At 43.6% G+C, this 71,917-nt stretch overlaps 3 protein-coding genes across 3 annotated transcripts in view; all 3 read right to left on the bottom strand.

The window, feature by feature from the left end:
- TTC32 (tetratricopeptide repeat domain 32) overlaps positions 1 to 601 on the bottom strand; it is a 5,493-nt gene extending 4,892 nt beyond the window's left edge. The window contains exon 1 of the mRNA XM_056856261.1: positions 465 to 601. Coding sequence (XP_056712239.1) covers positions 465 to 601 — 137 coding nt within the window. The remainder of the gene's footprint in view (positions 1 to 464) is intronic.
- Positions 602 to 13,635: 13,034 nt separating this feature from the next.
- Positions 13,636 to 29,430, bottom strand: MATN3 (matrilin 3). The gene is made up of 8 exons (XM_056856897.1): positions 29,217 to 29,430; positions 23,397 to 23,966; positions 21,898 to 22,020; positions 21,385 to 21,507; positions 21,159 to 21,292; positions 20,279 to 20,396; positions 15,257 to 15,344; positions 13,636 to 13,651 (listed from the first exon to the last, which is right to left on the bottom strand). Exons 1-8 carry the CDS (start codon positions 29,428 to 29,430, stop codon positions 13,636 to 13,638), a joined length of 1,386 nt encoding a protein of 461 aa, XP_056712875.1.
- Positions 29,431 to 34,713: 5,283 nt separating this feature from the next.
- Positions 34,714 to 60,187, bottom strand: LAPTM4A (lysosomal protein transmembrane 4 alpha). Its single transcript, XM_056856260.1, has 7 exons — positions 60,072 to 60,187; positions 41,573 to 41,693; positions 39,912 to 39,988; positions 39,702 to 39,824; positions 38,383 to 38,478; positions 36,371 to 36,469; positions 34,714 to 34,830 (listed from the first exon to the last, which is right to left on the bottom strand). Exons 1-7 carry the CDS (start codon positions 60,168 to 60,170, stop codon positions 34,756 to 34,758), a joined length of 690 nt encoding a protein of 229 aa, XP_056712238.1. The 5' UTR covers positions 60,171 to 60,187; the 3' UTR covers positions 34,714 to 34,755.
- Between the last annotated feature and the right edge of the window lie 11,730 nt (positions 60,188 to 71,917).

The raw sequence follows: 71,917 nt of genomic DNA, 5'->3' as shown, positions 1-71,917 counted from the left end.
TTGCAAAACTTTCGGGCTTTTGTTAAAAAACGAGTGAACAACGGAGCCAGAACATGCTGACAACCAGATTGTGCCGTTCAAGGGTTTTAAATAACGTGTATAGTAACTTATATGTATTGCCCTTTGGAGGTATATTGTTGTTTTATCTCTGTCTTTTGGTATGCCAATCAAGGTTAATGAAATGAAAATGAAATGAAATAATTTGTATAAGATTTGTAATAATTGCAAAAAAAATTATATATAAAAAAAGATTTGTAATAATTGTTTTTTTAAATGCAAAGGTTCGTTTTAAGACAAGGGCAGGTTTTATCCCGACAAATAACAGCACTTCATTCCCTCCCGTAAAACTCTCAGCAGAGGTCTCAATTCCCTCGTTATTCCTGCTCTCGTTCTCGAGCGCCCCTACTGGCGTCACTTGGTTTGACCGTCGACCACCCCCGTTTTTTTTAAAGAAATGGGATTACCTCAAACCGGAGCATGCGCAGTGCTGGATGTAGCGGCCGTAGAGGTTTTCGGCGCTCTCGAAGCGCCGCTCCTCGAAGCGCGAGTGCGCCGCCGCTAGCAAATCCCGAGCGACGTCAGCACTTGGTTCTCGGTCCATATTGTCCCGCGGATGTGACTGAGGAGGGAGGATACGAAGTCGTCTCAGCGGCGGTCGCTCGTCGCTATCACCAAGCTCCACCCCCCTCTTAGAGGGGAGAGACGGGGGGGGTGAATGGAACTTTTGGGGACGGGGCCCGCGCGCGCTGCTTTCCGCCGCGGAGGGAAACGCGCCGCTTGCCTTCCTCGGATGACGTCAGCGGGGAGGTCTCCCTGCGCGCTGGTTCCTCTAGGGGGCGCCAAAGACGTTGTCTTCTGAAAAGCATTGAGCGATTGCAGGTGTTATTTTTCCAGGCAGCTGCTGATGACGGGCGCGTGGGTGCTTTTAGCAGACCACTGAATGCTAGTACATGTAGACAGTAAAAATAAGCAGGAATCGATTAGCACCAGAAAGACTAACAATTTTTTTTATATAATTTTTTTTAAAAAAAAATTTTAATTGAATCACATACAATTTCAATATTATCATCTTCAAATAAGACACAGGGTCTTATTCCAAGTCACTGAAAGACTGGACAATTCTACCAACTATTTTGTCATTGCACAGAGAAGCCATTGAAATTCATCAACATCAGCACAACTTTAACAGAAAAGAAGAGAGTTTAAGAATGAATAAGGCTTGGCTTCCTGTCCCGAAAACCTCCAGACTAACAAAGACTACAGTCCACAATAGCCATGCGGATTAGCTTTGGATTGCACACATTATCAGATCACTTCAGGATACAATGGTTCCATATTAACATACCACACCCTCATTAGCACATTATCTTGATACTTACAGGACAATGATTAGCACATTACCTTGGATACTTTTTGCAGGACAGTGATTCAGCTCAACCCAACCCCTTTCTGACTATGTATTACTCTTCCTACACACTTGACACTGAGAGACAATGTCCTTCAGTGTTACTCCTCCGAAGATGCCTGCCACAGCTGCTGGCGAAACGTCAGGAAAGAAAATACCAACACCACGGTTACACAGCCTGGATAACCCACAAGAACCAATGAACTCTGACCGTGAAAGCCTTGGACAATATCATCTTCAAAGTTTCATAATTTAAAACAATTTCAATCTAATCAGCCTAATCTATATTATAACTTTTCTTAACTTCCCCTCTCCCCTCCTCTATCAGTTTAATATCTATATAATCCCCTCTGTATTTTTTCCCTAATTCATTATAATACATTGTATCATTTCCATCAACTCCATATCATTCTATATACTTTAATCAGTGAGTACTTCATCCTTTCTACTTTAATCAATTGAATTAGATTAAATCATAGCCTTTAATCTATCCCAAGACTAACAAAATTTTAACGCAGCTTAAGGTTTTGTGAACTGTGGTCTGCTTCTCCAGGTGCAGCATAGAGGTTTAATCACTTTTTCTTCTTCTTTTTCCAAGCCCCAGCCGACTTGTGGCGACCCCGTAGTTTTCAAGGCAAGAGACTTCAGTGGTGTTTTGCCATTGCCTGCCTGTGTGTGTAGGGTTGACAACTGGAGATCTCCAGCTATTACAACTGATCTCCAGCCGATGGAGATCAGTTCACCTGGAGAAAATGGGCGCTTTGGCAATTGGACTCTATGGCATTGAAGTCCTTCCTCTCCCCAAACTCTACCCTCCTTAGGCTCCGCCCCAAAAACCTCCTGCCAGTTGCAAAGAGGCACCTGACAACCCTATCTTTGTGGCAACCCTGGCATTCCTTGGTGGTCTCCCCTCCAAATACTGACCATGGCTAAACCCTGTTTAGCCTCAGATCTGAGTCAGGGCATCACTGGGTGGACTATATTTTAGTAAACCCTGGGACGTAACAGGTGTTAATAAACTTGGCAAAACCAGGGAAACTGCTGGTTGCTGCGACTGTGAATGGCTTCTTCCTTTTCCTTAATGATATTTCAGCTTTACATCAGTACATCTCCCCCGGTAGTCCTACATTTCATGGCCCCTTGAACATAAGAAAGGCTATGTTGGATCAGACCAAGCTCCATCAAGTCCAGCAGTCTGTTCATATAGTGGCCAACCAGGTGCCTCACAACTGCAGCAGCGTTGTCCTGCCTGCGTTCCAAAGCACCTAATATAATAGGCATGCTCTCTGATCCTGGAGAGAATAGGTATGCATCATGATCCATTTTTACTAGCAGCCAAATACAGATGGGTTCCGCATGTAGAAGAAGAAGAGTTGGTTTCTATATGGCAACTTTCTCTACCACTTATGGAAGAATCAAACTAGCTTGCAATCACCTTCCCCTCCCCACAACAGACACCCTGTGAGGTAGGTGAGGCTGAGAGAGCTCGAAGAGAGCTGTGACTAGCCCAAGGTCACCCAGCTGGCTTCGTGTGTAGGAGTGGGGAAACAAAAAAACCGGTTCCTCAGATCAGAGTCCACCGCTCCAAACCACCGTTTTAACCACTACACCACGCTGGCTCCATGTACAGTTCCTCTCTCTGATTCAACAGCAGAGGTGGGAGGGAGCTGGTTCAGGCTGATACAGAGTACCTGTAAGCAAGTGGCAATTCCCATCTTTTGCTCTGAATCTACCCTCCCTTCCAGTCCTTGCCAAGAAGGTGCCAGTAGAGTGTTATCACACATTGTACTTGTACCCTTCTTCAACAGCAGGGGCTGTCTGTGAAGAGGCATCAGCTGTTCAAGAAGGGGAGCAGGGCCCTTGATTCAGCTACCACCGCCACCACAACCACCAAGCATCTAGCAGTGAAAGGATGGGATTTTGGCTTTTGAAAGGACTCCATTCACAACTCTGCATGGTTTGTGTGTTCCTTTGGATCAGAATGCGTATCTCAAGTTTTCAAGACCTTCAGTCAAAACGACACCACTTCCCCCCAGTACTGTGCTTAGAAAAAGTGACATCAGCATAATTATTTTATGCAAATATAATTGGACTGGGGAATTTCCATTCTAAGTGCTACAGTGTCAATATTTTTTTGTTATGAAGGCTATTTTAGCACCGGTTACCCATCGCAAATTCTTTCCTTCAAGAGTCCCGATGTTTTTGGAAAACTGATCTAGCCAATATGTCGTGTATATAAAAATAAAGAATGAAGGCTTTGTAAAGTGGGGAATGACTCCAGGTAAACACAGAGGAAGACAGGACAGGCATTCATTTTGTTTGATTTTGGTTATAGACCTCATTTACACTTAGAAAGTGTGTTGCCAGTTTAAGGGTGTTTTACAGAAAGGATTCAAATTAGTTCATTTTTTATGATGAGCTGAAGATGAGAGGTTCCCATGCCCCATTTTTCCAACTGGTAAGGAGTTTCATGAGCTACTGCAGCGATCCCCAACGTGGTGCATGTGGGCACTGTGGAGCTCTCCAGTGTGTTCCCTGACATCCTTATTCGCCTTCCCTGTGCACTCCCCAAAAATGCTGCCCCCAGGGTTCTGGGTAGGATTACCAACCTCCAGGTGGTAACGGGATCTCCTGGGATTGCAACTGGGATTGCAATCCACCTGGAGCTTTGGAAGGTGGACTCCGTGGCATTAAACCCCATTGAAGTGCCTCCTCTCCCAAAACCCACCATCCCCAGACTAGCGTGGTATAGTGGTTAAGAACGGTGGTTTGGAGGACTCTAATCTGGAGAACCGGGTTTGATTCCCTACTCCTCCACATGAGCGGTGAAGGCTAATCTGGTGAACTGGGTTGGTTTCCCCAAGCCTATACATGAAGCCAGCTGGGTGACCTTGGGTTAGTCACAGTTCTCTTGGCGTTCTCTCAGCCTACCTCATAGGGTGTCTGTTGTGGGGAAGGGAAGGTGATTGTAAGCCGGTTTGATTCTCCCTTAAGTGGTAGAGAAAGTCAGTATATAAAAACTACTACTACTACTTCTCCTCCTCCTCCTCCTCCTTCTCCTCCTCCTCCTCCCCCCCCTGCTTTGGAAGGTGGACTCTATGGCATTAAACCCCATCGAAGTCCCTCCCCTCCTAAAACCCGCCATCCCCAGGCTGGCTACTCTAGTTCAGGGGACCACCTGATATTGGTGTCTACAGTATGTGAGGGAGGTAAATCAGATAATGCCCCCCTTCTGCTGAAGAAAGTGCCTTTCCACCAGCAGAAAACAATGATGGGATACAATCCCCAATATCTTCACAGCAGATGACGGGCTGTAAAACAGAGAACTTCAAGGCTACAGCATGGCTACACACACATGTCCATAAGCAATTGAATCATGAGTTCTGTCTTGGTCCGTTGAAATCAAGGGCTGAACCCAGTTGCCTGGTGTGGACCCTTTGTATACTCTGGTAAAATCGGTGCATGTATGCTCCTGTTCTTTCCAATGAAGTGAATGAGAATGTGAATGAGCTCTTCAAAGAGCTAGTGTGGTGTAGTGGGTAGAGTGGAGTTTCTAGAGGCCTAGTTCCAAGCCTAGGGTGGCCAAGCTCCCACTATGGCAGGAAACTTCCAGAGGAAACCTGGAAGTGATGTCACTCTGCTCTCGGAATCGCCAGAAACTATTGTTTTACTATAGAGTTTCTGGCAATTCCTGGAGAGGCATGATGCCACTTCCGGGTTTTCCAGCATGGTGTCGTGGTAAAGAGCAGAAGTGACGTATCACCATATTAAGAAGTCTGGCTTGGAACCTCCCCGTATTTTATGATTGCCTCTCATGGCAACCGTTTTGTGATCGGTCCCACTTCCCATGGCAGCCATTGTCTGGTGGTACCCATTAAACTTTCTCAAAATTCCAAAAGTGCCCAAAGGCTTAACAGGGTTAGAGACTCTTTGCAGTGTTAGGATGGTCAGAGAACCCTCCAGGATGTGTCAGGATGTGTCTGCCATCATGTCTTGCAGAAATCGTTACAAATGGTTCAAAAATATAGTTGAGAATTACTATGAAAACAGGAAAAAGTATGAACAAGTTAGTGAGCAATTTTTTTTTCACAGCTCAACACTACCCTCATAGTATCTCCTGGAGTGGAACACTAGCATTTTGTGTTTTTGAAAATTAAACTGTTTACTGTGGCAATGATACGTGTCCTCTGAGTCACAGACCATAACACAGGTTTCCAGACCTGGTTGCAGTTATTTCCCCAAAGTGCTTATGTATAAGGCCAGGATGCTCAGTAACGCATATTGAAGGTTGCATTGCTAGGATTGCCAACCTCCAGGTACTAGCTGGAGATCTCCCGCTATTACAGCTGATCTCCAGCCGATAGAGATCAATCCACCTGGAGAAAATGGCTGCTTTGGCAATTGGACTCTATGGCATTGAAGTCCCTCCCCTCCCCAAACCCCGCCCTCCTCAGGCTCCGCCCCCAAAACATCCCACCAGTTGCGAAAAGGGAACTGGCAATCCTATGTATTGCACTTAGCACCACTCTATGGAATACTTCACAGTTCCCAGGCTCATTTTCAGAATCCTAGCAAGACTGAGAAAAACCGCACACTCGACGGGTCACATTTACGAATCCCACTGGTTTATTAAGCACAGCGGCCCATTATTCTAGCAACAGCAAACAGTCAAGTAAAAAGCACACAAAACACATCATATTGCCTCAACAGAAAGCTCCAAGGTGGCCATTCATTCCTTCAGAGGTAAGGGCCTTGATGGATGTTCCCTAGGGTTGCCAACCTCCAGGTAGTAGCTGGAGATCTCCTGGTATTACAACTGATCCCCAGCCGATAGAGATCAGTTCACCTAGAGAAAATGGCCGCTTTGGCAGTTGGACTCTATGACATTGAAGTCATAGCAACAAACAAAATCCAGATAAGAAACACAATTTGAATAGGCACATTGAATGCTTGGTACATAGTAGGAAGAAGATGGCGGAAGCCATCGTTACCATCTATAAGAAACCACTGCCAGCCTCAGGATTTGGATCCAAAGATCTGTATGTATTCAGATACATGCATGGATCTTGCATAGGGTTGCCAGGTCCCCCCTGGCCAGGAGCAGGGGATCGGGGGGGTAGGGTTGCCAGATCCAGGTTGGGGAACTCCTGGAGTTTTGGGGATGGAGCCTTGGGAGGACAGAGACCTCAGTGGGGTACAATGCCATAGAGTCCATCCCCTGAAGCATCCCCAAAGCTGGAGAGCCAGTGTGGTATAGTGGTTAAGAGCAGTGGACTCTAATCTGGAGAACCAGGTTTGATTCCCCGCTCCTCTGTTGTGCGGGGAGGAAGGGAATGAGATTGTAAACTGGTTTGAGTCTCCTTAATAGAGAAAATTAGCATATAAAAACCAACTCTTCTTCCATTTTCTCTAGGAGAACTGATCTCTGTAGTCTGGAGATGAGCTGTAATTCCAGGGGATCCACCTGGAGGCTGGCATCTTGCACCTGTGGAGTGTCTGCTCATTTCCTTTGCATTTAGGAACAGGGCGTCCTCCATTTTGATGGAGCTTTAGTGAACAAGGCAACTCCAGGCAGACATCAGGGCTCCCAGACATGCAGACCGTCTCTGATAGCTCTCTCACGTACAAAACTGATTTTAAAATTAAGGGTAGCTTCAAAAGCGGTTGTGGTGTAGCATGGGTATTGGAAGAAATAAAAAAAATCACCAGACAAGCACATTGTGTGGGCCTGATCTAGAGTTGCCAACCTCCAGGTGGTGGGTAGAGATCTGCTATTACAACTGATCTCCAGGTGACGGAGATCAGTTAACCGGGAGAAAATGGCCACTTTGGAAGCTGGACTCTATGGCATTATACTCCATTGAAGCCCCTTCCCTCCCCAATCACTGCCATCCCCAGGCTCCACCTCCAGAATCTCCAGGTATTTCCCAACCTGGTGCTGGCAACCCTAGCCTGATCATATTCTTGGGTCCCAGACAAAGCATGGGTATGATAAGTAAGTGGCTAATGTAATTGGCCTCTGTCCTACCATTCTGCTCAGCCAAGTTTGAAAGCCTTTTTCCATCCCAAGGAGGCTTTCTCCAATTTAAGTGGCATTTTGAAGGGGAGGAGAATGCTAGCAAGCAGGCCACCATCTGCTAGAGGAACAGAAAGCCAAGGGACCATATGAATTAACATAGAACGACATTATGAGAAACTGATGTGAAATCTGCTACATGCTTTTTTCTTCCCTTAGGAATGCATCGAACATGATGCAATATTTGTATCTAAGTTATTATAATGAAACTGAACAAAAACTGGAACATTAAAACATTGGGTAATGCAAAAACATTTTTTAAAAAACTGCTTTTCAGTTTTCTATAAAACTGGCAGGCTGTCTCTGACAGGAATTTTACAGGATGCGCATAAAACAAAAATGTTGAGTCTTTGGCTATGTTTATGACAGAGCAGTGAAAGACTTGCTTGTTAAAGCTAAACTAGTGAGACTACAAAAATCTTTCAGGATTCAAGAATGCAAATAGTCCTAGTCTCAGGTATTTACCTTTCTAAGAAGGTGATGGATATACTGCAATTTTTATACATGACGTATAGATGCGAGCAAGAGAAATGAGCAATCATACACTCAGTGCAGCTTCTTCTCCCACTAAAGATTAAGACAAAGGAGGTATTTGTTTCTTCATAATTTAAAAGTGTGTGGATTCCTAGTAGTAGAGTCCAGCAATAATCCAAGGGCCAATTTTTTTATGGTTCTAGGGTTGCCATAGGATTGCCAACCACCAGGTAATTGGCACAGGAAGAAATCAGTACAATAATACAAAAAGTGTATATTGTGTTTCAAAACATTTCAACAAGTACAATGGACTACAACAAGTGACAATAAACGATATATGCTTAATGAAGATTTTGCGATCATTTATACATGTACCTGATGGACTTTTAAAAATATTTTTCTATATACCGGTACTAAGAAGATTCTACTATTTACAGACTGTACTATTCATAGACTGCATCAAACACGTTTTGTATATTTTGTATATATCGTTTATTGTCACTTGTTGTAGTCCATTGTACTTGTTGAAATGTTTTGAAACACAATATACAATTTTTGTATTATTGTACTGATTTCTTCCCGTGCCAGTTTCCAAACCTGACGGTATTAGCACGGAGGTGCTCTTTTCTTGTTTTGCTAACCACCAGGTAATAGCTGGAGATCTCCTGCTATAATAACTGATCTCCAGCTGACAGAGATCAGTTCACCTGGAGAAAAATGGCCGCTTTGGCAATTGGACTCTATGGCATTGAAGTCCCTCCCCATACCCCGCCATCCTCAGGCTCCGCCCCAAAAACCTCCCACCGATGGCAAAGAGGGACCTGGCAACCCTAGGTTGCCAGCCTCTAGGTGGGGTCTGGCTTCCTTCTGGAATTACCACGGATCTTCATACTACAGAGATCAGTTCCCATGGAGAAAATGGCTGCTTTGAGAGGGTCGTACAGTCCCTCCTTCACCCAAACCCCACCCTTTCCAGGCTCTACCCCAACATATCTCCAGAAATTTCCTAACCCAGAGTTAGCTACCCTATGTGGCTCCAAGAGATGGGTAGAAATGCTGGAGTGCCCACTGTGTTCAGCTCACATCCTGCTTGCTGGTCTTGACCAGGGAGCCGATTGTTCAGTGAGCTGTTTGGAAGCATCCGTATAAATACAGGTGTATCCATGTTGTACTATTATCTTGCTTTCTCGCACATTTTGGAAAGCATGATGCCAGTTGTCAACTTCTTCTTGCGGCAGTCACCACCAGAGGTTTTTAAACAATTGAAATGGGCCTATTTCAGCAATGTGTTTGCATTATTTTTATCGTTTGTGGATATTCCTGGTGTAGGGTTGCCAACCTCCAGATACTAGCTGGAGATCTCCTGCTATTACAACTGATCTCCAGCCAATAGAGATCAGTTCACTTGGAGAAAATGGACGCTTTCGCAATTGAACTCTATGGCATTGAAGTCTGTACCCTCCCCAAACCCCACCCTCCTCAGGCTCCACCCCAAAAACCTCCTGCCGGTGGCAAAGAGGGACCTGGCAACCCTATCCTGGTGTCATGGCATAATAGTACTGGTTGCCGGAAACGTTTTTAAAGAACAAATGGAGGTATACTTTCCTGATTTAAGCCAATAGAGGGAGAAACACTATTAACTCACTGACTGCCATGCTTTTTCACAACAACCAATGATTCCTACTTCTGGAGTTCGCAGTCCTACTGCAACTGTGGCTTGAAAGGGTTCCCTTTTTATGGCTGTTTGCTATAAGCAAAGCGCCACACACAGCAGCCTATTTCCCAGGGCAGGGTAGAAGCATGCAGTAAAATGCACATACCCTTAGAAAACCTGCCTGTTCACCAAAGCCTGGGGTTGAACCAAGGGCCTTTAGAGCTTCAATCTAACAGCTATATAACCAGAAGTTATGTCACCATGTCATTGGCTGTTCTAGCATTTCCCCGAAATCTGGTCACATTTCTGCAGAACAGTAAACTTGATACTATCATTTTTATTTTATACTTTGCATCCTGTTACGGACCAGTTCAATAGTTAGGTGAGTAAAACCCAATATATCTCCTGGAAAGTTTTTATATGTCAGGAGGGTCACCTTGTGTCTGACACTCTCTTTCAGTTTAAGCTGTTCACCTGAGCAGGTCATGTTGACTCATGTTAGGGCGGAACAATCTCCCTGCCTCCAAGACCACCAGTCCTGCAAGCCAGATGTGCACATGGAAGGTATAAACTTGGACAAGGGCTGAGGCTGTCTGAGCCACAAGGGAACAGTGGGAGGAACATCACCGCTGCCAGCTACGGCTCCTAAGCTGTGATTTTTGTGCTTTTCCATTCTAGAGGAATAAACTTGGGTTTGGCCAGAGGCACAAGCCACAGGGCTCTTGGCGCTTGGCTCTTACCCTATGGTTTATGCTCTTGAATAAGCTGGATTATAGGGTACCAAACCATATTGTTAGTTATTTTGTGTTAGTTAAATGTTTTTTTTCCCTGTTGTATTTTTGTTATTTTTATTAATGTTGTAATTACTTTTGGTCCCTTCAGGGAGAAAAGCAGTGAATAAATACACAGCGTGGTGTAGTGGTTAAGAGCGGTGGACTCTGGAGAACCGGGTTTGATTCCTCACTCCTCCACATGAGCAGCGGACTCTGATCTGGAGAACCAGGTTGGATTCCCCACTTCACATGAAGCCAGCTGGGTGGCCTTGGGCTAGTCACAGCTCTCTTAGAGCTCTCTCAATCCCATCTGCCTCACAAGTTGTCTGTTGTGGGGAGAGGAAGGGAAGGAGATTGTAAATCATTTTGATTCTTCTTAAAAGGTAGGGAAAAAATGACATATAAAAAACCCTCTTCTTTTTCTTCTAAAAGCAGTGGATAAATGAACAACCTCACAGGGCTGTTATTTGGAGAAAATGGTGGAGTGGAATCATGCAAACTGCTTGGAACCTTTTTTAGAATAATTTTTAAAAACCGAACATGAGGGGAAAGAGTTCCTGTATGCTCATCTTTATTAAAATAAAAGTTACAAGATGTCAAATTGCATAAACGTATCAAGGATGAACAATGTCACACAGAAATTTCACATAGCTTTACATTCTGTAGTACACAGTTTATCCAATACAGTGCAGTTTTTTTTTCCTGTACAGGAAACTCATTTATTCAGTCTAGCCTGATAACAGAAATTTTTGTCTTAAATTGCCCAGTACTATAAAACTAGATCAAGCTATAGTCTGAAGGCACATGATTTAGCAACTTTGCTGAAGCAAAGCAGGCTGGTCTCTTCCTGAATGGGAGATCTCCAGAATGCCACCTTGAATTCCATTATGGAAGAAGGATTACATTTATAGCTACCCATACCACTTCTTCCATTGAGAGATGCAGAAGTATTTTTAAACAAGTTGAACAGCAGGTTGTCAGATGTAGAAAGAATCATCATGGTGTACCATACCAGAGGTGTCTGTGGGATTGCTAACCTCCAGGTGGTGGCTGGAGATCTCCCGCTATTACAACTGATCTCCAGGCAGCAGAGATCGGTTCACCTGGAGAAAATGGCTGCTTTGGCAATTGGATTCTATGACATTGAGGTCCCTCCCCTCTCCAAACCCTGCCTTCCTCAAGCTCCACCCCCAAAATCTCCAGGTATTTCCCAACCTGGAGCTGGCAGCCCTAGATGTCTGTCAATATAAGGGTTGTCAGATTCCCTCCTGCCCACCGGCAGGGGATAGGGGGTTAGGGTTGTCAGATCCAGGGTGGGAAACTCCTGGAGATTTGGGGATTGAGTCTGGGGAGGACAGGGACCCTACATAGAGTCCACCCTCCAACGCATCCATTTTCTCCAGGGGAACTGATCTCTGTAGTCTGGAGATGAGCTTTAATTCCAGGAAATCCCCAGGTCCCACCTGGAGGCTATATGACTTTACGTGCATCAGGATGTGATCTGGAAGGGAGGAATGTGGGGTATTTATTTTTAAGTAGAGTACACAAAGTTGCAGGGGCAATATAACAATGGCTGCAACACTGTTGGGGTCCTGCAGCAACAGCAGCAAGCACAGCAGGAATGGGCAAGAACAGGGTCCCACACGTAATGCTTGCTGCTGCCACCATCCCTCTCTGTTTCTCCATCACATGTGCGCAAAAGAGCAGCAAGACAGCAGCGGCAGCAGTTTCTCTCCCCTCCACAGCTTGGAAATTCTGCTTCCCTTTCTCAGCTGCCCTATTAGGGTACAGCTAGGGTGGCTTCAAAAATTACTGGAGATTTGGGGGGGAGTGCCTAGGGAGGGGAAAGGGTGCTGTTTGGTGATGTGATGCCATAAAGTCCACCCTCCAATGCAGCCATTTTCTCCAGGGGAACTTATCTCTGCAGTTTGGAGATCAGTTGTAATTGCAGAACTCCAGCCCCTAACTGGAGTACAGTGCGGTGGTGCTGGGAGAAGGATAGCGCCCTTTATTTAAAGGGCTATAATGGAGACAAATGGAACACAGCAGCCCCCTACCCTTTTGAAACTTAGAGCTTAGTTTTAACCCCTCCCACCCTGTGTCTTCCCTGTGAACTAGATGTTGGAATTATTTTTGATCTGGTTAGAAGGGTGAAGTTTCACAAAGCCCACAAGCTGTGCTCATAAGCAGCAGGGCCTCATGCAGACACCCACTTTAATTGTGGGAGCCTCCTGCTCTCCATGAGAGGATAAAAACCCCATGTGAAAGCACTGTAGGGTTGCCAGCTCTGAGGTGAGAAATGCCTGGAGATTTGGAGGATGGAGCCTAGGGAGGGAGGAGTTTGGAGAGAGACCTCAGCAGGGTATAATGCCATAGAGTCCGCCCTCCAAAGCAGCCATTTTCTCCAGGTGAACTGATCTTGGTTGCCTGGAGATCCATTGTAATAGTAGAAGATCTCTAGGTGCCACCTAGAGGTTGGCAACCCTAGAAAGCAGTGACTTATGTATATTCAGTATGGTAGTTCTTCAGTCAGACAATATATGCACCAACATAAACAGCAGCACTAATCAGATTTGCCGCCTAGCACCATCTTTCAGAATAATGATATTTTGATAGCTTGCTGAAGAAAATCTTGCAAAACAGGATAGCAGAATGTTGCTTTGAACTGAAGCAGGGTCTGTGTCTCTACTAGACATGCTGCCCTCTGTCCTGGTAGGTTTCTAGTTTCTTGAAGAGATCATCTAGTGGTTAGCAGTTAAGGACACAGTACCAATTTCACCATATTAACTTTACAGGTTATATACTTCTGCGCTACTACATTTCTCAAATATTTAAAAAATCAATTTTTATCCAAATATTATATTTACAAAACTTGGAAGGTCTTCACATTTTCCTCTCCTTTATATTTAATTTTTCCCAAAGTCCATGAGCCGAATTCATGAGAATTTCACAGTGCCAACCTACATAGAGTTAACATCCTTTTAAGCCTATTGACCTCAGTGCACTAAGACGGTGAAACTCTGCTCAGGATTGCACTGGGCAGCCTCCTTTCTGACCCCCAACTTCTCAAGACATTGACTTAAAAATACACTTACACTGCAATCAGTTGCATTTATTTAAAGTTAAATCTGTTGAAGATTAGGGTATTAAAATAGTGACACTGCAATCCTGCTTTTCATTACTCATGAGTAAATCCCACTAAAATGACTACTGAAAGGATTGAACTCCATACTATTTGTCCTGAACAAAACGTTTAATTTTTTTTCTGACTGCAATAAAGGATGAAAAAGCGAAAGTTTAAAAGTCACAAAAATGCATGATTTATCGGAAAGATGTTGAGGAAGGTACAGTATATAATAGAAATGGGAAAAAATGATGGTTATTAGTTAGACTAGTTAGACTACAGTTAGACTAGTGAAGGAGAATGTGATCTTTCAATATGTTCTTAAACCTAGAGGAAGGCCGTACAAGTGGGAATACATTACATGAACATATTCTAATTTTTAATATTGTATAATTATTTGTTTGCATACCAGATAGCTTGTTTGACTTCTTCATATTGTTTGTGCAGCCATTATGTCCTTTAGTAATAAGAAAAGTAAATGTTCAAAATGTAACGCTTAAATTTAAAATGCACTGTTTCACATTATTGCACAAAAATGATCCATTTCCTTTACTGCTGCGTTGGATTTGTTTTCCAAAGCAGCAATGAAATAATCACATGTACTAATAATCAGTTTGTTTCTTACAGATATCTCTTAAAATCATTAGATCATGTACTTAGTTTAAGTGGTTAAGTAAATTTCTGTTTCTTACTCTGGTTGTTGGCGACTGCCTTGCAGTCACAGCTCAGGCTTATCCCATTCAGATCAACAGAGTGGACTGGAACCGTATGGTTGTCAGCCCCAGGAGACTTTGGTCCTTTATGCATCGGTACTTTGACTCAGGTTCACCCCCAGACTGACTCGGTTGTTCCTTGGAGTTATGCATGAGTTTTCCATTCCCTAGTGATGACCTCGCACCCAGCCCTCACAATGTTCGGGTCTTCCCGATGCTGTTCAAACCCGATTCTTCAGTCTCCCTTGAGATCATCCTGGGTGAAATCATCCTCATCTCCATGCATTAGTCAAAACGCAGGACAGGGGAGCTGGGTGTGTGTGTGACATTTTTCTCACAGTAAGCACTACAGCCAATTACAAAGCAGCATTTCAAGGGGTGGGGACTCAAATGCTTCCTGATTTTTGTCTCCCACACTGAGTTCTTTCTGAGCAGACATTTGCCACATAAAAATGGGTTTTAAAATTATGTTTGGGTCCCACCCACCCCATTCCTTTTAAAGAGCTCCATTTTGTGAAATGGTTGTTAACGCAGCACTTGGGTTTCTGCCGGGGGGAGAGGGGAACTGGACTTTTTTTCACAGTAAGGACTACAAAGCAGCATTTTCAAGAGGCAGGGACTCAGAGCCTTTCAGATTTGAGCTGGTGATTTTGCTGGTGCATAGCATTTTTAGGATTTGTAACAGAAAAGTGTGGGTCGAGCGAACATGGAACCCCAGGTAAAATTCCCATACATAAAAGACCTTTGTGGGGGCAGAGACTCGCAAGAACAATGTCCCACAACAGATGTGTAACTGAAATGCATCCTCTTTAGACAAGCCGTTGATTTGAATGCAAGTGGTTCTCTTTTTGACAGATTCTGCATTCAGTGTATCAAAAGCTTTGAAAAGCAAATAGGAACTCCTTCTGCGGAGTACATTTACACCACTGATTTTTGGGAGTCTAGTTCAGGAAAGATCTGAAAAAGCAAGGTACCCACAAATGGAGAGAGAGAAAATTAAAGAAAGGATATGTTTTGTTGATATTGTTTCAAAATACGAAGTGGCCAGCGTGTGAAATTTAACAAAAGCTTCACATTTGCAGGCTTCTTCTGTTACCTCAGAAGAAAGACTACTTCTTGATGTTCCTGAGAAGAAAATAAACCATACATAGTAGTCATATTTGAGTTCAAGAAGTACTGTCCTGTTTTTTATATTAAACTAGAAAACTATTACTGGTAGAGTATCCCGTATTCTAAAATCCAATATCCGTAATGCTCTAAAAGATGTAACTTTTTGAGCAGATAGAGTTTTGCATTACTTACTATGTTTTTCCCGGTGGCCTTAAAGTAGCGGGCTAGAAGCCCTTTAAAGGTGTGTTGCTTCACTCTCTGTATCAAACCCCACCCCTTCCAGGCCACAGGAAGTCTATGGGAGCAAGTCTATGGGCTCTGCTGCTGCTCCCCCAGCACAGGTCCCTTGAACATGCTGTACATCCAAAATCCAGAAAAAAAAACACCCTTATCCTAAACACATCTGGTCCCAAGCATTTCAGATAAGGGATACTCAATCTGTACTAATTAACAAAACCAAACAGAATATATAACACATCGATCCTTAATTGAAAACTACATTCAAAATTGGATTTTATGCACTCCAAGATTTTGTTCTATTATGGTCTACCTTGAGTATGGAAAAGAAGCACAAGGGCCTTATAAATAACATAAATATTAGCATTGAGACATATATGATTAAAAAAAAACTTGGGCCTCCAATCATTCAGTCAAGACAATCAGTTATTTATTACTTACTTTGATGGTCTCAAAATGACCCCTGCCTTTAGGGAGATAGCTCCATGAGCCAAAGTTTCCAAAACATGTTGACCTGGGCACTAGGGTTGCCAATCTCCAAGTGGGGCCGGATAAGGTTGCCATCTCTAGGTTGGGAAATACCTGGAGATTTTTGGGGTGGAGTCTGAGGAGGGTGGAGTTTGGGGAGGGGAAAGACTTCAGTGGGATACAATGCCATAGAGTCTACCTTCCAAAGTGGCCCTTTTCTCCAAATGCACTAATCGTTGTCACCTGGAGAAGAGTTGTAATAGCAGGAGATCTCAAGCCACCTCCTGGAGGTTGTCAGCCCTGAAGATCTCCCTGAATTACAACTGATCTCCAGACTACAGAGATCCATTCCCCTAGAGGAAATGGCCGCTTTGGAAGGTGGACTCTATGGCATTATACCCCCACTGAAGTCCCCCCTCCCTAAACCCTAACTTGCCCAGGCTCCACCCCCAAACCTCTAGGAAAATCCCAACCCATAGGTGGCAATAGGGTTACCAGGTCCCTCTTCGCAACCAGTGGGAGATTTTGGGGGCGGAGCCTGAAGAGTGCGGGGTTTGGGGAGGGGAGGGACTTCAATGGAGAGCTTTAAGAGGGGAGTGGACATATTCATGGAGGAGAGGGGTATTCATGGCTATTAGTTAGAATGGATACTGGTCATTCTGCATACCTATTCTCTCTAGTATCAGAGGACCATGCCTATTATTTTGGGTGCGGTGGAACACAGGCAGGATGGTGCTGCTGCAGTCGTCTTGTTTGTGGCTTCCTAAAGGCACCTGGTTGGCCACTGTGTGAACAGACTGCTGGACTTGATGGGCCTTAGTCTGATCCAGCAGGGCCTTTCTTATGTTCTTAATGCCATAGAGTTCAATTGCCAAAGCGGCCATTTTTCTCCAGGTGATCTAATCTCTATCGGCTGGAGATCAGTTGAATTAGCAGGAGATCTCCTGCTACTACCTGGCAGTTTGCAGCCCTAGGTGACAACCCTACTGTGGACACTTGAAATTCTGAGGAAAAAGTAATGGGTGCCATCACAAAATGGCTGAACTGCACAAGATCAATCACAAACTGTTGGGAGGTTCCACAAAGTATAGGAAAGATTCCAAAACCAGAGAAGGATGCTGCCTCTGAATGGACATTCCCTTAGGGTTGCCAACCTCCAGGTACTAGATGGAGATCTCCTGCTATTGCAACTGATCTCCAGCCGATAGAGATCAGATCACCTGGAGGAAATGGCCACTTTGGCAATTGAACTCTATGGCATTGAGGTCCCTCCCCTCCCAAACCCCACCCTCCTCAGGCTCCACCCCCAAAACCTCCTGCTGGTGGCAAAGACGGACCTGGCAACCCTATGCTCTGTACAGGTACAAAGCTAATGCCTCCTAAGTTGTTTCTGAGATGTCTCCTGCATTTGGGAGGCAATGAAAATCCCCGGTCCACATTTAACTTTCAGTTTTCAAAGAAAAGGGAAGGTTTGTTCCTTCTGTGGCCACAGAGGGACAGACAAACCCAGACACATGAGGAAGTCTGTGTTTATATATAGCCAAGTCCAGGACACATGGCTGTAACAAGCACACTCAGGATGAGATCAGCACTTTGCTAGACTCTCCACTGTCAGGAAACGTCCCCACTTTCCCTGTTCTTTAATTTTATCAAGCAGCTGCCAGAAAATACATTGGCAAGTGCTGTGACAACCCCAGGAAATACACCGGGCATTGCTGCCATGATCAACACCTATAACAGCAGTAGGAAACCTTTTCTGAGCTGGAAGAAAATGTAACATCTACCTGCGGGATGGGGACTAGGTAGGGTTGCCAACCACCAGGTATTAGCTGAAGATCTCCTGCTATTACAACTGATCTCCAGCCAACAGAGATCAGATCACCTGGAGACAATGGCCTCTTTGGCAATTGGACTCTATGGCATTGAAGTGCCTTCCCTCCCCAAACCCTGCCCTCCTCAGGCTCCACCCCAAAAACCTCCTACCGGTTGCAAAGAGGGGCCTGGCAACCCTAGGACTAGGGTTGTATTTGGAGACACCCCTCCAACAAGCCAAGCCTCAGTGGCACTATCATCATTTCAGGGATTTGCCTTGAATTCAGCTGGTGACTGTGTAAATTGGGAGGCAATGGCTGTTGCCTTCTCCCACCCCACTGGCCCCAGCGGTGCTGCTGGTGCCTTGGTTGCTTGAGCGCCGAGATCTAGGCCTGGGTACCAAGGGCTGGTGTGGTGCTGTCGGCATGTGTGCCAAGGTTACCAAACCCCAATATATACCAAAACTATACGGAACCCCGATATATACCAAAACTATATGGAACTGTGAGGTTTGTTTTGTCTCTTACAGTCTATTTATGTAAATTATTCAGCTCTGACTGCTTGCAGCCCATCAACTATTAAATGCAAAATGCTGAGTCTATTCACAGTCCAATAGCTTCAGGATTGTTTCCATTTATAATATAGTAGAGATCGAATGTCTTTTATGCTGATGTTGAAAGTGGTTGTCGTACTGACTTGTTCGGGTACCATCTGTGGAGCGTTTTTGCTATAGAACTAGTGAATAAAGGACTGATGTTTAACAAGGGGAAGGAGAGAGAACACTATTGAATATTACTATCTCACAGGCAGATGACAACAAGTCTAGTTTTGTATTTACACTCACATGAACACACATGAAGCTGCCTTATTCTGAATCAGACCTTTGGTCCATCAAAGTCAGTACTGTCTACTCAGAGTGGCAGCGGCTCTCCAGGGTCTCAGGCAGAGGTCTTTCACATCACCTACTTGCCTAGTCCCTTTAACTGGAGATGCCAGTTTGAACCTGGGACCTTCTGCATACCAAGCAGAGGCTCTACCACTGAGCCACAGTCCCTCCCCAAACTCAAGTTCTCTGAATGTGCAAATGCTGAGTTTCCATGGAATTACACAAGAGCCAGAAACACAAATCTTTTATGGATTTAGATGAAAAGGTCATGATTCGTGGAACATGAAAGGAACAATTGGCTGGAAAAGGTTACATTATCTTCACTTAAAATGGGATCTATTTTTTAAAAGCGTTTTCAAATAGGGCTTATTTCAGTTGAAGTAGGCGACTCAGAAATTAAAATTAAACCAAATATAAGTTCTGCTGGAGGGTTGGGCTTGGACACGATACTGGTACACAGTATAAATTATACACTTAATTTACGGCAAGAAATCCAGCATACGTAGGGTTTTTTATCCGAACTACAGAAGGTTTCCAGAATATGCTGGAGGACAAGAAGAATATTTCCATCTCACAGAAAGGGAGTTTGCAATTCGTCTTCCCCTTCAATGTCCATTTCCTGATTTTTACCATGTCCAAACTGGTAAATTGTTGTCAACGGCTTGCCTCCAAACTACAGTTTGAAATCATGATGATTTCAAATGGGTTTGAAAACCACGGTTTTGAAGCAAGCACTAACTATTGTTTGCATTTTTGACCACAGCGCACTGTGGTCAGCAGAACTTAGGAAACAGAGGACAGAGCCCTCACACAAGGAAAGAAAAGAGACGGTGTAAATCCACAAAAGCATTCCAAATCAATATACCGTGATTTGCCTTTATGTCTGAACTGAGCCTGTGATTCCCCTGTCAGTATTTCCTAAGCAAGCAGAGGTGAGGTTTTCCTATTCCCTTATGATCCCTTCTGCTATTATATTTCTAGCCTGTTCCTTAAAGCCAGACTTTCTGCCATTGGGGTGGGGTATAGCAGAGCACCCGCTTTGCATGTAGAAGGCCCTAGGTCCAATTCCTGGCATCTCCAAAAGGGATCAGGTAGCAGGCAATGTGAAAGATCACTATATGAAACCCTAGAAAGCTACTGCCAGTCAGATTAGGCAATATTGATATTAATGTACCAAAGATCCGACTCAGTAGAAGGCAACTTGTATTGGAAGACAGGTCTACCAATGGCAGCTAGCCAAGAAATCCATGTCCAGATGTGGTAAACCTCTGATCACCAGTGATCGAGGATAACAGCAGGGAAAGGCTTTGGCATCTATGCTTGACCACTGGCATCTATGCTTGAACAAGATGCTGGACAAGAACGTCCACCTGTCTCATCCATCAGGGCTTTTCTTATGTTCTTATGCCCCATGTGCTAGCAATTTCCTTTGCATTCCTCTTCATGGGACTGAAGGCTCAAAGGTAAATCAGCCTTTAAAAAAAAAAATCCTTGGTGCCCATTTAATTCCTAAACATTTTTATTGGCACAGTGACCAGGTTCTTACTTGAGCATGTTTTCTTATCCGCGTTCAGGGTGTATCCTTCATAGCAATCACAATAATGAGATCCGCCACTAGGAACACAGATTTGTTGGCAGTCATGGGTTCCAGATGCACAGACATCCTCAGTGGAAGACTGAGCTGTAAAAGAGAATCACATTATACAGAAAACGAGAGGGCTGATGCAAATATTCACAAGGGAGAAGAAATCCCATGTGTGATACCCTCCCCATCCACATCCCCACTCCCCCAGTTCCATTTCCCCCTTCTGTCCCTCTGCTGCTGCTGACTTCATTTACCTCCTTCCATTCCCCTCCTGCTGCCTTCAACTCCCCCACTGTCTCAATCTATCATGTACCCTTCCTTTCATTTAGGGTTGCCAACCTCCAAGTGGTTGTATTCAAAAACACAGTTGTAGGCTGTTTAAAGTACATATAAGAGATTACGTGGTATGAAAGAAAAAAAGATGATAACAATGCTTCTTGTTATGTATACATTATTAAACGCATAATGTAATACATTAATCCATGTCAGTACAAATAAAATATTTTTACAGAAAGGCTTGAATATAATATTTTTTTTCTTAAGTATAATAGGCTGTGATCCGTTTGGTAGTGGTACAGGATGCTGGTAAATGCCTGTTTCAAATCTTCATCAGCCACCCTTTTTGTAAGGGAGGGAGGGATGAGAGAGAGAGCTGAGACAGGATGTCTCTGCTGGTTCAAAGCTTACTTCAGCCAGCAACAAACTGAGCAACATTAGAGAAGTAACTATCTTAGCCTCCTATTTGCAGCATGGGGAGAATGATACCGGGATTGTATGTACACAAAAAGTTTTGAAGTGCCCTGTGTAAATACTATAGTATTGTTGATTATTCAGCAGCTACCAGTTTCTTACTTGAACAGGTTCTCCTATCCTGATTCAGGGTGTACCCTTCATAGCAATCACATCGCCAGGAGTCGTCGGTATTCACACAGATTTGCTCACAGTCATGAGTTCCAGAGTCACAGGTCTCCCTAGCTAGAAGAGAAGTTCAGGAATTATATTAACACCGCCTTTCTTTTTCTAAAAACATTCTCGTCACAAAATGCGTTGACCGGCCACATTCTTACATGAGCAAGTCCTCCTATCCGGATTCAGGGTGTACCCTTCATAACAGTCACAGCGCCAGGAGTCGTCAGTACTCACACAAATTTGCTCACAATTGTGAGTTCCAGAGGCACAGGTCTCCCTAGCTAGAAGAGAAGTTGAGGAATTATATCAACACCGCCTTTCTTTTTCTAAAAACATTCTCGTCACAAAATGAAGAAGAAGAGCTGGGTTTTATATGCCGACTTTCCCTACCACTTAAGAATCAAACCGGCTTACAATCACCTTCCCTTCCACTCCCCCACAACAGACACCCTGTGAGATAGGTGGGGCTGAGAGAACTGTGACTAACCCAGGGTCACCCAGCTGACTTCATGTGGAGGAGTGGGGAACCCAACCCGGTTCACCAGATTAGCATCTGCCGCTCATGTGGAGGAGTGGGGAATCAAACCCAGTTCTCCAGATCAGAGTCCACCGCTCCAAACCACTTCTCTTAATCACTACACCACACATGCGTTGACTGGCCGCATTCTTACTTGAGCATGTCCTCTTATCTGGATTCAGGGTGTACCCTTCATAGCAGTCACAGCGCCAGGATCCGTCACTGTTCACACAGATCTGCTCACAGTTGTGCGTTCCGAGTGCACAGGCATCCACAGCTAGGGGAGAAGATTACAGATGAATCCTGTTGAATGCTTTTTTACGATTCCTTGTTCTTAAGATGGAGCATTTATTTAAAAGATTGATTGGCTGAGGTGGCACAAGCCTATTATAAGCATTATACCCACTCAGTTTTCATGTAGTTAATGGTTTGTTGGAAAAAGACCTTCCATATGAAAATTGTGCTTCACACCAAGGCTTGCTGCCTCAGATAGGCGATTAGTTTTCAGGATTTCTACCTCTGATGGTAAGATTTGATGCAAGGCATTATTTTAACACAAGGCCTTTGGGGAAATGTGATGCCACGTGTGAATTCACATAGTATAGTGATATGAAAACGTTCACTTCAGCCACCGAATTATTTGAATAACCACCACATTTAGCAGAATAATAGGGGGTTACCGCACTTTGTATTCCCAGCGATGTATTAAGAGTTTGAAAATGTTATAAAAAATACTGTTCACACTTTCTATGTAATCCCACCAATGTATTAAGAGTTTGAAAACGTTATGAAAAATGCTGTTCACACTTTGTTTGGCCCCTTTAGCTGTGAAGACGTCTTCCAACCATTTATTAGCCGTGGTATCCAAAAACCCTTTTAAAGCGATGTTTTTTATAACATTTTCAAACTCTTAATACATCGCTGGGAATACAAAGTGTGGTAACCATTGTATGGCTTGTGCTGTGAATATCAGTGAAAGAAAACAATGTAGGAAATAATGAGGACACCATATGTCTGTAGAATTTGTATTTAAGATCCCAAATTATATCACTTATTAATTCCTGTAACTAGGAAAGGAGAAAGAATTAAATTTCAGCTGTCATTGTCATGGTATCTCGCATAAATAGCTTGGGGATATTTTAGTGCATAATTGGAAGTGGAAAGTGCCGTTAAGTTGCTGCCAAACCCCATAGGGTTTTCAAGGCAAGAGATGTTCAGAGGTGGTTTGCCATTGCCTGCCTCTGCATAGCAACCCTGGACTTCCTTGGTGGTCTCCCAACCAAATACTAGCCAGGGCCAACCTTTTTTAGCTTCTGAGATCTGACGAGATTAGGCTGGCCTGGGCCATTCAGGTCAGGACAACTTCTCCTGTGAGTGGGAAGTACCCTTGTTGTGCTTTCTGTAAAAGGTACTAGTCATGCATTACAAAACATGTGTTTGTGATTTCTGAGAGCTCCTCACATTGGGTTAATCCACCACAAATCTTGTGACACATTAAGTAAGCCTGCAATTGTGTGACATAGAATTACTGTGCAGTGCTAAGCAGACTGCAGTGGGCTTCAAAAGGTGTAACTCTGCTTAGAAGGGCACCTTTAGTGAACTGACCATTGCATTCTGACAGCAGCAGAGAGGAAGATGAAATGATGACCTTACCACAGAAAGTCTCTCTAAATTTCAAAGCCAGCTTTTCAATCACACCGTAAGTCTCCACATAAGAAACGTGATCATCCACTGGCTCGCTAGCCATCAGTCGCAGGGACTGTATGTCTGCTCGGTCAACCCCAACGGCATAGATCTCAATTCCAGAAGCCCGCGCCCTGGATGCCACCTCCTGTACCTGATCCTGAGGCCGACCGTCTGTCACAATGATTGCCACCTTGGGAATATTGAGGGAAGGGGGTCTAGCCCCTGATTCTTCTGTGAACGCTTCATCCATGGCTGCCTGAATAGCTAGACCAGTCATGGTGCCCGCAGTTAAGGGACTGATACGAGATACCGCGTGCTTCATGGAACCTTTGTCAAAATATGTCCGGAGATTAAACTCAACCTTTACTGTGCTGGCGTAGTTCACTACTGCCACACGAGTGGCTCTCTCGCCCACATCCAAGGTGTCAATCATTTTGGCCAAGAAGATTTTCACTTTTTCAAATTCCTCAGGTCGAACACTGCGGGAGCTGTCTATAATAAACACAAGATCCAGGGGCCTGCTCCTGCAAACATCGTCTGCAAGAAAAAACGAGAACAGAATTCCATAGTTACTGAAGTCAAGTTTTCAAAAACTGTGGCTGGAGTTTTCTGGAAGACAGACATATTTAACAGGATCTAGGAACTTGCTTTGCTGAAGGTGGTAAATTGCAGAGCAAGGGTTAGCTTTCTAGAAGAGAACCTGATGATTAGGGTTGCCAACCTCCAGGTGGTTACTGAGGTAAATAAGTACCTGTGCTGAAGCAAGTAAAGACTAAGATAATTAGCAGCACATGGTAATTTATTTATGTAAAGGGGGTAGGGCTGGAATGGTGTTGAACTAGTAGCTATTTATTTATACAATAACAATTGTCAATTTAACTTAAGATTATCCAATACAATACCCAACTCAATCATCAAACCAAAGAATCTATATTGGCAAGACTGTCAGGTTGCACAGTAGATCATGTACAAAATTACAGCTTAATCACTATATACAAGAATAGGCAAAAAAAATGGAAGAAACTGTTGACTCCACAGTGTTAGAATAAGTAGGCTTAAATACAGTTTACAGCATTTAGCAGAACGTGAAAAACAAAGTATAAACTGTTAGTTTCACAGTATTTTTAGCCAGCTGTCCAGTAACCTACTAGATGCTTAAAGAACCATAAGAAGTCGCTGAAATTTTTTTTGACATTTGTATAGTAATATTAATGCTACTTGTAATTCTCAGGTATGTGTAGACCGCACTTTTAGCTCAGCCTCGGTCCTGGTATACGGCGCGAGGACCACGCGGCGACAATAGACCCCAAAGGACCCGAAAAATTGCACAGGGTTCTTGCGGAGGCAAGAGAGCCGTTTCTCCAAAGGTCGGGTCGGTGGGTTGGGGGTAGGAAGGGTAGGAGAACGTGTTACCAGTCTGGACACGTTTCGATGACTTCGTCAGCTCCTAATGATTATTCTGCGGTGTGCTGGCTAGAAAAGTTTGTTTATTTTTGCCAGCTGTAATTTCCAATCCGAGAGTCAGGACTGTATCAAATATATGGCGAATTGCCTTGAAAGAAGACTGTAGGGCAAGCTGGTAGCTGATGATCTCCTGCTATTACAACTGATCTCCAGGCGATAGAGATCAGTTCCCCTGGAGAAAATGGCTGCTTTGGCCATTGGACTCTATGGCATTGAAATCCCTCCCCTCTCCAAACCCCGCTCTCCTCAGGCTCCGCCCCCAAAATCTCCTGGTAATTCCCAACCCAGAGCTGGCCACCCTACTGATGACGTGTGTTGAGAATTTCAAAAAGAGTAGAAAGTAGATCTTGATCAGAAAACTTGAAACTATTATAGCAGTTTTTAGTTAAAGGCTCCAAAATATCACACCGTGTGTGTGTGTGTAGGAGTCAATTAGAATAACAATTCCTTATTAGACAGCAGGATAATATATATACTTTATATTGGGGGTCAGCAGCTGTTATAATTAAAGGGCCAAACTATGTCAAAATTCAGAGCAAGAGATCTACAAAGAGTCAGTATAAGAAAGCCTGTTTGCATAACTGAAACTATACAACTGAACATTACTGACAGCTGACATGTTGCTCTGCAAAATTTCTGCATTCCTAATACTGGTTGTAGTGAATCCTTTATTAGAAGGTAGCACACATGAGGTCTCACAATAAATGGTCTCTATCTAGGGTTGCTAGGTCCCTCTTTGCCACTGGCGGGAGATTTTGGGGGCGGAGCCTGAAGAGGGCGGGGTTTGGGGAGGGGAGGGACTTCAATGCCATAGAGTTCAATTGCCAAAGCAGCCATTTTTCTCCAGGTGATCTGATCTCTATCGGCTGGAGGTCAGTTGAATTAGCAGGAGATCTCCTGCTACTACCTGGCAGTTGGCAACCCTATCTCTATCCTTAACAAGGAGTGTCATCTGTTGCTTGGTTGTTGATTACTTAAATTGATGGTTTTATGGGGCTGCCTAATTGCATTTTCTTTTCTATTATGATCTTATTGTATTTATATGGTATTTTATTGCATTGCACATTTTGTTGTTAGCCGCCCTGAGCCTGGCCTTGCTTGGGTTTGAGGGTGGGATAAAAGTCTAAATAAATAAAATAAATGTACACAGGCATGCCCTGTGTGACTACTAAGGGCACTGACATAAATCTTTGCATGGTTTACATTTGGATTACTGGCAACTGTTTGCCACTCTCATTTTTTCCTTTAAAATATCTCTAAGAGGCTTTTTCATTCCACAAACATCTTTGCCTGCCATTCCTTTGACATACTGATGATTCTAGCATCTCACCTACCCATTCAAGATACCTCAATTTAAAGATTTCTTGTTTTGAAGGCACATATTTAGTTCCCTACTGAGCCACATTTGTCTCTGGAGCCACTAGTTGCTGTCTATTCTATTTGAACCCCTGTTCTATTTCCGGACATCATTATTTCTGAATGTCACACATCTGTACTGTGTTCTAAATGCCAAATTGCAAACCCATCTTAGCCTAACCACAATTACTAATGCTGTATTAAAAAAAAAAACCAGAAGGCACAAAAAAATCCCAAATTGAGTAAGAATGTAAGGAGAGGTGTCTATAAAGCACATGCAATATAACAAAATACATCTGAGTTTAGTTCCAGGTTAAGGATGTCCAAGGCATATTGCGGCAGTAGACATTTTGTTCAGGAGGGCGTTTTTTTTTTATATATATAAAGGTAATAAGGCTATAGTATAACAGAATGGTTCAGGAAGTTGCTTTAATAAAAGGAAGAAGACTAGCCTATGTCATGGTATATTATATGTATTATCTACTTTTTGTATGTATTATCCTGCTCTTACCACATTGTTTTCTACTTTTGTAATTCCATTTTCTGCATTGATTGGTAGACGATGTTTGATATTTTTCTGCACTGTTTCTAATTTTTGTAACCCTGGTTCTATTGCATTGCTTATTAGATGCCTCGTGCTATTTGACGGAATTGTTGTATGCTGTGTGATCCGCCTTTCCCAGGGAGCAAGACAGGCTATAATAAATAAATCCTCCATAATGTGTTATGTATTAGCAGCAGTGTTCCCCGGTTTCATCCCCCAATGTACAGTGTCCATGTATGAACGTGGTTCCCAATCTAGTCCAGTGGTTTAATCCGCTACAGCTGAACGAGGCTGAAACATTATCACCAAATCCTACCCCCTTCCCCAAGGAAAAAATTAAAGCATAAACAAGGCAACACACACAGAGACACAAACACACACAATGCACAGATCTCAGGCATAAATTCAGTGAGTCCCTTATGGCCATCAGCCAACTGCTCAACATTAGATTTGATTCCTGTTTGCTGAGTGACACTTTTTAAGGGTATGGGGGAGAAATCTAGGATCTGGGGGGGCTTGTCCTCATAAAGCAACTCTCATTCACTTGCTGACAGAAGCCATTGCAAGTGGGGAGAAAGGGCTGCATAATACCCCAATTGCCCTCTATATTTCTGAAAGCACACTAAGATTTGTAGATTGCTGTATGGTTCCAATTAAGAATCACTGACCTAACACTATCTGGATTCTGCCTTCCCTCAGAGTCTTACAGCTTCACTTTTGCATGCTTCTTGGGTTCAAAGTATTGGGGTGGGGGGAGAGGAAGACATTCTAAAATTTAAAATAGTCTGCAGCTATAAAAATGTTTAAATTCAGACTTCATCCCTCTACTGCGATTGATAATCTGTTTGTTGCGATTGCGGAAGCTACGCTGTTTTTCTTTTTAGGTCACTGAAGAGGTTGCAACTAGATGAATCCTTACAGGGACGGCCACAATCCTTTGTTACTCTGGAGTCCTGGCTGCTTGGTAACTTACAGCTGGACACATGAAGGGCCTATTTAAAAAATGTGATGCCTATGAGATTAATGTTTGTTGTGTCCAGTCTGCAATACATATTGTATCACAACAACCTCCCGCCGGTAGCGAAAAGGGAGCTGGCAACCCTGTCCCACAGACCCAAAACTTCAAGGAATGAGGTTAAGCAAAGCATGCTGGAATTTGCTCCTACATAGATGTATGTTCGTTTGGTAGCAGTAGCTCTCATAGGTTCTAGGAAGGAACATGTTGTTGACTGGTGTGTATATTTGGGGTGTACTTCAGTCTTTTTTGCTAAATAATCCAGTTTAGGGATTTTAACTGATCTAGTATAATCGTGCAGGTTATTTAACAGTTTTTTTAAAAAATGCTTTCCTGCTGAAAAGCATAAAAAAAGATACAGGTGCAGGTGTCTAGGGATCCTTGCAGACCTTTTTTGACACATTGCAGCCATCAATGATTTCTTTTATGGGATCTTCAGTTGCAAGGACACAGGTTATTTCACATGGAAACGTACTCATTACCAGCTGGGTAACGTACTCATCTCAAACTGGGATATTTAGCAAACAGTTAGCAAGAGGGAGGGGAGGGGCTGTGGCTCAGTGGTAGAGCATCTGCTTGGCATGTAGAAGGTCCCAGGTTCAATCCCCGGCATCTCCAGTTAAAGGGACTAGGCAAGTAGGTGATCTGAAAGACCTCTGCCTGAGACCCTGGAGAGCCACTGCCGGTCTGAGTAGGCAATACTGACTTTGATGGACCAAGGGATTGGTTCAGCAGAAGGCAGCTTCATATGTGAAGAGCTGTATCTCCTATCATTCTTTCCATTGACTTTCTGAGCTGAGCATATAAATGCTGCTTTAAGAAAAAATCATTTGAAACCCATCTTCTCAGTAATTCTCACAACAACCCTGTTAGGTGCTGTGGCAGAATATCTGCCACCTCATCTGCAGCAAAGGAAAAAGAAGCTGTGGTGTAATGATTGACCTGTCAGGCTGAGGCAGGGGAGACGGTGGCTGAAATTCCCACTCAGCTGCGAAGCTCGCTGGGCTATCTTTGGGCTAGGCATGCTCTCTCGCTCAGCCTAGCCTACCTCACAGGGATGTTGTGAGAAGAAAATGAAGGAGAGGGGAACAATGTAAGCCACTTCAAATGCCATGGGACAGAAAGACAGGGCATAAATGAAGAAACTGGGAGGACAGAATCAAACATACCAACCTGAGCTCTTTGGAGAAGGAAGTCAGATAGAAACATACTATATAGTAACTGGAGAAGCAAGGCAGAAATCTAGGGCATAAAATGAAACTTTGCGGAGAGGGGAGGACAGGAAAGATGAAAAGCAGGCTCAAGCTACCATAAACCTTTGCTAAACAAATGAGTATACCTTCCCATCTCTTCTTTAAAGGCTAGGCTTCTTTCTGACCCTCTGCTCTAGGTGCTGAAGTATAATTACCTGTAGGGGAGATGGCTGAAGAATAGCTGTCAGTTCCTCGGGAGTAGGGCTCATCAGCCAGAGAGGTGGCCGTTCTACGGAAAGTTTTGACCTGTCGCGGAACAGAATCCGCGCGTCTTCCAGATGGGAATTTAGCAAAAGGGTACCGAGACCCATAGGCTACAGGTAGCAGCACGCAGAGGCAGCAGCCAAGGGTCCTGACCAGCCAGAGCATTTTAGCTGCCTTGGTTTGAGCACCAGATGATCCACCTCACTCAACCTGCTCTGTTTTTTCACCCCCTTTTCCCTTGAAACAGCAGATTTTAAGTTCCTGGCCAGGAGCTAGTGTGGGAGGGGTGGGAAAAACACATTCACCACCTTCCCCAGACAGCAAATACTCCTTTGAAGGCGTTCTTTGAGCGGCCTTCTCAGTAGGTATAAGCTTAAAAAGACAGGCTCAGTCATAAATGGAATACAAAGTTAGCACATAGGTCAAATATACTTCCACCAGTAACAAAGTTAATTGGATTTTAATTATCAATAGCTACAGGAGCCAAAAAGGGCCAGAAAACAGAGTGTTATAACAGATGCATTACTACTCCCAAATTGTTAAGGCCTCAGATAGCTTGCTATAGTGAAAACAGCTATGTCCAAGATAAACAGAGAAAGAAAACATTTCTTGTACACACATTAAACTGCTTTACACTTTACATTGGTCAAGGTTGCCAACTCCATTTTGGGATATTCCTGGAGATTTGGGGTATTGAGCCTGGGAGAGTGGGGTTTGGGGAAGGGAGGGACCTCCATGGGTTAAAATGCCATGGAGTCCACCCTCCAAAGCAAACATGTTCTCCAGGGGAACCGATCTCTGCCATCTGGAGAACAGCTGTAATTCTGCTAGATATCCAGGCCCTACCTGGAGGCTGGCAACCCTATATCAGTATTGTCCAGTCAGACTGGCTGTGGGTTTCCAGGGTCTCGGGCAAGAGTTCTTTCACATCATTTCCTACTTGAACCTTTTCACTGGAGATACTGGGGACTGAACCTGGGACCTTCTTCATGCCAAGCAGAGCTCCACCCACTAACAGGAAGTGTGTGTGTGTGTGTGTGGGGGGCTTCTGAGTACCAAGCATGGCATACATAAATATGCCTTAAATCAATAAATTTAGTGTATTTAGGGTATTTCTATGCTGCCCCTTCAGAGTTGTGCTCAAGGCAGCTTACAAATCCGATCACTGGTCCATCAAGGTCAGTACAGTCTACTCAGACTATGAGCACCAGAATAAAATTAAAACTCATAGGAAACCAGGCAGCTGGGAAAGAGAGATTTTCCAGCCTTGTTTAAACATCTTTGTAGACATGGTACATGAATCCACCCTAAGATGGATCTAAAGTGATCAAGTCAATGGGAAACTAATAGGTAAACCACAACTGCTACATACATGCATACAAGTACACGCGTCCACGAATTCAACACGATGGGCTTAGAAAGTTCAGATTCAAGCAAATAAATGTTTAGATAATGGTGGCGAAGTTGTACTTTATGTTCTCAGCACGGTGGCAGAAAACCAAGGACCAGATGTCTGTTTGTCTACACATGGAACATTCTCATATAAACTCACCTTAAGTCTCTTCCTGGTGGTCTACGCTCAGGGTTTCTGAAAACACACGTCCATGACACCAGTGGAGCTGAAACCTTTCAGCTTGCTAAAAACACAATTCCTTTTTTATCTTCCATTAGAAAAAAGAAGAAGTACCTCAACAAGAAAGTACATTATGAAAAACCAAATTAATGGCAGAGAATCCCACTTGAGATTTTTAAAAAATTTAACCAGGGTCTCAAGGCTGCACTCTCATGGTGGAGTGTTTTGCAAATGGGTGCATGGAGCAAGCAGAGCCTCGGGAGCTTAGAAAGTATCCTGAATGTTGACACCAATTTTCGTTTGGGTTTCAGTGTTCAAAAGAAGAAGCTCCAGCATTATGAGCTTACAATCAAATGCAAGGTTAAATGGGAGAAGTGAAAGGTCTCACTTCATGCAGTCAACATGATCTCTGTGCTACAACCAAACTCTTTCAGTATAGCCTAACACTGCATGGGGTAGTGGTTAAGAGTGGCGGACTCAAATCTGGAGAACCGGGTTCAGTTCCCCACTCCTCCAAATGAAGCCTGCTGGGTGACCTTGGGCCAGACACACTTCTCTCTCTCAGCTCACGTGGAAGCAGGCATTGGCAAACCACCCCTGTAAATCTCTTGCCTTGAAAACCCTACAGGGTCGTCCAAGGTCAGCCGTGGCTTGTCAGCACACAACACAATGCAAACCTGTACCCACTTTCTGGAAAATGAGACTTGCTTCTGATCAAACATATTAAAAATCAGGCAGTTACATGTTTGTTATAGTGGACAGTTGGCATGCATGATGCAAACCAGTCTTCCCTGGTTAACCAGGACAGCCCAAGCCCTTCTGTGTGGGGTCCAGAAAAAGCTTGCTTCCATCCAAAACAACTTTAAAGGGAGACTTCATACTAAAACTGTAAAATTCAATTTTCCCAGGAAGCCTGACATTGTTCTATTAGGGCTCAGTCATGATTACGAGGGCCTCTCAAACCACAGGCATCACTTTAGCAGGTCTAGCCAAGTTTATAGCGTGTAGTGGTTAAGAGTGGTGGAGTGGACTCTAATCTGGAGAACCGGGTTTGATTCCCCACTCCTCCACATGAAGCAAGCTGGGTAACCTTGGGCTAGTCACAGTCCTCTCAGAACTCTCTCAGCCCCACCTACCTCACAAGATGTCTGTTGTGGGGAAAGGAAGGGAAGGAGATTGTAAGCTGGTTTGATTCTCCTTTAAAAGATGAAGTCGGCATATAAAAAACCAACTCTTCTTCTTTGTTCTCTGTATGTGCATTGGATAATTCTCACATTGCATTTAACGCACGTAGAGCTGAGCATGTGATTGAAACCCCACATTTATCCAGGCACCAGTCCCCATTCTCATTTGTAAGGTGAACACATGCTAACTTTTGTTACAAACAGGTATATGCACATACAGGCCTACTGTACAAGATGCTCACTGTAACATGTGAACAGGCTATGTGTTATCACCTATTGCTGCTTCATTGGATGGCCACTGGGCTTAACTTGAACGTATTTGAGTTTTGTATAGAAATCTCATAGACAGCAACATCTTTTGATGCCATTTGGTTTCTCTCTGCATGATGCGTGTATATATGTGGCAAGTATGAACACCCATATGCATCTGATTCAGTAGACTCTAGGATACACTGCATAATAAATAGCACAATAAATGACAGCTTAAACGCCAAGGGATTTGCCCTAGTTCTAACAGGCAATGTTATTTCCTGTCCAAGGAACAGCACAGCTAGCAGGGCTTGAGATCAGTCGTCTTAAATGGCACATGGGTGCAGACACAGTATATGCCAACATTGCCATTTTAATCAGAACTCTTGACTACGAGTGACCACACAGGTGATCTTCTACTTTATTCCATTTATGCCTTGAGAACCCAAGCTCTGCAAAATATTGTCGAAGGCTTTCACGGTCAGAGTTCATTGGTTCTTGTAGGTTATCCGGGCTGTGTAACCGTGGTCTTGGAATTTTCTTTCCTGACGTTTCGCCAGTAACTGTGGCAGGCATCTTCAGAGTAGTAAAACTGAAGGACAGTGTCTCTCAGTGTCAAGGGTGTAGGAAGAGTAATATATAGTCAGAAAGGGGTTGGGTTTGAGCTGAGTATTGTCCTGCAAAAGTATTGTCCTGTAAGTATCAAGATAATGTGCTAATGAGGGTATGGTATGTTAATATGGAACCATTGTATCCTGAAGTGATCTGTTAATGTGTGTAATCCAAAGCTAATCTGTATGGCTATTGTTGAATGTTGTCTTTGTTAGTCTGGAGGTTTTTCAGGGCAGGAAACCAAGCCTTATTCATTCTTAAACTCTCCTCTTTTCTGTTAAAGTTGTGCTGATGTTTATGAATTTCAATGGCTTCTCTGTGCAATCTGACAAAATAGTTGGTAGAATTGTCCAGTCTTTCAGTGTCTTGGAATAAGACCCTGTGTCCTGTTTGTGTCAGTCCATGTTCAGCCACTGCTGATTTCTCAGGTTGGCCAAGTCTGCAGTATCTTTCATGTTCTTTTATCCTTGTTTGTATGCTGCGTTTTGTGGTCCCGATGTAAACTTCTCCACAGCTGCAAGGTATACGATATACTCCTGCAGATATACTCCTGGACAATTCTACCAACTATTTTGTCAGATTGCACAGAGAAGCCATTGAAATTCATAAACAGATGGGTCTGTCATAAACAAGGGTCATCTAGTCCAGCCCCTTGGGCGACGCAGGAAATTCACAACTGCCTCCCCACCCAGTTCCCCAGTGACCCCTGATCTATGTGAACATTTAAGCACAAGTTTGAAGAACAGGGTTTATGGCCCATAAAAAACACTTGTGTGTTTGAAGGTAATGAAAACTTGCATTTGCTCCCCACCCGAAGCCCTTTTTAAAAAACATCAGCAATATGCCAAGTTCTGTCATAAGGTCTGGTAATACCTTTGTGAATCCCAAAGAAAATTTAGCAAGATGACAAAACATAAGGGAGGGAGAGAAGTACATGCAGTTGGTGATTAGTACACAAGACTTTTTTTTAATAGTATGTCTTTTGCCCATAGTAGTTTTTGCTTCAAGACACATTATATCAGGTCAGTAATAAGCTGAAGAGGGTATGAAAGTTTATTTCAGGAGAGCAAGAAACCAGAAAACTATATTTCTGCAACTCAATGACTGATGAAATCGAAATCTATGCTGCTGGCAATTTTTTTAAACAAGATTTATTAAAGCATCATTTATAACAAAGATGAAGATACATACTGATTAGAAGCATGCAACTGACATCCGACACAATGTAATTTTCTGTGTGCATTTTTCCTGCATTCACAGCACGTAGTAAAAACTTCAAACTGTAGTGCCAACTTCACGCTTCCTGAAAATATGGTTTCAAGGCATTGGATAACACAATAAGGTAAGATACAGGTGGAAAAGTGCAAAAAATAAATTTATATAATTGTATACCACATTTGAACTCCTTCTTCTCCCTCTATAAAGGGAGGAATTAAAAAACCCAACCTGACTTATTGCCATCTGATCAGATTGTCCTTGTGAACTAATCTGCAGAATAATCTTTCTGAACAGCCTGATCCTGTGAACACTCATCTCCCAAACTAATCTTAGTTATTATCCATGCTAATGCAAAAAAAAAAAAAAATCAACAGAAACATGAACAAAGTTATATACAAATACAGAGGTACTTGCAGAATTAAACCCTAAGGCAGTAACTGTGTAAGGAGACCAATAAACTTAAAAGCTATCAAGATGGGATGGGGGGGAGAAATCATACCAATATGAATCTTTTGTTTAGAAGGGTTATATCAAATATGCCTCTCCACTCAACCAGTTTCGCTCCTAAAGCCCTGAATATTTATTTAAGCAGTTTTGCAGTATATAAAAAAAAGAGAAGCTGGTACAGGATGTTTCAATATCAGCTGTGTTGCTTCAAGCAGGTATGTAAGGAGGCGGAGGTTCCTTCTCAGGCATTTTGACTGCCATCTCGTAGCTTGGCAGAACATACTGTAAGGGGAGGAAAAAAGAGAGCATGAGGGGAAAGAATCTGCAAGACTGTGCATGTGAAGACAATCCTTTTTTGTTTGTTTGCTGGGGGCAGAAACAATTTCTGAGAACTTTACTTCAGCATTAATAACTGCGCATCATGACTCTCCGGGGCTCAATGTGGAGTTTTGTAAGGCTGCATGAAAGCTAGTTCAGTTCTAGCTGAAAACCCCTAAAAGCAAGGACAGTCGACTCCTGAGCAGCACGGAGTGTTAGAACCTCTGCAGTCAAGTTCAGCGGTTGAGCCACTGGATTTCCACAGTATTGTGGACAATTTCAACCTAGAAATGATGGCTGTGTTGGTGACGTGAACTACCCTAAGCAGAGTTACAACTTTATAAGCCCACTGACTTCAGTGGAATTAGAAGGGTGAGACTCTGCTTAGGACAGCATTGCAACTCACTTGGGGAGTCTTCCTCCTTAACTGGGGGAGGGGGTGGTGGTAGTCTTACCAAAAGCTTCCTCCCTCTGGTGTTGCAGAACTGCAAGTTACCACAAACTTGATCTTCAAGTTGCGTAACTATTTCACCAGAGAAACACTGAGAAGGTCGCTCTGAGGTGACTGTTCTATCTCAAAATGTGACCGCATGAATCGTCACTTTTATATCTTGAACACTTGAAGCTGCCTTCTACTGAATCAGACCCTGGGTCCATCAAAGTCAGTATTGTCTACTCAGACCGGCAGTGGCTCTCCAAAATCTCAGGCAGAGGTCTTTCACATCACCTACTTGCCTAGTCCCTTTAACTGGAGATGCCGGGAATTGAACCTGGGGCCTTCTGCATGCCAAGCAGATGCTCTACCACTGAGCCACAGCCCCTTGTTAAAAACAAACAAACACATCCCTTGTAGTGAAAATTCCGATACCATTCCCTTCTCTTTGGCAGAGACCCTTAGAAATCCATACCCAGAAAAGTAATTCTAAACTTAAAATACTGAATGAATAAAGTTCCCTTTATTACAGCACACTGCTTCTATGTATGCTACAATGCTGCAGCAGACACGTAACTATAATCCAAATAGCTTTTCTACTGCAAGGGAGAGCTGTATTGCTTTAGGAGTAGATACGGATCAAATCTGAAAGCAGAACACTGGCTACGTTTAAAAGCTATCAGATTGTCAGATGTATATATTCAACATAGATACATGAAAAGAATTTTTCAGCATCCATGAAACTGCAGATAAGCACTTTGTTCTGAATATGCTGTCTGTCTGCTATGCAGCTTTAAAGATGAGATTTAAATGAGATTTCAAGAAACAGCATCTTTGTTCAAGCCCTTACCTGAGCAAGAGCTATTATTAATAATACATTTCGATACCCATTAGATTGAAACAAGGTTGTTAGATTTAGCCTCTGGCAAACTTATGCTTGATGAAGAACGTACAAATCCAAAAGCTTGTTAAGAAGTTACGTTGGTCCAAATGAGAGGCACCGTTTCACCAAGTCTTTGTTTCAGTGTACAAACCAACAGCTTAATTAGTTATGCTTTATGAAGATTTTACCTGTGGAGGTGCTTCAAATGCAGGGTACACTGCTATCTCAGGCAAGTTTCTGTTGATGATGTATTTATAGCAGTTCCATACACAGTTAATTAGGTAGGCCTGTAAAAGAAAAGGGGGAAGAAAGAGTATAGCAAACAGCAGCAGATTTGTGAATTACACAGACCCCAAGCCAAACACATATTTACATCAGCAACCATGTTAGGGAAACTAATTAAATTACTTCCCCCAGCATTTAGGCAGTTCGACAATACAAATCAGTGCTATCAACACATAATGAACTATGGGCAATTACCGCTACAAGTTGCTGTACTTTCCAATTATGAACGCTCTACAGACTACAGCATTAACACCAGAGGTTATCACATCTGTAGCGTATCAGAAGTTAGTGTACTACCTTCCGTTTCGCTGAACAGCATGCCAACAGCAGCAGAACGGTGACAAAGGAAGACCAAAACAAAGCACAGAAGAAAGTTTACAAACGGTGCCTAATTGTTCCTCTCCTAACTCTTAAGGGTTGTTTCTAAATCCACCATTCTTGCAAGAAGAATTGTGAGGAAGAATAATCCTTAGAATAGCAACTGTAAGTGCTGGACCAGTACACCAAGCAGAAGTCTAAATCTGAGAACACAAATGCCCACTGGTGTGCCTCAAGAGCAACTAACATGTCTCTTAGAAAACACAAGGCATCATGATGGATACAGCAAAAATGAACAAAAGGAAGGGGGGAGAAACACATATGCACTCTAAAAAGGACTTAAACATTGTCCCCACCCCTTTAAAGGAAGAGCTCTTTTTTGAGGGACACTAACAGATTTCAACCTGCTAATAAGGTTTTTGTCAATGGCCGCAAGTATTTTAATCAAATTTCTAATTCATGAAGCTACCTTATACTAAATCAGACCCTTGGTCCATCAAGGCCAGTCTACTCAGACTGGAAGCAGCTCTCTGGAAGTCTTTCACATCACCTACTACCTGGTCCTTTTTTTAAACTGGCGATGCCAGGAATTGAACATGGGACCTTCTGCATGCAAAGCAAAGGCTCAATCACTCAGCCACAGCCCCTACCCCTCATATCAAAGGACCACCACTTTTGCTTTTCACATGGGGTGTTAGTTTTTAGCAACAGTGCGGAAACCCATTGTTAAAAAATGGTTCTTTAGTTCAATCCCATTTGGATCTGTGTAAGAGCTTTGCTAGCTCAGACAGCCCTCTTTCAAAGTGTGGATCAGAACTACTGAATTATTCTTGAGTTTGGATGGTAAATCAGAACCAATTTCTTTTTCCTTGTTGGCTTCTACTCATTGGTCCATCATATCCCAACTTATCTGTCCTGCTGATAGGGAGTGATGTAGAGCAGCGAAAGGCAGCTGAAGAAAAATTCTTGCTGTCTTCCCTCAAGTGCTGTTGGTATGAATGATGCCAGTGAATTCTGAATACTACATTTCCCAGGATGCACCTGGTGGCTGCAAACAATGTGCACTTCCGCTCACTCTCAGGCATAAATGAGTCTTTTGGGATCATATTTTATTCTTATTTCTTTAAGAAAATAAAAAATAAAAAAATGCCACTAAGAAGGCTTACAGCTATCTTATGATCTGCTAACACTGCTACATGCTCAATTATCAAGGTAAGTGGCATGAAGGACCCATAGTTAAGTGGTATAGGAGATGCCGTGCATGTGTACGGTCTAGATGCCATGGTAACTTTAGTAAAGAGGTATCAAATAGCAAGGCTGGTATTGAGAACTGCTATTGAGAGCAGGTACACTAGAGAGATCAGACAGAATGCTGAAGCCAATGACGCTGTCATAAGTACAATACATCAGATGGACGCTTAGGTAACAGTAGTCCCCTGTGCAAGGACCGCGTCATTCCTGACCCATGGGGTGACGTCACATCCCAATGTTTACTAGGCAGACTCTGTTTACGGGGTGGTTTGCCATTGCCTTCCCCAGTCGTCTACACTTACACCTCAACAAAAGATCTAGTAGTATGTAGGATCTGAAAACTTACCTTTAAGATGATGATCAAGGCAAAGAACACCAGGACAATGAACAGAAGACAGCTTGAATCGAGGGCAAGGAGGTCATCTTTGTATGGGAAATCTGGCTAAAAAAAAAATTGTCCCATTGTAAATAGCAGAATGGTGCTTAGGTTCCAAGGGGACCTGGTGGTAGGCACTTATTCCAAAGCAACTATCCAATGCTGACTTTTGCCTTCTTTCTCTAGTTTCCTCCCTATTGCGGAGAAAATTTCAACAAACTAGCTGCCCAGAGAACCCATACCATTTGTGATCGCTACGAAGGTTACTACTGCTACTACTTTGAAGCCATGGGAGACAGACCTATGTGAGTCTTCTGACTTATACATCCAGCGTTATACTGGAATCAAAAGCAGAGACCAACTCTCAGAGACACTTTCCAAAGTTTAAGAGAGGAATAAACCAACAATGAGATGGAAGTCGTATTAACTACAGGATAGCATCAAAAGAAGTTTTATTAAAAAGTTGTAATGTTACTCCATCAAAAGTACAAGCAACCCCCACCCGTGCATAAGAGATAAAAGAGACATGAAGTAGCCTGTATAATTCCATAAGCACTCTTGCCAAGTAAAGAAGATTTAAAAAAAAAATCAAATACTGAGGCTAAGATTATACACAGACACAATATGTGCCCCTCTGTTCTTGAAGGCAAATTTAAGACGATCCCTTTTATAGAAAGAAAGTGCCCATGCCTGCTCCATGAGGTGAAAACGATCGATCATATGCTCCTACGGTGTATCTTCTACAGGGAGGCTAGAATTAAAATTATTAACCCTTTGCTAGAAAAACTCTCTGGAGAAACGGACAAAACTAAAGCGGATCACTTGTTAGCAGGCAATAATCCCCAGGTCTCGATCAAGGTCGAGAGATACTGCATGTTGATATGTAGGGTTCGGAATTACAGCTGTAACTTTTTAATTCTAATTTATTTATTTCAATAATGGTCATACTCCTTTTTGATAATGTTCTTAAGGTTTGTTTTAAAATCTGTCTTGACCTTCTTAGTAAGGCCGACGATATTGATTCTTGTATTTTTATAATGCTGGTCAAATGACCGTAATAAATCGAATCGAATTGAAATTGACACAATATGTGAGCACAGCCGATGTTCTGTCAAAGGTAGAAGGCTGGGCTAGCCTCATTCTCCCGGAGGTTCAGTAGGTGATTCTGAGCCAATCACACACACACACACAAGCCTCACCTACCTTGAAAGTCTGTTTTAAGGACAAAATAGGGGAAGGAGGGTGGGCTAGAAATGTGTAAACAACTACACAACACTTAAGATACTTACCAGCTGGTCCAGATAGTCTTTTATTCTTGGTAAATATGTCAAAGAACTTATGGCCACCAGACAACTGAGGACAAAGTCAAAAAGCTGATAACAGAAGAATGGAATCAGCCAGCCGACTCGATGCTACAAATGCAAAACAAAGAGAGAGCCGGTCAGTTTTGACATTCAACCAGTACCATTTAGAGCTGAAAAACATTCATGTGTACTCACCGCAATAGCTCCGTACACCATCATAGCACTGATTGTGAACATGAGGAGAGAGATGGCGAAGACAACACATGCATTTTCTGGTGGGGGAGGGGGAAAAAACAAAACAAAAAATAGAAGTGCCCATCAAGTCTCAAATGCTGTTAATACAAGACGATGTTTGTGCTCTCATTAAAACCAATCTGTTGAACGCGTAGTCCAGTGATCCAACTGGTGGGCTGGACATCGTTCTTAACAGTGTGCGTTAGACCACAGCACGAGGGATTAAACGTGGCAGAAAGGAAGACAGTCTAGCCAGTGTTCACACAAGATGCATACATCTCTCTCTCTCTCTCTACTAAAAGGTTTCTGAACCACTGCTTTGGACTGTGCGGGATATATCCATAAGGCCCAAAGGACATTCCAGCACACTGGAGGCCCATCAGGATGAACGGTTACGCTGTGAACACAAGTTCACTCAGAAGCCTGATGGACCTCCCCTCCAAGTTACCAGTCAGAGTTGCATCTCTGATTTTGGCTACACTCAATGTCTGTTTAAAGACCTTCACGTGTGAAGCCTGTTTACTGTAAATATCACACCTGCCATCTCCTGAATAGGTTAAAGATGATGGCTAACAGTTGTTAAATATTCATAATTAAAAAAGAGGAAGCCAAGCAAATCCAAGGGAGCTCTTGGCTGTAGCCTCAAATCCACAATGCATTATCAATACTTTCCCAATGTGCAGTGACCCAAAGCAACGATGTAACAAAAATTAATTTTCCACACAGAAGACGGCGACACAACTTAAACTACCCCAAATGATAAAATATTTTTACGAGGAACTTCGATCACATTATATCTCCCCCCTTTTAACATACAAATCTAGTGCCTCTGTGTCTGACATTATGCCTTTTCTACTAAGTGATAGGGATCCCAAGGCTACATTGTCAGTGGCAAGATTTGTTTCAGTTCTTATATCACTCAAACACTAGATATATGCTGCTCAAGATCAATGGATCAAGGAGCTTCTAAGGGATAAAAGGAAATGATAAAATACTACATCATTCAAGAAAAAGAAATATAAAACAAGTTGACTCAGCTAACAGCATTATCTAACCAAGATAAAGTCTGGTTAAGAAAAGCTGCACAAAAACTGTAATTTTGAGAAAGTGCACCTCGAAATGAACCATCCCGTTTAGATTTTTTGGTAAATATTTTGTGATGCAAAATGAAAGGTCGTTTAAGAGGCCTCCACAAATCCACCTAGCGGCTTGCAAGGATCACTGGGTATCTCAGATGAGGGCCCCGGACTCCCCCACCCCTTCCCTCAAGCCATGGAGAGGGGTCTCATTTTGGGAGCTGGCAGAAGCACCAAGTCTCTCCCCGTTGCTTCAACCACCTCCAAGGCTCAGAAGTATGATTTCCAAGACATCCTCTTCCATTCCCCCAAGTTCTCCAGAGCACACAAAGAACTTGTTGGGAGGGGGAAGAGATAAGCAGCAATAATGCTATGGTTTCTCTCAGTAGCAGTTTCTCAACAGTGAAGCAGCAGTTTCTCAATCACAAATCATGCCACACCAAATATTGTGGTAGGTTTTCTGAGAAACACACATTTGTACTTATTTGTGGGTTTTGTGCATATAGGGGAAGAGAGCAAGAGTCTTTGAATACTATCTATACCTACCAGCCACTGTCTCAGAGGCATAGTAGTTGCCGATGACTTCATACTGGATGTCAACTGTTGGCACTGTATTGGGGTGAGTCACTTCAACGGTCAACAAGATACCCATCAACAGATTCATCACCTGCAAGAGAAGACAGTTGAAAAACTGAGTGTTCAGAAAACAAACACTCCATTGAGCAACACGGTTACCAATTTACGGTTTTCCCAGTATGGCCAGGAGCATGTTTACTCATGAGCCAGTCCTACTAAGTCTAGCTTCCTCCCTAATAATCACATTCATCATTACAGCGGTTGGGCTTTGCCTTCATACCAACACTCTCCAGCTCACCCTCTACAATTCCGAAAAGGCTTAAAAACGCACAAGGAAATCTGTTCGCATAATCAATTTCAGCATACGACTGGGAACTTTCCGATAGCAGAGCGATGTGCTGCAAAACCATACACATTACTGATCTTTCAATATGCAATTTGCTATTTATCTATGTCCCTCTTGAGCAGAAGAAACATCTCTAGGCTGTAGCAATGAACCTCCCCAAGGAGGAAGAAGAGTGCCCCCAGGGCAAAAGGTAGAATAGGAATAATATTGTTGTCCTTCCCAAGCCGGGGTGCAAGGGAGAGCAGGGCCAACACTCTGGACATTTACACTCTGATGCTGTTGTCATTTATCTCAGGTTTTTAAAGGCCAGAAGGGGCAATGCCAATGCATCCCCCCCCCCGAAGCTTTTATGGAAGTGGAAGAAGGAACGAACAAGTGAATGGAGGATCAATTATGCGTTGTTATCAAGATTTTGCTGTGGCCCATTTACTGGTGTCTAAAGTTCTAGAAGGGGCTATAATCCGGAAAAGAGCCTGTGAGGATTAGCAGAAACAGGAAAACCTATCCTTAAATTTCCCAGTGTACGTAATATACTTCTACAAATCAAACGACTGGTAAAAATGTAAGGGCCTTAACGGAACAAACTACTTAGTTCCTAAGGCACATCCGTTACATATGTGCCAAGCTGTGCTCTGCTACAATCAACATGACAAGATACGTCTTTCATCTAACTACAATGCATTTCTCACGAAAAAATGTTTGAGGTGATATGCTGGGTGCGCACGCTTGGGGAAAGCTGTCATTTCAGTGGGACTGATAAGGTAGAAAAGCAAGGAGAAGTCAAGGTTGAACAATTTAAAGACAATGGTCCTGGAAGTAAGATTAACCCCGACCCTAAAATTATTACACTTTTAAAATTACTGCTAATATGTATGCAAAAGTAAGATGAACCCCCAACAGCCTTCCTTTTTGGCTAACACAGTAATTTAAGGGTGATATAATTTAGAAACAAAAATCAAACCACTGGGCAGTGACCAATCGTAACTCAGTACAATTTAGGGTCTAGTCAGGAATGAATGAAAAATGTCATGGCTCTGGGAAAAGGTTGAGAAGACCAGTGCGATGATGAAGAGTTGGTTTTTAGTTGCTGACTTTCTCTGCCACTTAAAGAAGAATCAAGCCAGTTTACAATCTCCTTCCCTTCACCTCCCCACAACAGACACCCTGTGAGGTAGGTGGGGCTGAGAGAGCTCTAAAAGAGCTGTGACTAGCCCAAGGTCACCTAGCTGCTTTGTTTGCAGGACTGGGGAAACCAACCCGGTTCACCATATTAGCATCTGCCGCTCATGTGGAGGAGTGGGGAATCAAACCCGGTTCTCCAGATTAGAGTTGGAATGGTAATCTTACACCCACTCAAGTGATCAATAGAGGTTCTGTCTTGATCTGGCCAACTAAGCTCAGAGCTCTACTGATGCAGCTGCATTACTCTGGTGGTAATCCACATAAGAACTACATGGACTACATAAACTTCAGGATTTTTTTCCAACCTGTGAGTAATAGACGTGTGTATTGCTTAGCAGACCTTGTTTTGTTCCAAGTGTAATCCACCACAGGTTAAAAAGATCCCTTAAACAGGAAGACTGTTGGGTCATACCAGAAGCATGAGGGTCAGCAGGATGCTGCAGGGCACTCTGGGTAAGGGAAATGACCAACGTGCACCAAGCAGGCAGACTCCAGTAGTCCCTATGGCTGGTGGAGAAATAGTAACTGCACAGGCAGGAGATCCGTTTCAAATGCAATCAAGTAGGATAGTTGCAACACTGCAAATGGTTCATGCTGAAAAGCTGTCCAAGGATTAAGTATAACAAAGGTTGTTATCATCTTTTGTTCTGTTTACTTTTCTTCAAGTAAATACCTGCAAGCAAGTAATAAGTGTTGTATCCACATAACAGGGAAAGTGCCCATACTGTATATGGTGGATTTCACCATGAAACTTCAGTGATGCACAAAGAAAACATAGGCTGCCGCATGTTTGGATTGGCACAATTCAAGTGTGACATTGCACAAAAGCAGAGGTTATGCTATACCACTTCCTCTTGTTTTTAACCTTGGATGATCACCTGCTGTTTGCTTTTTCAAAACATTTTCCGTAACAAACCTTGTAGACGTTCAGTGCCTTTTAGATTTATTTATTCAAATTGTGCCTAAAAGACCAGGTACTCTCTTCATTCTCACTGGGGTAGGAGAGGGAACAGAGAAAAACAGAAAGAGGATAGGAGCAAGTGTCCATTGTACCGCTGTCATTTATTCCTTCTGCAATTGGGGAGGGGGGAGATGGAAGGTGCTCTTCCTATTTCCATACACTCTCCTGATCGGAAGAATTAGTGTGACCCAAAGAGATGTAACAATTCTGGAAATTCTGAAGCCACGGGAAAAATTAAGTTTTTTTCCCCAAGGAGGTGAGGGTAAGGTATAGAAAAAAGGAAATGTTGAGCCATGTTGTGCACCATTCTCTTGCAAGAAAAGACTGAGGAAAAGGAGGAATTGAGCAGTTCTCCCCTCTCTTCATCTCCTGTTATAATTTCACTTTCCGGTCCCTCGCAGTAGGCTTATCATGTCCTTGTTCTTATTCTTACTCTGTACATAGGAAAAGAACCCTTTTTTGTTGTGTTTATTCCAAGAAAAAATAATATTTCCTAAAGTATTTTCCCATACTCTGTACAATTTCTATTTTTTCTGCACAAAAACCTGAATAGTCCTCAAAATACAAAGCAAAACACAGAAACTCCTTTGTTCTCTTTACTCACCCCCCACCCCCTGTTTTCACATCTCTAGCGACCTTCATTTTACTCAGGATATCATTTCCATTAAGCCGTGCTAAAGCTTAAGAGATTTCTAGGGGACTTGGCAAGCTTAATGTTTGGTAGAAAACAGGAATGGTTTGGCATCACAGAGCTACATGTTCCAGAGAATATTCTGTTCCAGAGCATATTCTGTTATCTGGCAAAGCCTGTCAAGGCAAAACATACAGCCAATGCTTATCAACCAGGAAGTCCCAAGTCTTCCAGCAAACAAAATTGATGATTATCCGGGCTGTGTAACCGTGGTCTTGGAATTTTCTTTCCTGACGTTTCGCCAGCAACTGTGGCAGGCATCTTCAGAGTAGTGACACTGAACCAATGAACTCTGACCGTGAAAGCCTTCGACAAAATTGATGATGTTGGGTGTTCCACACAAGACCTTAAGCTGACACTGAAGGGAAGGTTCTAATTCCTCTGGACTACTCTACCAATTCAGATGGTGGACACCATAAAAGCAGTAGCAATAGAAGAAGAAGAGTTGGTTTTTATTGCCAACTTTCTCTACCACTTAAGGGAGACACAAACAAGCTTACAATCACCTTCCCTTCCCCTCCCCACAACAGACACCCTGTGAGGTAGGTGGGGCTGAGTGTGACTAGCCCAAGGTCACCCAGTTGGCTTCGTGTGTAGGAGTGGGGAAACAAATCCAGTTCACCAGATTAACTTCCATCGCTCATGTGGAGGAGTGGGGAATTGAACCCGTTTCTCCAGATCAGAGTCTACTATTTCAAACCACTGCTCTTAACCACACCACCATGCTGGCTCTCAAGTAGGAGCAGAGGTCCCTGGATAGCAACCCAAGACCAGAAGCAACCTAAATGGGAAAGGTTGTGACAGTACCACAGATTAAGATCTTATGAAAACCACTCCTAAGAGACAACCATCAAGGTAATCTACAAAAAGAAGAATTCCCATAACTGTGCATGAGCGAAGGGCTAGCTAGATCAAGCATGTCATGTGGTCTGCTGGTCAATTTAGATTTGGCAGATTTATGTAGTACACTTTTACCCCAACACAAGGTACTCAGGATAGCATATGTGGTTCTCCCATCTCCTCTTCCCGTTTCATCCTCTCCACAACCTTGTGAGGTGGGTTAGGATGAGGCAGTGTGTGACTGGCCCAAGGTCACCCAGTAAGTTTCACGGTAAGTGAGGATTTGATCCCAGGTCAAACATTGTGTCTCACACTAGTTTTTCAAGCAGAACAGCTTAATTCAGTGGTGGCGAACCTATGGCACGCATGCCAGAGGGGACACTCAGAGCCCTCTGTGGGCACGCGTGCCATCGCCCCAGCACAGAGTTCACCTGAGTTCGCTGCTAGAAAGCCAGAGGGACATGAGGCTGGGCAGCTCCCCTCCCCTTCTCCATGCGCGCCTGAGGGCATTTCTCACATCACCCGCCCCTCTGCCCAGCAGCCCAATGGGAGCGCTTCCTCCCTCCCGTCACATGCACCAGGGCGGCTCACATGCGGCATGAGGGTGTGGCGCGGACAGCAGCCTGTTGAGTCTGTGGCGAAGGTGATTTCCATCTTGGGGTTGGAGAGGAGATAGGTTGGAGGGGAGCATAGCTCACAGTGTGGCATAGCTGGAGGGGAGCAGAGCGCTTGGGCCACAGCGCGGGCTTTGTGGCGCCTCCCACCTTTTAGTGAAATCCCCTACTAAAAGAGGAACACCCACTTACCCAGCATGTAATTAACCTGTGGAACTCCTTGCCACAGGATGTGGTGATGGGATCTAGCCTCGATGCCTTTAAGAGGGGATTGGACAAATTTCTGGAGGAAAAGTCCATCACGGGTTACAAGCCCTGATGGGTATGTGTTACCTCCTTATTATAGATGTGGGCCACTGTGAGATACAGGAGCTGGACTAGATAGGTCCAACGCATGTACAGCAGAGGTGAATCAAAGGTAGGAAATGCACTCAGATGCCTTTTTCAGAGCAGGCCAAAAGGTCTGCAAATTCAAAAGGAACCCCAGCTGAGAATCACTGTTGTAGATTGTTGATTCAGGGAATATCCATTTCTTTAGTGTTAACTAATAGTTAGCTATTTTTGGTAGAGGGATAGATTTGTATTGGGTGCTTCATTTTTTTTAAATTTTGTGTTTTTGTAGACTCCAAGTCTTGAACAGCCAAAAATGAGTACAGCAAAAAAAGCAAAAACCTCAGTATTCAGGTTAAATTGCCGGGTTGGCTCTTTGCGATAAATAAGTGGGTTTTGGGTTGCAGTTTGGGCACTCGGTCTCTAAAAGGTTCGCCATCACTGGCTTAATTGCTCCTTATCAATTTATTTGTTTTTGGAAAGTATGTGCCACCCCTCTAAAGTCCTGCTCAAGGAAGGTTACAAATACAAACAATACAATAAATAATAAATTAATATAAAAACTCCATAAACCGTTAAAAAGAAGCCGCGGCCCATAAAAACAACATAGAATCATCCACAAAACAGACCTGAAGCAGACCATAAAACAGCTAAAAAGATTTTTAAAAAACCTTACCTAAAAGCTTGGGTAAAAAGAAATGTTTTGGCATGGTGCCTGAAAGACAGTATGGCAGGTGTCAGGCAAGCCTCAAGAGGGAGAACATGCCAAAGAAGAGGTGCCACCACAGAAAATGCCCTGTGTCTCTAGCTGCCACCTGCCTCACCTCTGAAGGCAGGGGAACAGAGAGCAGGACTTGGGAAACAGATGTAAACTGGCAGGCTGGACAGCAGAGGGAATGGTCCTTCAAGTAGAGTCGTCAGGCAGCAAGACAGCCATTTAATGTAAAGGAAACAGCTCCTGTTACATATTAATACCCCTTGAAGTGGTCATCATTCCCAATAGCTCTACAAACATTATCACAACAAACAGTAAGTATCAAAACTCAAAGGCAGAACCATACTGTGTGGCGTCGTTATCTGAACATGATGGAACATGTGTCCAGACAGTATATATTCATTCTTCGTAACACTCCTAGAAAAACAATTCAGCTTCACTCAGACCGGCTCTCTGACAACAGACACTGGCCACCGTTCCTGCATTGGATGAACCAACAAAACTCAGCTGACACACAAATAATCTCTGGATCAAGAAATTCAAAGCTATGGCCTGCATTCTCCCCCCCTCCCCTCCGGTCATAGCTGATTTATGACAACCTCGTAGGGTTTTCAAGGCAAGAAACTTTCAGAGGTGGTTCACCATTGCCTGTCTGTGAGTCACGACCTTGATATTCCTTGATGGTCTCCCAATCAAATACTAACCAAGGTCGACCCTGTTTAGCTTCCAAGATCTGATGAGATCGGGCTAGCCTGGGCTATCCATGTCATGGCATGGCCTAGATCAGTGGTGGTGAACCTATAGCACGGGGTGCCAAGGCACTCAGAGCCCCCTCTGTGGGCACGCACGCTGTCGCCCCAGCATAGAGTTCGCCTGAGTTCGTTCCCCCGGCTGAGGCGGCTAGGGACCAGCGGTGCCTTCCCGGCTCCTCCGGGAAGCACCAGGCTCCTTCCCAGCGCATCTCCGCAGTCGCCGACTGCGCGCTCCGGAAGTGAAGACAACGACGAGCCTTCTGCCGAGGACTGGAAGAGGTGGAGCCGGGACAAGGCTAGACCGGGAGTGGGACGCCTGGGCAGCCGTCTGCGGCAGGCTGGTTGGTGACTGCAGCGTGGGGGATTGGCGGTGAGGGCCGAACCGGGCCCCGCCTGGCGTCTGTGCTGGAGCCGAGCCCTTTGCTTAGCTCGGGTTTCCACTCTGCTCGTTCATGCAACCGAAGGTGCCTCTGAGCATGTGCAGAGGGCTGTCCCCACCATCAGCCCCCCCCAGCATAACAGTCTTTTAAAATTCGTATGAAGATAACAGTTGGAAAAAGAACCAAACTGAAGGGGTGGGGGCTATAGTTTGCAACGTATCACACCAACTACACTACAGTTGTGTGTGTGTGCAAAGTGCCTTCAAGTCGCAGCCGACATATGGCAACCCCTTTTGGGGTTTTCATGGCAAGAGACTAACAGAGGTGGTTTGCCAGTGCCTAGTTACAGGGCTGCCTGGAAAAAGGTGGTGGTGAAACGATCCGTTCACAAGTATTAGCCATTAACCAGCCTGCTTGCAGGGGCCAGAACTAAGCTTTGGAAATTTCAAGACAGGAGCCATGCCAGGAAAAGGCCCCATCTTCTCAGAGATGAAACCATGCCTGAACATCCTACGCCCAGCCATCTAGGAAAAGATAATGAATGCTGTTCCCATAATAAAGGAGAGGGCCGATATCAAAGTCTGCAGAACAGGAAGAAAACAACCCTTGTTAGGTGCTCACCACATTCCCATAACACAGCCAGCATGCTCTCAAAACAATACCAACCAGAACATGCCCAAAGCTGGGAAAACAGGTTGTGAAATCTTTGCATTTAAAAAAAAAAATTGCCCTCAAGTCACAGCCGACTTCAGACTTATGGAGACCCCGGAGCATTTTCAAGGCAAGAAATGTTCACAGGTCGTTTGCCATTGCCTGCCTCTGCATAGTGACCCTGCTATTCCTTGGTGGTCTCCCATCTAAATATTCACCAGGGCCTGCTTAGTTTCCAAGATCTGACCAGAGCAGGCTAGCCTGGGCTATCCAAGGTCAGGGCAATCTTTGCATACAATTGGTTAACTGCTGTTATGTTGGGGGGTGGGGATAACAGCTAAAGAGGCTGTAATCCCTACTCAGCAAAGCCGGGGGGAGGAGCTTAAATTGAATATGCATTTACCATCATGAAGACCCCGCAAGAGTCAAATATATTTCTGGAGTTCCCATGCCCCCTCCCCCGCCATACAAAGAAAATCTACGGAAGACTAAACCAGCTGCTGTTGAACAGTAAACTATTTTGGCAACTCAGCTGTACTGTTTATTGGTATGGACTGCCTTTGTGTAAGTAATCACCACTTCTCCTTGTCCTTGCTCCCACTGATAATGCAGGAGACACAGTATCACTACGAAACCCAAACACTTCTCAGTTGGACACACTGTACAAATTTTTAAATTTTAATACCAAAGGCATGTTGGTTTATGCTGGGAAAAATCTGTACTGTATAGCACTGAGGAAAACTTAATAAATGACTACAACATATTGGAAACAATACAAAAAGAAGGATCTGTGCTGAATAAAGCCAAAGTAACCTAAACAACAGCATATGCGGCTAAAAAGATACTGTACATCCAATAAATGGTTAACTATGAGCAATTATTGAACCAGTTGATACTGGAATGTATTTGATTACGTCTTCCACCATGTAACAGTGCATATAGCTGTTTTTGAGTATCTTCTCAATCTGTATATGTCACCCTGTAGAGTGACTTTTGTATGTTTGAGCATATAACATTAGTCATCAGTAAAATTGCTCATAGTTAACCATTTATTGGATGTACAGTATCTTTTTAGCCGCATATGCTGTTATGTTATGCAACATACTGGAGCCACAGTGAAGTGCTTCAAATATCTAGGGGTCAGGAATGCAGGCTTCGGGTTCAAGGGCTGAGCATTTGAAAGGGGTGGCAGCCGAAGGCCAGAGGTCTGCTAATAATATAGTAAAGTTTTTGCGGGTAAAAGGTGATCATTACGTCCCTGCAGCCCACAAACTATTTAGGGCGAAATCCCTGACACAGCTCCTGTATGAGTAATGACTGGGTGCCCCTGAATCACAATTTGCACCTCTAGAAAGGGTACAATCTAAATTTCTAAGAACAGCCCTCCAAGTCCCTAGTTCTGTTGTCAAATGCTAACATCCGCCTGGAGACGGGGATGGTGAGAGTGGAGGCCAGAGTGAGCCTGGCATCCATTTTAATGTAGCTTAAAATGATCACCAACCTAATGGGATTTTCTGCCCTGATTCTAAAGTATAATTTCAATCATGATGGCTTCAGGCAGTTTTTAGGAAGCTGGTAAGAATAGGACTGGACCCACAGGTCGTGTCTCAGATGGGATACAAACAGGCTAAAAGTCTAATTAAACAAAGGATCTGGGACATAGAAAGACAGGAGGATGTGGGGAGGTGTCCTGCCTTCATATCAACAGAGAATAATAGGTACAAAGTAGCCCCAGCATCCTATCTGTTTCAGTTGGAAGGAGGAAGCCATAGGAGAGCATTTACTTTAGCTCGTGTCCAGGCTCCCCCTTCGGCTATGTTGGAGGGCCGTTTTAAGAAGATACCAATATCAGAGAGACTCTGCCCCTGTGGGTCAGGGGAGCTGGAATCAGTGGCACATGTTCTATTTGGTTGTCCCTGGTATAATGAGGCTCGTGTCCAGCTCATTTCCCCCCTAATAAAAGGTGTCACAGGGGTACTGCAATCAGATTTATTGCAGATGTTGTTATTGGGGGAAAACAAGCAGGCTACATCCTCCACTGCCAGGTTCTGTGCAGTAGCGATTAAAATCCGTCAGTCTAAGAGTATCCCTAAGGAGTGAAGGATCAACCTCAAAAGGGTGTCCATTGGCTATGTAGTTATGTATTCAGATTATTTAGGACTGAGTTCCCAGAAAGAAGGATTATGTTTTAACAGCATACAGTATGTATATGAGTATATTTGCCCGTTGAACTAACTATATGTATTTTTCTGGAAAGGCCGTAATAAAGTGTTTGATTTGATACTGGAGCCACACTATTCACTCAGCAGATTTTGCTTCCTCTTATAACTTTTTCAGGGGGGGAACCAAGAGTTTTTACTTCTTAAAAACTGTTGCGTAACCTAAAAGATAGCATTTCCTTAACTGTTCCCCAAACGAATGACGATGTTTCAACAAGTCATTTGTAAGAACTGTTACGGATAGACAAGTTATATTTTACACTATTCTTTTACCTGGATTCAGCCTCATCTCCCTGCCCACCCCCAACCATTGAGTATTAAGAAATACCTTTGCTATTTGGTATATTCTTCCCTGTCTCCCAAGCCCTATTTATGTACCTGATTTCAGCAGCAGTTGCATGAGATCTGCTCTAAAAGCAAAGCAGCAGTACTGAGAATATTCTGACCTTTTTCAGCTTACTCATCATTTTGGCATACAAAGTTCCTCATTCAGGGAGTGACAACTGTAGTCCTGTTACTTCCTGCATGGGCTGTCTAAAGCACATGATGCAATAACATGGTGCGTGATGTTGAACTACAACATTCACAGTAACCCTTGACCAAAAAAGAATTGGCCAAGAGAATCTTCCAACAGGAATTCATGTTCACTGAAGAAGCTCTTGTAAGCGCAACAAAGAAAAATACTAACCCCCTCCCCTTGCAATGGCCAGTGATAAGTGGCAACTTGGGTCCCCAGCCTGAAGAAGTAATAAGGTTTTATATAATAGTAAGGTTTTATGTAGCATTTCAAGCATTTAAGGATTTGACATTTTGCTTTCCCTATGCAATTTCACAACCCTGATTTTTAGTATAACCAGGGGTGAAGTTGTAAAAGTCTGTGGCTTCATTCTTGATGTCTGCTCAAAGGCAGATAATTCTTTCCTCAAAAAAACAGGAGGGAAGACGTATGATTAGACGTTTATGTGACTTTGTTTTCAAGTGCTCAAGCTCACTATTGTTCAAAACTGACCACATACACAATCCAGCAACTCAATCTAAACAGCAGCAGAGACAGATATATAATAGGGGCCAATGGAATCGCCTTACAATTTTACAAGCAAGGATTTAGCTTAGCAGAATACATTACATAACCTGTGACAGAAAATAAAAAGTAACCCAGACAGAGAGGCATTATGTCATTTGCACTCCAAACTTCTTTTTAATCTGCCAGAGTGCAGATCATCTTGCACTTCGTAGCACAAGAGCATTCTGTGTCATCAGAGATTCAATACACCAAAAAGGTTCCATAGGGAGCTGATCTGCTGACTACTCAAAGAGGGCCAAATGGTTTAAATATTTAAAGTGGAAATTTAAGGAAAATGCAACAATAGACTTCAGCTTGTTACCAAAACACAAAGTGTGACTCTGTCCCATACACGTCTATACAGAAATCCTAAGTGTGTTCAGCTAGACTCCTAGGCAAATGCGGATAAGACTGCAATTTTACATAATCATCATAAAACAACGAACAACATTCTACATGACTGCAAATGGTCTGTCACAGTTGGCAAAGTTATGTAAAAAGGCTTGTAAACAACAACCAAGAAACTGAAAGCTTTACAGAACTTTTATTTTGGAACCCCGTGGCGAGCCTGAACAGCTTCATTTAACACAAATTAAACTTCTGAAGTGTGATTATGGCAACGCTGCCATTACAGGCAGGGGGTACCTTATCCTACATAATTCAAGTAGGAAAGAGCCTTGGTTATCAGATGACACCCGTTTTAAAGGAGACGGCTGCCACCTAACACAGGGTATTTGTGGCTTCATGGACTGCAGTAATACAGCTAACAGGAAGTTAACTGATAGGGTATCCCAACCATGACAGAAAGTATATGCAGCTAATTTCAATCGAATTACTATACTGGGGGGAGAAAAAAAGGGGAAAAACATTATACCAGTTGCAAACATCTTTGCTACCACTGATTTTTTTTTAAAAAGTTTTTATTGAGTTTTTGGGATACAGAATAAAAAGGGAAATGGGGAAGGGAATAATGGGGAAGCAAAAAAATTGGTTTCGGTGTCCAAATATGATCAATACAATTGTTACCATTTACCATATTATGCACTCATAAGAACTAAAATAATCAGTTTTACCAATACTTAAATATACACTATAACTTTATCACATCACACGTTTAACTTTCTACAAAAAGCATTTCTAAGTTTAGTCAGTGATCTCGTAGACCAGTTGATATAGATATTTAATTGTATCCTTATGCGTATTTGTCATAGAAAGGCTGCCATTTGCCCCAGAAATCGTCTAGTGGTTGTTTCTGCTACCACTGATTTTTAAGTCACGTTGCCAAAGATCATGAAGGCCAAAGATTACCCCTGCAAACACACACACACACACACATGAAAAAGTATATTATGACACCCTGGGAGGAAGACCCAACATGAGATGGATTGACTTTATAAGGAAGGCACGGCCCTCAGTTTGCAAGACCTGAGCAAGGCTGTTAACGGTAGGGTGTTTTGGAGGAAACTGATTCATACTGTTGCCATGTGTCGTAAGCGATTTGACAGCACTTAGCACATACACACATTTTAGGGAGGAGGTTACTCGAATATAGTCACCGGCGCCAATAGCTTCCCATAAAACGAACACCCCTAGATTAAAGCAGTGTTAAGGTAAATGCAACACTGAGTTCAGATACAAGAGTCTAAAGTTCAAAGCCCTGCTCGGCTATGATGAGCCACAAATGACCTTAACAGAAGCCACTATCTCACAGCCTTCCATGCACAGATTGTTGTCATGGTACTTTTCGATAAGAACAAAGCCCATCCTGAAGATTAAGCAACTGAATGGAAAAGAAGTTCAGATAATCATCGACTTGTAACAGCTACAATTATCTTTCCCCTACATCCCCCGCAACAGGGTACTGAGCTGAAGTTGTTTTAAAATAAATTACCTGATTGCTCCACAAGCAAACTAGAAAGAAGTGGGGGGGAAACTTAAACAGGAAACACAGTGGCTGGACCCCACCTAGAGTTTCAACAGGTGGAAAGAGGGAGGAAATTTTCAACAACTCCCCCCCACACACACACACACATCAGGAGAGACCCTCCAAGCTGTCCCAGGAGAAGCATTTCGGGGGCACATTTAGGCTGCTGAGGGAGGAAACTGGAAGGAATCACCCCCCTCCTTCATGGTGGAAAGTGCGATGAAATCACACCTCATTTAAGGCGACTCCCCAGTGTTTCCAAGGCGAGAGATGGTGGTTTGCCATTGCCTGCCAACCCTAGACTTCCTTGGTAATCTCCAATCCAAATACTAACTAGGACCGACCCTGCTTAGCTTCCAAGATCTGATGAGATCAGGTTAGCCTGGGCCATCTTGGCCAGGTCACCGCCCCCTCCTTGCACTCACAGTAATTCTTATGGGATTCAGCTAGTATTTTTATTTTTTTTTCATAATACTTCACATACTTTTCTGCACAGACAATAGGATAACACTATTACAAAAAGCTTTACAAAATTACTTTGATAAATTATTGGGGACTGTGGTCTGTACTGCTGTGTATAGTTTGCCATGGGTTGGCTCCTGTTGTGCAATTTTGCACCATTTAATGTGCCATGTTAACACTTATACTTTGCTTCAGTTTTGTTTTTTAGCCTTCTAAAAACAACCCAAATGTTATTTCATTGTCTACTGAATGTCCCGTGTTGACTGTATTGACTCACTCTGTGCAGAAAAGAGCAACCAAAATCATCTGGAGGCTAAAGCAACTGCCCTATGAGGAGCTGTAAAAACACTTAAGGCTGTTTTGCTTGGAAAGAAGGTGGCTAAGGGGAGACATGATAGAAGTCTACAAAATTATGCATGGTATGGAGGGTGTGGACAGGGAGAAGCTCTTCTCCCTCTCTCATAATACTAGAACACGAGGTCATCTGCTGAAGCTGGAGGGTGAGAGATTCAAAACAGATAAAAGGAAGTATTCCTTCACACAACACATAGTTAAATTGTGGAACTCCCTGCCCCAGGCTGTGTTGATGGCTGCCAACTTGGAAGGCTTTAAGAGGGGAGTGGACATGTTCATGGAGGAGAGGGGTATTCATGACTACTAGTAAAAATGGATATTAGTCATGATGCATACCTATTCTCTCCAGGATCAGAGGAGCATGCCTCTTATATTAGGTGCTTTGGAACACAGGCAAGTCAATGCTGCTGCAGTGGTCTTGTTTGTGGGCTTCCTAGAGGCACCTGGTTGGCCACTGTGTGAACAGCCTGCTGGACTTGACAGACCTTAGTCTGATCCAACATGGCCTTTCTTATGTTCTTGGTGGACTTTAATAATGTGAATAACTAAATAAATAAAATTTGGCTGGAAGGGCCCAATGTGACACTCCTGAGACAGGCACAGGCGGCCTTCTGACAGAGATAGGATATAACCAAGTTCTTTGGCTGTAACTCTCAAACTTTTGGGAGTTTCCTTCAGTGTTGGCACAGAAACCACATGTAGGACTGCACAGGGACAATGACGCACCATGTAGTTAATTACTTCCATTGTTGCACTGCTGATCCCCAACCAGAGGGCTGGAAACTTGACCTCATTCCTTCTACATTTTCTCCAGCCCAAGGACTCTGAAGGAGCAGACATCTCCAGTTTCTCTGACACAAGAGATCACTACCGCACAATACTAAATCCCTTAAACAACTGTTGTTATCTCACCAATACCCATACCCTAAATGGGAAATAATTTCAATCAACTTCCATATAGCATAAACCCCACATGCTTAGATGTCTCAACCTAAAAATACTATTGTTCATCATTTTTATTGTGAGATTTACAAGGATGGGCTTTCTTCAGATACTCTTGCTGGTTAGGAGGACTACAGAGCATCTAATTAAGAAGAAACAGATCCCCGAAGCATCAGCCCTATGAAGCACAGAAGACTTTATTTACATGCAACAATTTTCACCCACTTGCAAGATGGAACACCACCAGCTTTAGTACATCCAAAGCTCAATATCATTTAAATATAGAATAATTCTTGAGAAACACTAAAAGTAAGCAGCTAATCTAGGAAGCTACAAGCTTTGGTCAGATCTGGCAGCCAATCAAACTTTGTGCTTGTCACTGAGGCTACACAGGAGGGAAAGGAAGAGTCACGCTTGTGGATATCATGCTATGAAGGGGCTTCTAGTGGTTCCAAGGCCCAACATGAGTGCGGGGACAAGGTCCTTCCAATGCCAAGCTTCCCCTAAACCTTAGAGAAGCTTGGAAAGTAGCAAGGTATCTCACTGCTCTCTGAGCCTCTCTGAAATGTAATGGGATATCTCCTGCCTTTCTAAAAAACACGGGGAAGGGTAGGAGTGTTCCCAGATTAACATCAAGTACATGGCTAGTGTACGTGCTGTTCAGGAATACAGCTCTGGCCACCCCTTGTAGACGTTCAGTTATGTGCTCACAAACAATAACCTCCATGAATAGTGCTATGTGGGATCAGAGTCCCTCCTACTGAGTATGAAGATGCAATCTCTTCTTGATGAATGGAAGAGAACCCACACATAGCAACACCAGGCTGAAATGGCTCCCTCATCACGAACAGTAAGACTGACACACTAAAAAATGCTGAAAAGATAAGCTAATAGAATAGATAATTCTGACAAAGTCATACCAAACACTTGGAAAATGACACGCTAGCTTGACTTTTCTTTACAAATATAAGATCCAAGAAACAAACATGACACCAGCTTTTCTTCCATCTACAAAGGGGAACAATTTCAATATTTTTTCAATTTCATGAACTTTCACAATAAGGAGCAGAATCTTTTAGCTCAATTCTTCTCCTTCCTGAACACCATGACCATTATTTTGCAACTTCAGTGTCACACACTACATTTGAATGCAGTGTACACCCCTCATCCATGTATCAATCATATCCTTTCCACCTGATACTCAGGGTTCTGAAGAAGAGATAAGCATGACAGATTTTGTGATTAGACCACAAGGTTCTAAAATTGCTCCATACCAAGTTGCTGATCAGAGGAATCTAAAAGTTAGCGGTGCAGATATGCCCAACAGGGCAATCCTAAAAATACTTTCCTGGGAGTAAGCTCCACTGAGTAGACTTGAGTAGGATTCTGAGTAGACCTCCTTAGGATTGCTCTCCCAATCAAGTTAGTTCTGTGAACTGCAATTCAGAGGTGCTATGGACATCTAGAAGAATTCTCACCACCCTCACCAAACTACATTTCCCAGGATTCTTTGGGGGAAGCCATTAACAGTAAAACTTTGATAAAATCAGCACAAGTTTGTAAAAGTAAACGTCTTCTTAACAATGAGTCAAGGACTGAACCTGCCTGGAGGGGGGGGGGGGCGGGAAACAGCCTAGGAAGTTCATGTTAGCGGCTCCTGCAGTATTGTCTTTTTTTAATCTCAAGTCTTCAAAACACCTTATACAACTAATCTGATGGCCTTATCCCAATCCATGTCACTTCCTGTTAATAACATTAACAATAGTCAGGTAGTAAATGTAGAACAAACATCTTCCTTGACCTTCTAGTTTGGAATGTGCAGCATATGTAAACTATAGAAGATATGACAGCTTTTCTAGTGTGGTGCAGTGGTTGAGAACTGCACTAGATCTAGAAGAAACCCCCCCTGCCACAGAACCTCACTGGGTGACCATGGGCCAATCAGTGGGGTGGATCCAACAATCCTCTGGGTACCCTTGCTCCAGCCTAAGCAGCCTTCCTTCAACTCAAGTGACTCTTCCAGTGGAAGAGTTGGAGGATAAGGCCATCAGCTAAGTTGAAAGAAGGCTTCAAACATGAGCCAAAAGGAAAGCAGGGTATTAAATAATAACCTTTGCTCAGCATAGTAGGATAGGAGTAGGAAACTCCCCTCTCTCTCAGGCTAGCCTACCTAACTTGGCTGTTGTTGTGAGGATAAAACAAATGGGAGAGAACAATGGATGGGTCCCCACTGAGAAGAATACCAAGGTTATCAATATTTTCAATGTGGCCAAATCTGTGGATACTTACAGCCATAGATTGGTGCCATAAATGAACAAGACAGGTCTTTCTGCAAACCTGAGAAAAGTCCCAAGCTTGCAAAAAATCTGGAATATAAAAAATATATATTTGGGGGTTAAAATACCACAAATAACAGAAGCAGCGCCTGCACCTTTAAGAAACAGATAACCTCTGCAGTGGCCATTGTAGGGGTTGCTATGCAAGTATAACAGGGTTGCCAGTTGAAGCCTTGCTTTCTATCAGTAAGGAGAAGGGGGCAGGGCCCTTTCCAGGGCTGTTTTGGTCTTCGAGGGAGGCTTTATCAGGGCCAGGCCTGCCGGCAATCACTGGGTGGCTTGCAATCACATGACTTGCATGATTCACACAGGGCCAGCTGCTTTCCACTGTTCAACAGCAGCCACCATATGAAAGCTCATTTAGTAAAGTGGTTACACTTTCAGACCAGGATCGGGGGAGATCCAGGTTCAAACCCCCACTCTCATGGAATCTTAGGTGACCTTGGACGAATCACATAATCTCAGCCTAATTTACCAACTGACAGGGTTGTTGTGAAGACATAATGGAAAAGAATGATGTAAGGTGCTTTGGAGACACATTCTGGGGAAAGGTGGGGTGTAAATGTAGGAAATAAACAAACACATTGGAAAATGGGGGGGGCAGATAAAATGTAAGCTGGTGAGAAGGATAGATCGAAACAGGCAAACATCAGAATATGGAGGGTTCCAGGAGAGGGGTAAAGGAAGTAGTGCAGGAAGTAGTGCAACTCAGCCAGACAATTCAAGGAGAAGCTGCCAGGGGCAGGGAAGGAAAGAAAGAAAACTGAAAGCAGGTAGATATGCCAGGCTGGTGGTGGGAAACAGAGGAGACAGGAGAAAGCAAGACGGGGAGGGGTCTTGTCAGGGAATGGAAAGAGAAAATAGTGATGGAGGGGAAAACAAGATGCTCCCACAAGTCTTTGCGGTAGGGTTGCCAGATCCCTCTTCACCACTGGCGGGTTTGGGGCGCAGAGCCTGAAGAGGGCGATGTTTGGGGTGGGACTTCAATACCATATAGTCCAATTGCCAAAGTGGCCACTTTCTCCAGGTGAACTGATCTCTATCAGCTGAAACAGCAGATCTCCAGCTAGTACCTGGAGGTTGGCAACCCTACCTTGCAGGGGGGGGGCACTTGTAAATATGTAACTCAATGAAATCCTCTCCTCTTCCACAGGGCTGCATCAATGCATAGGATCAGGTGCCTTGGCGTGCCACGGGGTAGGGGGAAAACAGCACAAAAATGACGTCACAAACCAGTTCTTTTTGTGAAACAAATAACTTTACCCTTACCCTACAGGATTCCATAGGAGTAGCATTAAGTTTGTTTATTTATTTGTTTGCACAAACCCTACACTGGCTTGCAAAACCTTGCACTGAATGTGCTTGCGAGGAAGCAGTCCAACCGCATCCCAAAACCGACACCTCTGGATCAAAGCCTCTCTAGGCCCTTCTCATCTTTCCCTATACGTATTGGTGAGCCTCCCTCCGGGAGGCCAACGCGCACGCGCAACATTCCACAAAGCTCGCCGCCTTCCAAGCCGCGTCCTCCTCGCGCAGGCGCAGAACTCGAGAACGTCAACGGGAGAAACGACACCTACGCGCCGTGAAGAACATCAGCCGGCACCCCCCACCCGCCGCCTTCTTCTGCACATGCGCGCTACACAGAAGGGGGGGAGGAAACGTACCCCTTCACTCTTTTAAAATCACCTCCCCCCCCCCCCAGCTTACCATATACCAGGTGCCCAGAATGATGGTCCCAGTGCGGACATGGCAGCACCCACAACAGCGGGTGCTGTAGAAGCGGTCTCGGCTCCGCTTGAACGTCATCGCGGCGCCGATAATGGCGGCACAAACGGCAGCTCCTGTCTCCTCACCACGGACGTTTCCCCCAGTCTGGCTCGCGCGAGGGCCGCCGCAACAGCGCGCGCGTGTGGCTCCCCTGGCCAATGAGGGGCAAAGTTCCCTTTGTGACATCATCAGGGGCGGGGCCGAGAGCGCTTGGCGATGGGTTGGCCAATCGGGAGGGTCTGTGGTGAGAAAGGAGGAAGATGAGTGGGTGGGGTGCGACCGGAGGCGTGGCTACGTCAAGGCTTTTGTACTCGGTTCCTTTAAGGACGGCAGAGACTTTATAAAGTTTGTCTATAGTTCTGTGACGTTTTAGTTGGTCTTAAATGTTAAGACTTTTGCACCCTCAATAAATATGGCTAGAATCCTAAGAATATTTTCCCTGGAGTGAGGCCTATTTAATAAAAATGGCACTTAAGTAGAACTGCTTATGCTTGTTCCCTATACCTGTTATCCCCCCCACAAGGTTGCCAACCTCCAGGAGGGGCATGGAGATCTGGTATATCTGATCTCCAGATGATAGAAATCAGTTTCCCTGAAGAAAATAGCAAGATTGGCAGGTGGACTCTGGCATTGCACCCCACTGAGGCCCCTCATCTCCCCATACTCTGCCCTCGCCAGGCTCCACCCCCGAAATCTCCAGGCATTTCCCAATCTAGAGTTTGTCAACCCTACGCCCCTCCCCCCACTTTTCCTCTTTTTAACTCAGCAGAACCAAACTGGAATTCTGGCTCACGGACCAAATAGATGGGTCCTGATCCAAATTTATGTGGAAATAAACTCTTTTGCTTCCAGTTTGATTCATTTCTAAGTAAAAAGATGCACTGAGGTAACAAATTGTCTTTTTGAGGAACAGTGAAGAGTTCAAACAAAAACTGGAAAACTCAAGGAAAGCAAGAACCTCACAGGGGGAAACAGTGATTCCCCCCTCCCTCGGGACCATCAACCAGCGTCACAACAAGAGGATAAAAAGTGTGGTAAAAACAAAAAACAGAACCATAACCTGGCACATAGGATAGCTTGCAGGCCTTGATCTACTCTGTCCCCGGACTCCAGTAATGCACTTGAGAAGTGGAACATAAGGGGGAGTTGAGTAGAAATTCCTGCTTCCCTTAGTACAGCACTCTAACCACATCCTCTGGGTGATTCAGAGGTGGATCTGGGATATTGAACAACAAATAATAATTGCTGGACTGGTTGAATATATTTCCTTTAGCTATGGTTAGTAGCAGATATAAGAAAGTACCACGCAAGGAAAGGTTTTGTAGCTGTCATCTTAAAGAACCAGATTCAGCCCATCATATCCTCTTGCGCTGTCCATTCTTTATTCAACAGTGTTTGCAACTAATTAATACCCTCAAGTCCAAAAAAATTCAGCAGACAAGAGTATCAAATTTTTATTGATGGATAAAACCCCAGAAGTCACCGAGCATGTCGCTGAATTTCTTACAATCGTTATAAAGACAAAAAGAGAGAGAGAGAATGATGGTATAGGACAAGAATGGAGACCATAGAGATGTATCAGTGTATTTATTACTAAAGGATCCAGATGGCTTTAGTAGTTTTGAAATATGAGAAGGAGATTTTTTTTTAATGTTTGTTATATACTGATTTTAACTGATTGTCAGTTTATGATGGAACCCGATTTTTCCTTTAAGGTACCTGTAGAAATGCATCTGGCAATGTGGTTATTATGCCAATAAAGGTTCATGTATGTGTGTGTGTACAGCACTCTAGAGACTGAAATTCTGGGACTGGCCTTTAAGCCTCAACCTGCAACGGTGAAGCCATTTATAATCTGCAGTTCTACCTCTCTTCTTCCGTTGGGTCAAAGAGGAAACTTTGGCCAGGTCAGGAAAGCTGCACATAGTAAAATTTCACCTTCTTCTGTAGTCTTTAAAGGAAAGGAACCCATCCTCTTTTCCCTATGGCAATCTTTTCCGTTTCTTTCCCCTTAAAAAAAAAATTCCTAAACATACAAACAAAGGCGATAGTTTCAGTGGTGGAACCCTCCAGTTGGATCCAAGTTCCAGCTAACATCAGTGCCAGAATTGTTTAAAAAACAAACAAGATCTGTGACTTTAAGAATAGCCTGAACTCCAGAAAGCTCCTTTCCCCCATCACTTTCTCTTATGTTAAGAAAAACTTCCACCGCTTCATTTCCATGGGGCAGATTGGCATTAAAGGCATAGCAGCAGGACCATAGAAAAAAGCCTACCTGCCCTTGTTTTAGAGAGGACTTCTTTACACACACCATGGGTAAGGCAGAAATTCCGTGTCTTTAACAGCTGGCCTGATGCGTAGAAATTCAGCATCAGCAGCTTTTCCTACCACTGGGACCACCATGTAGTGAAAATTGCACTTGTGTTTATCCCATCTTATCCCCTCAGCAGGCTACATATATTTCTCTCTCGTATGAAAAACAAAAAATCGAAAGTCTACTTCCGTCTTAAACTAGCTAACAATTTGAATAATACATGCCTATGGTTGCCAGCTGGCTTGGAGAGAAATGCCCTGCTGCTTTAATACAGGTTTAATAGGATGTTATTTACTTCCATACCACGAAAAGCTTCAACTCCCCATTTCTACACATTGAGCTTCTATTAAAGGGACAGGACTTTTTTTCTCCAGGCCTGCTGACTTGTCCAGGCCAGGGATTCTTTCTCCAGCTATTCTAAACAAAGCCTTGTTTCATACTGCCCGTTCCAATTTTATACTAAAACATGCACCCTCCTCTAGTTCCTAAATCCTAAGCATCCCTTCCGTTCCCCTTCCACAGTCCCAGCTAGTGTGGAGGGGGTGTGTGTGTGCTAGGAAAAGGCAGTGTAGTATAATGGTTAGAATGATTGACTAGGACAGAGGAAAGTTGAGTTCAGATTTCCCTCACTGGAGGATGACACTCACTATGTGATCTTGACCAGCAGCTCTCTCAGCTAACCCACCTCACAGGGTTTTGTTAAGAACAAAATAAGGAAGGGAGAACCATTTATGCTTCTCTGAGCTCCTTGGAGCAAGAATGGATTAACAGGCCAGCAAACCCCAAAAACTTTTGCTCATTTTTCAAACTCCAAGGCAGCAAACTAATGAAAAAACATCACACCTAAATGTGTTCTAATTCCTCAGAACTGAACTGTAGCAATTGGGACTTTCATCACATCTGTGTTGCTTTGTCATCTATGAGCCAGTCTTTCCGCTTATCTGTACTTCTGGCTGCTTCCCTGGCTGACTATAACAGTTCAGAAGTCAAAACACCAGTCCTTTCATTTTTTTAAAGAGCCGAATATCACGAATGGCGTACAAGTGCTACATATTAATCCATTTTTCTTTCTTTGCCATTCAGTTGTCATCTTTCAGGCCCCGAGTGATCAGCTGCTCCTCCAGAAAATCATGCACGGTGTGAAAAGGCTCGATGAAAATCTGTCTCTAGACCGCCAAGATTTTTTAATATTTCACACATCATCATTATTTACTTCCCTTGATAATGTGCACATAGCTTAAAAGTTTCTGATCTAGTTCCTCACAGTTAATATTCCCCTACTGGCAAAATTCAGTTTACTGAGTCACTGATAATATTCCATGTGATAGCAAAAAGTGTTCAAGCGAAGCTACACTAGCTCCTTTACAAAAGAATAAGGAATCATCAGGCTAATTCACTGTATTCATAGCACTTTCAATTCTGCTGATCTTGATTCCAATCTGTTTCAGAAAACATAATCACACTGTATTTTGTTGTTGTATTAGGTTAGATTCAGCACGTTTTTTTCACTCGGTCTCACTCAATTCCCCTGAACGCTACAGCTCCTGTCTTACATATCTTTTGTCTATGCAGGTCCCATAACAATGCCAGTTCCAGGTTGGGGGGGTGCAGGCGGAGTGCCCAGGGCCCCTCTGTTAGCCAAAGTGGCCAGGTAACACCTCTTACCTGACCACTTGACTGTCCCTCCCCCATGTTTCCTTCCCCCACCCATTAGCTACATTCCCAGCAGTAAGCACAACCCCCATGCTGAGATCTCGGGTGGCAAGAGAGCTTGTAAGCATATGGGTAGTGAGGCATAAATGGACGCAGCTGGAAACCCAGGACCTCAGCAGCTGCCCCACTTTGGGGTACACTTACACCATCCCTGTACTTGAAGGTGTCTGCTTCTCAGCTCTTCCTTTGTATCTTGGCCTGTAAGATGTCCTGATTTCCCTGTAAATTGTGCTTGGTTTAAGTTTTACGGTAGGGAGTTGCATTTCATGACCTTATTTCACAGTGCCACAATTAGTGTAAATTCATGTAAAGCAGTTGGAGAACCCCAGGGAAAGTCTACATTACTGTGAGGTTTAAGGGTATGCCCCCATTTTTCACTAGCAAAAGAGATAAACTGCTTGGATTTTACAACTCTTAATTAAGAAAGCCTTTGTAATGTAGGCAATTATGCACATTCTATAAATCAACTGTAGCCTTTTGCTACATAGAGATTATGGCCTGAATTACTGGAGACAAATGCTTATCTTTAAAGTCATTAAATATACCCTGCCTACATGGAAAGCTATTTTCCTTTTGGTGTCCTCATTAGAACCCAACCTTTCCTCAAAAGCCTGAAGTAAAAGTCTACCTCCACACGGTGCCAAGTCTGCAAATTCCAATGATAACCCACAATCAAAGGGTTGCCAGCTCCAGGTTGGGAAATACCTGGAGATTTTGGGGGTGGAGCCGGGGGAGGGCAGGGTTTGGGGAAAGGAGGGACTTCCATTTGGGTATAATGACATAGAATCCACCAGAACACCATCAAAAGCTGCCATTTTCTCCAGGTGAACCGACCTCTGTCGCCTGGAGATCAGCTGTAATAGCAGGAGATCTCCAGTCACCACCTGGAGGTTGGCAACCCCACACACACACAATAATTTGTCTAGGTAAATGGCATCAATGATAAAATTGAAAGAAAGGAAGATAGAATGAATTGTAATGTGCACTGGATAATATAGGTTTACACAGCAGCCAAGTTATAATTTAAGGTTGTGCCAGTGTTTTGGGTTGCCCCCTCCCTCACCAGGGAAAAAAGCACACAATTTATACCTTAGGAATGTGACCAGGCAGACAGTTAATAGAAGATCTGTTGCCAAGCTCAGCAGAAGCTGTTCTTTCCTGTTGAAAGTTGTCCCTTGCCTTGGTTTCACAGTCATTGTTTTTCCAAGGTTGCCTGGAAAACAGAAGTGTTCTTTCCAAGTTGGTGGTACTATACACACATCCTTAGCTGCAAAACATGTAACCCACAGAACAGCCCCCAGCCCGCCATCTTAGGGTTCCCAGGTGCCTACGAATGGTGGGCAATCTCCTGGGGATTCCTGCCTCTGCCAGCCAATGCTCAGCTGTTTGGTGGGTGGACGTAGGCAGGCTAAAAGGGCAAGAACACTTAGAAACTATTAGCCTGTTGTAATAAGGAACTGTGCAAGAGAATAACCAGCAGCACTGGCTTTACAATAACAATTTCAAAAACAGTAATAGATGCAAAAGTCACAAATCTATATTAACAGCAAAATAAACAAGTAGCAAGGTACAAAATTTGTGAGTCTCAGAGAACGTTTTTGTTCCATTCAGCACAGAACCTGCTACTATGCGGTCAGTGTTGAACCCTGAGGAAGACTAACATCGAAACAGGACGATTACCGGATCCCTGTCTATCATTATTGAGGGGTTCTTATTCTTTATATGTGTGGCTTGAAGTCATCTGTATGGACTATCAATATTACCACGGAAATTTTGGATTCCTTTCATGAACAGAATTTACTGCGTGACATACCCTGTGATGTAACAGGCATTGTTTTGGACTCACTAATTTTGCACCTTGCTACTTGTTTATTTCATTGATAATATAGATTCGTGACTTTTGCATCTATTATTGAGAGAGCTATGGGCTTTCCCCCCATGCTTGTGCGCTTACCCAAGTCATCTGGTTGACCGCTGTGAGATAATGGGCTGGATAAACCATTGGTCTTTTCCAGCACGTTTCTCCTTACGTTCATAACCTTTTCTCCTTTTATGAATGCTTTCTGAGCACAGGATGTTATAGGAGTGTCTTGGCATCCACAGTGAGGGTGCTTCTTACACAAACATTGCATTTTTTTTCCTCCAGTCAAACTTGCCCTACAGTGAAATACTACAAGTTGCTACATCACTTTACACGAAATTGAGGACTTGAACTCCTTATGTTGTTCAGGCAGTAGATTAAATCTTAATTGCGTAGCTACCTTTCTCACTGTGCCCAGGAACCAAAAAGCCGAAAATTACTAAATTGCGATGTGTTGATCTGTCGCAAAGGATCTTTGCTGTGACACAGTGAAATAGCTCAGTCTTGGTTACGCACATCACAGAAATCTTAATTGAAGTTGGAGATGATAGTAGTATGTGTGTTTTTTTCTTCCAGAGAGTAGAAGGCAGATGAAAAGAGGTATACTGCTTGTGGTGTGTTTACTCATCCAACTGATGCTTCAGGCTTCCTGGCAATTCCTCACAGCCCAATTACCCCAACAGGATGTGTACACAGCCGGGCTGGAAAAGCCACATTGCTGCTGCCTGCATGTGAGCATCTTGGCACCACGGGGAAGAAGCTAGATGAAGGGGAGGCAAGAGCAGTGGGCATGAACAAGGAAGAAGGGGAGGCAGGATAGAGTTGCAACCTCCAGGTACTAGCTGGAGATTGATCTCCAGCCGATAGAGATCCGTTCACCTGGAGAAAATGGCAGCTTTGGCCATTGGACTCTATGGCATTGAAGTCCTTCCCTTCCCCAAACCCCACCCTCCTCAGGCTCCACCCCAGAAACTTCCCATCTATGGCAAAGAGGGACCTGGCAACCCTAAGGCAGGCGCATGATGTTCCTTCCCAGAATCCAGCCCAATGTGAATACAAATGTGTTCACGGCTGTTGCCACCTAATGGTAGGGTTGCCAACTTCCAGGTGGTGTCTGGAGAATTACAGCTCATTTCCAGATAAGGTTGTTTTCAATGAGCAATTGCCTGCCAATCTGCTGCGCTGCTTGGAGTGGCAATCATGCTCAGGAAGCGATTACATCATTTCTGGGGGTAAACCTGGAAGTGCCGCATTGGGATGGGACTCTTTAACACTCAACACCCCCCCCCCCTCAAATACTAGCATTTGGGGCGTTTGAGAGCACACCCAAGAAGCAAAATCATATTCAACTCTGTCAAAAAACAGAAAACAAAACCTGTTTGGCTCCAGCCTGAATCGAATGTTGTCTAGAATTTAGACTAAATGATTGTTCAGAAATCTTAATTCCAGTTCTGTGGGTTGAAGGGGGAATGGGAGTGTATAAGAGTTACATTTTCTAGGGTTATTTCCCTCTTAAATTGCTCTCTTCTGAGCTACTGCTTTTATCCTGCCAACTGAATGAAGCATAAAAACAGGAAGCCAATCTCAGCATCTTTACCTACAATGAAGCCAATTGATTTCCAAAATGGCTTTAACCAGCTACGTAGCAAAGAAAAATACATTTAAAAGTTCCATCCAATGTAAATGGCAGAATATAGCATCTGTTATTCCATCTTCCAATTGAGTCATCTGAAAGGAGTATAGTTATGCCACTGTGCCTATGTTCCTGGAAACAGAAGGCTGTGTGAAACAGCTCTACAGGAGGTATTTTCTAACACTTTCCCAATGAGGATGTGTTCACCATATCACAATTTCTTACATGTGAGTGACACATGAAGGCTTCATCAGGGTATCAAACATAAATTATGAATAGGGTTGCCAGGTCCCTCTTTGCCACTGGTGGGAGGTTTTTGAGGCGGAGCCTAAGGGGGGTGGGTAGGGTTGCCAACTGCCAGGTAGTAGCAGCAGATCTCCTGCTAATTCAATTGATCTCCAGCCGATAGAGATCAGATCACCTGGAGAAAAATGGCCGCTTTGGCAATTGAACTCTATGGCATTGGAGTCCCTCCCCTTCCCAAACCCCACCCTCCTCAGGCTCCGCCCCAAAAATCTCCTGCCAGTGGCGAAGAGGGACCTGGCAACCCTAGGGGCGGGGTTTGGGAGGGAAGGGACTTCCATGCCATAGAGTCCAACTGGCAAAACGGCCATTTTCTCCAGGTGAACTGATCATTATTGGCTGGACATCAGTTGTAATAGCAGGACATCTCCTGCTAGTACCTGGAAGTTGTGTGAAATAATAGTATCAAGCTCACTAAGTTATATGCAAAAGGGTGATTATATTATATACAAGGGCAAGGAGCCAACCATGATAAGGATACATACATGAACATATATACAAAGATAGAATGTAGCTAGCAAGCTACCAAACAAGATGGTCAGTTTCAAACAATTTCAACAGTTTCAACAATTGTCTTTCAAAGGTAAGTACAATGACTTATTCTATATAGAGGCACATGTGCCTCTATCTGCTCCAGGCTCCATCTTCTTCCCTGGAAAGAAATATATAGAATATTTCACACAGCTTGTCTATTTAGTATCGGTGCTTTATTTTTGCTAAGTACCTGGAGGTTGGCAACCCTAATTATGAATTTGATTTCAATGTTAATGAGGTACATTTTGTAATGCAAGCTAGTAAGCACTCAAGAGTGCATGAGGTCAGAGCCTGCTGCATAGTTGACCTACTGCCGACTACATAGCAGTGGTGCAAGATGATGGGAGGCGCTACTATCAAGAAACGGAGTCCTGTAGTACAGTTTCTTGTTGTCTCAAACATTAGTTCAGGCTTCAGGCCTGCAATATACATTGTCAGTGGCAAGATTTGTTTCAGTCCTTATATCCCTCCAACACTAGATATATGCTGCTCAAGATCAATTGATCAAGGAGCTTCTAAGGGATAAAAGGAAAGGAAAGGAAAAGGAAAGGAAAGGCAATATAAAATTGTGCTGTTGCTTGGAATTTAGCAAGCTGTGGCCTTTTGCAACTGAGATAAGATTCCAGGTACTCTGAGGAGGCAGTTTCTATTTTGACTCCCTCCTAGGTCTCCAAGGTTGAGAACAGTGGAGCCACATTACATCAAATTAGTAAAAAAGTATGAGTCTGGTCTAGGGTTGCCAATTGCCAATTGTGGTGGCGGGTAAACTATCCACTGGGCTACCCGCCGGCCAGCTGAGGGCCAGTGGGCACTGCGGGCACGAGCGCGCAGACACGGCGCACGCGTCACTTTTGGGTAAACCCGAAAGTGACGCGGACACTCTAGCACCCTCGGCTAAAACTCTATGGAAACCATAGAGTTTTGGTCGGGATCGCTAGAGCGTCCCCGTCATTTCCAGGTTAAACCGGAAGTGACATAGGCCCAACGCACGCGGGCGCTAACGACGTGGCCCCGCGAAGTTCCCGCCAGTGGAGCTGTGGGGCCTGGCAAGCCTAGTCTGGTCACATGTGAGAAATGTAGGGTTGCCAGGTCCCTCTTTGCCAGCGGCGGGAAGTTTTTGGGGCAAAGCCTGAGGAGGGTGGGTTTTGGGGAGGGGAGGGACTTCAATGCCATAGAGTCCAATTGCCAAAGCGGCCATTTTCTCCAGGGGAACTGATCTCTATCAGCTGGAGATCAATCAGTTGTAATAGAGGGAGATCTCCAGCTAGTACCTGGAGTAGGGTTGCCAGGTCCCTCTTCTCAACCGGCTGGAGATTTTGGGGGCGGAGCCTGAGGGCGGGGTTTGGGGAGGGGAGGAACTTCAATGCCATAGAGTTCAATTGTCAAAGCGGCCATTTTTCTTCAGGTGATCTGATCTCTATCAGCTGGAGATCAGTTGAATTAGCAGGAGATCTCCTGCTACTACCTGGCAGCTTGGGATTCAAGCAAAAAAACCTCGTGCCAAATAGTCAGTTAGCAAAAAAATGAACAGGCACTGATAGCAATGGTCGTTTATGGAAAGCAACAGAATCAAGCAAAACACAACGACATGATAAACCACATACCAAACAAAATATAGATAGACTGCTCCTGCAACAGGAGGCTCAATTTATTTTTTTACTTTAATACATTGATGCCTTATGGTTTAAATTCTAATTCAGATTTATCTTGCTTTCTGTAATTTATTTGGGCAACTGTATATCTGGGGCCACATGTTCATGCTTATCATGTAATTTAGTTATGTAATTATGTTGTGCATGTACTCTGTATCTTTAAGATATATTCATCTAGTTCAGCTGTTGTAATTTGTGATTATATTAGCTGCTGACACTGAGTCACAGCTAAGACAGGCTATTAGCCTTCCACACACTCACACTAAGATGTCGGTATACTGCAATGTGATATGTATAATGCCTATACTACAAATGGAATATTTGTAATGTCTGTAAGGTTTTGTAGAGCTGATATCAATGTAATCCCATTTCACAGATAGACGCATATCCGTTGCATTAAATCCCAATAGATAAAGCATCCTGCGAAACAGGATTTGCACTGGGCTTCTATCTTGGGTCACCACAACTTTCCGTCTTGTTGCGGATTGTTACTCAACTGCAGGCTAGAGGCGCCACTACGATCTGCATGGAAACACAGTCAACGTTTTTTTACCTACCTTCCGGGACCTTGCTACAAGCTCGCCCGGCCATCTTTACTGGAACGCGCCGCCTTCACTTGTTTGGATAGATGTTTCACCCGGAATGCCTGCTAGTTGTTTATTTTTGGGACATTACGTTGTATTCATGTCGTTGTGTTTTGCTTGATTCTATTGCTTTCCATAAACGACCATTGCTATCAGTGCCTGTTCGTTTTTCTGCTAACTACCTGGCAGCTGGCAACCCTAACCTGGAGGTTGGCAACCCTAGAGAAATGGGAGGGCTTCGCTTGCAGATAAACCTTACCACTTTATCACACTCTGACCCTCTGGGTCACCTGGCTAGTAACAAGGTTATGTAGTTAATTGAGATCACCAGCCACGGATCTGATTGGTCAATGAGCTTAGGCCAACTCAGACCCTATGGCCATAAAAGATTAGCAATTTCAATTTGATTTTGTTTTTGGTGCTATATATATGGTTCCTTAATCCAACTTTGGGCCTCTTGATTTTGTGCTTGCTTTATGGGTCAGACACCCTTTCTGTCCATGCTGACTCTGGAAAGAGTGGGCTTTGATTGCTGAAAGATTTCAGCTGGAAGGGTAACATCTGATAAACTTAAATAATGTTATTGTCGAAGGCTTTCACGGTCAGAGTTCATTGGTTCTTGTAGGTTATCCGGGCTGTGTAACCGTGGTCTTGGTATTTTCTTTCCTGACGTTTCACCAGCAGCTGTGGCAGGCATCTTCAGAGGAGTAACACTGAAGGACAGTGTCTCTCAGTGTCAAGTGTGTAGGAAGAGTAATATATAGTCAGAAAGGGGTTGGGTTTGAGCTGAATCATTGTCCTGCAAAAAGTATCAAAAGCTCAAACCCAACCCCTTTCTGACTATATATTACTCTTCCTACACACTTGACACTGAGAGACACTGTCCTTCAGTGTTACTCCTCTGAAGATGCCTGCCACAGCTGCTGGCGAAACGTCAGGAAAGAAAATACCAAGACCACGGTTACACAGCCCGGATAACTTACAAGAACCAATTAAATAATGTTATTATTGTGTAGTTAGTCCTTTTGATCTAGTTTTGCTGTTTTAATTCCTCACTGCTCACTGTTCTCTTTTAAGAAATATTCTTGCACAATTTTAATAAATTACTTTAATTATATCTTGTGGTGTTTTGCTTCAGGTGGCTTCAGTCTAATTGTTTTGCAATTCCAAGCCTCGCAGATTGACCATATGG

The sequence above is a fragment of the Euleptes europaea genome, chromosome 10, assembly GCF_029931775.1.
Source record: "Euleptes europaea isolate rEulEur1 chromosome 10, rEulEur1.hap1, whole genome shotgun sequence".
Classification (NCBI taxonomy): Eukaryota; Metazoa; Chordata; class Lepidosauria; order Squamata; family Sphaerodactylidae; genus Euleptes; species Euleptes europaea.
This window is presented reverse-complemented; position numbering and strand designations above follow the sequence as displayed.

Coding starts and splice junctions, on each gene's coding strand:
- LAPTM4A (XM_056856260.1), bottom strand. CDS start 60,170: ATGACGTTCAAGCGGAGCCGAGACCGCTTCTACAGCACCCGCTGTTGT. Junction 39,825..39,911: donor TGGTGTACGGAGCTATTGCG/GTGAGTACACAT, acceptor TTGCATTTGTAG/CATCGAGTCGGCTGGCTGAT. Junction 38,479..39,701: donor AAGACTATCTGGACCAGCTG/GTAAGTATCTTA, acceptor TTTTTTTTTTAG/CCAGATTTCCCATACAAAGA.
- MATN3 (XM_056856897.1), bottom strand. CDS start 29,430: ATGCTCTGGCTGGTCAGGACCCTTGGCTGCTGCCTCTGCGTGCTGCTA. Junction 21,508..21,897: donor AGATAAGAGGACATGCTCAA/GTAAGAATGCGG, acceptor CTTCTCTTCTAG/CTAGGGAGACCTGTGCCTCT. Junction 21,293..21,384: donor GGATAGGAGGACTTGCTCAT/GTAAGAATGTGG, acceptor CTTCTCTTCTAG/CTAGGGAGACCTGTGACTCT.